We start from the raw sequence: 72,089 nt of genomic DNA, 5'->3' as shown, positions 1-72,089 counted from the left end.
TTTTTTGTCTTTTCTCAGTCTAGAAGGCACCAAATTCAAAAATAATTTCACATTTCTACTACATTGAGGACCCAGTTTAAATACAGATTCATCTTCCCAGCGCTGAAGTACTCCTTTAAGCCTTTATATAATGCTGAAGATTTGCCATATGCTAAATGTTGAATGCTGAAAGGGTTAGTTCACCCCAAAATTAAACCAAGCCTATGGTTATCATAGGTGTATGACATTCTTCTTTCAGACAAATACAATTGGAGTTATATTTAAAAAGTCCAGGCTAACCTTAATCCAAGCAGTAACGTTAGTTGTAGTTGTGTTTGAAGTCCATAAAAAATGCAGCTGTCCGTCAAATAACGTGCCCCACACGACTCCGATGGGTTAATAGAGCCTTCTGATTCCAGTTTGTGTAAGAAAAATATCCATATTAAAAACGTTATAAAGGAAACCTGCCTTGAAGTCTTCCATTGTAACCCACGGCTGTTTAAGCCACAAGATGGCGCCAGCGTTAAGCACAGAAGTAGTACCGGTCAAGATAACTCGTAGTACCCGTATGAGCGGTTTTTATCTGGAAATAACATACCGCTGGAATGCGCGATTGACCAATCAGAATCAAGTATTTCACAGAGCCATGTAATAATCTTATATAATGTTATTTCAGCATTTACTAATACATTATGGAAATCAAAAGTTGTATTTGTTGAGATTAATTAATGCCCGGTGAACTGACATGAACAAACAATGAACAACTGTGTTTTATAAACTAACATTAACCAAGATGTTAGATCTTATTGTAAAGTGTTTCCATGACAATAATGTTACAATGCAAAAAATAATACAAATTTTGCTTTTTTCATTACCTTCATATGAATGCTTAAATGCACGCTGGGTCAGACTAAGAGCATTTATTGAAGAGACGAACATGTTTTAATTCAATTGGACTTTTTTTTATAGTGCTTTGATACTGAAATAAAAAAATGTTTGAAGTGCATATATAAATAATGTATATATCATTATTTGATGTTTTGTGTTGAACCCAGTCATCTCTTGCAATCAAGGTTGATGTTTTACTAATTATTCAACAGTAACACTCTTTTATTCTCTGTGAAACGAAGGCGCTTTGAATTGTAAAAGTTGTAAGTAGGCCTTGAAATAAGAGTACGTGTCGTGCGCGCATTGCCATTAGTTTGAATTGCATCACATTAGCTTTTTAACAAATTGATTAACGGTGAATCATAATTGGACACAATCATAACTGATTGTGACATGATGCCAGAATTGCATGTTTAGAACGTCCTTTTCTTTGCTTTAAATATCCTATGTTTTGTTGTCTTTTTTTAATAGTCAAGCAGCAAAGTTGTTGAAGTAGTGCACTTGAACATAAAAGGAACCTAAATATGTTTTCAGCTCACGCGGACAGTTACGGATGAGTCTTTACTTTCTGTCCTGCCACACCAAACAGATGAGTTTGTTAAGACTGCCAGGCTAAATATCACCACTACAGCATGTTCCCAAAGACTTAATCCCCATCAGCCATTAATGTTATTTTTCGAGGCCCCGGGGTCATCGTGAATTGAACGATATAAAGGATGTCTAGTGGAGATGTGGGGCGGCGGCACTAAAATTGAATCTGCTTTAGTGCTTAGCTCACCTGAGGACTCGCAGAATTAAACTGAAACATTACATGAGAGAGAAAAAAACAAGCTCTCCGTCCGGCTGTGTTTACACTGCACAGCAAATGACCTCACTTTCAGCCGGCACAGATGGAGACATGAAAACACAACCAGATTTGCATTTCATAAGGGAAATGGCAGAGCTTGCACAGACAGGAACACAATAGCATCAAGTTTTAGCTGAGTTTAGGATATAGACTGACAGACGGATAAGCGGACAGACAGACTCACAGACAGACAGACAGACTGTAAGATGGACGGACAGGACAGGACAGGACAGGACAGGACAGGACAGGACAGGACAGGACAGGACAGGACCAAGACCGAGACCGAGACCAGACGGTGTTGTCCTTAGTCTCTTAATGAGTCATGGGTGTGTTTTGGGCTTATCGTGCAATAAACCAATCAGAGTCTCATCTCCCATTCCCTTTGAAAGCAGTTGCACCTTGGTGGATTCACTATTTACATGGAGGGATTTGTGAGCGGAAAGACTGAACGCTTCTCCAGAGAGGAATCCTTTATGTGTGCAAAAAAATAAATAATAATAATTTAAATACTTTATTCGACAAATTCTTCTCAGTTCACATGAGTGCCACGACACATGCGATACAAGAGCCGGCCAATACCGAGCCGCCATTCTGATGTAGAACCCAGAATTTTACAATTTTATTTTTGAATTTTATTTTTGTTTGATTTTTTTGCATGCAAAAATTATTATTGTTGGTTCATAACATTAAGTTTGAACCATTGGAGAGACATGGACTATTTTAACAATGTATTTACTGCCTTTATGGGCCTTGAAAGTAGCAATTATGTTGCAGTCTATATGTGTGGTTCAGAAAGCTCTCGGATTTCATCAAAATAAAAAAATCTTTATTTGCGCTCTGAAGATGAAATTCTGGGTTTTGAACAACATGAGGGTGAGTAATCAATGACAGAAGTTTTATTTTTGGGTGAACTAACCCTTTAAGAGCTCAGGTAACAGAGGTCCGCTGGTAGTCTCTATGTGAGTAAACCTCACTCCTCTGATCTCAAGAGACGCTCTAGTGACTGATACTAGAGGTTGCAGCCTTTAGACCCCTTGTTAGAGCGTCCGACTCTCATGCCGTCGGCAGTGCTGTCATTTTGTTTTTAGACCACAAAATCAAGAAGTGTGTTTCTATTTGAGGGGAAGATGTTCAGCTTTCAAAATAACCCAGAGTTAAGATAATAGTAAACAGTTTGTTTTTCCAGCAGCAACTGAGTTCTGCAAGTGTGTTTGTTTGTTCCCGGCATTCCGGAAAATTTGCAGATCGTTTGAAACTGAAAGATGGCGCGATCCCAAAGATCCAGGTCGAAACCACAGGCAGTGAGTAAAACTGCATCAAATGTCTGTTTTGTTGGCAATTGGTACGTACAAGAATGGTATTTAAACAACGCAAACGTAGTGAATCAAAAGTCATCCAAGGATAATTCAATTCAGTGTATGTGTGTGAGTGTGTGTGTGTGTGTGTGTGTGTGTGTGTGTGTGTGTGTGTGTGTGTGTGTGTGTGTGTGTGTGTGTGTGTGTGTGTGTGTGTGTGTGTGTGTGTGTGTGTGTGACACATCATCAACAACACATCACTCTGCAATGGTATCTTCCCTACCACATTCAAGCAGGCTCGGGTAACCCCACTGCTTAAAAAAACCCACATTAGACACATCACTTGTAGAGAACTACAGACCTGTTTCTCTCCAACCATTCATTGTGAAAACACTTGAAAGAGTTGTTTTCAACCAGGTCTCATCTTTCCTCTCACAGACTAATCAACTGGACGTAAACCAGTCAGGCTTCAAAAAGGGCCACTCAACTGAGACGGCATTATTGTCAGTTACTGAAGCCCTGCGGCTGGCTAAAGCTGCTTCCAAATCATCAGTCCTCATCCTCCTTGATCTATCTATCTATCTTTGACACTGTGAATCATCAGATTCTTCTGTCCACCCTCTCATCTCTGGGCATCACAGGGACTCCACTCCATTGGTTTGAGTCCTATCTCACAGGTAGGTCTTTTAAGGTTGCCTGGAGAGGAGAGGTATCCAAAACACATCAACTGACCACGGGGGTTCCTCAGGGCTCAGTGCTTGGACCTCTCCTCTTGTCCATTTACACTACATCACTAGGACCCATCATTCAGGCACATGGTCTCTCTTATCATTGCTATGCGGATGACACACAGCTCTACCTCTCATTTCAACCAGATGATCCCACAGTGGCTGCACGAATCTCAAGCTGTCTGGCGGACATCTCGGCATGGATGTAAAAACATCACCTGCAGCTCAATTTAGCAAAGAATGAGCTGCTCGTCTTCCCTGCTAATCCGACCATACAAGACGATTTTACCATCCAGCTAGGTTCATCTTTGATTACTCCTTCAGGGTCGGTCAGAAATCTTGGAGTAATCTTTGATGACCAGCTGTCCTTCAAAGACCACATCTCAAAGACAGCTCGGTCATGCAGGTTTGCGTTGCACGAGATCAGGAAAATCAGACTGTTCCTTACGGAGCATGCAACACAGCTTCTTGTCCAAGCCCTGGTCATTTCTAGACTTGACTATTGCAATGCGCTTCTGGCTGGACTTCCATCTTGTGCAATCAAACCGCTGCAAATGATCCAGAACGCTGCGGCACGTCTTGTGTTCAATGAGCTCAAAATGGCTTGTCACACATCTATTCATCTCTCTGCACTGATCTCATAAAAAATGGCCTATATATGACACGCCAATTTGTATGCCATTTTTGGTGTGCATTTTTACATTTTCAAAATAACATAATTCAATATGTTCCCAAGTGTTCTGAGGCCAAACGATTGATTTGTGAGAAGAAAATCCCCAAAAGCGATCCGTAACATCGAGTCCATCCGCCAAAGATTAATACCGGTAATACATTTCAAATATTGCCGCCGGAAGAAACGTCAGGTCAGCTTTGACAGCATTGGCTGTCTCGCGTCATTACGTCAGCCTTGATTGTAAAATGCCATTGGCTCTCGTGTTCTCGTAACCGATCGCGTCATTCTAAACTTGTCGTGTGTATCATTTAAATCAGAAATATTAACAAGTGTGTGTGTTCTGTTTACAAACTAGGGGTGCGATCATCATTGCAATGACTTAAACATTAAGATCAGCTCTGTTCTTCACATGAAGATATCGTCTGACTTCAGAAGACTTGGAATGCAACATGAGCTAATACTTTTATACAGTTTTTTTGGTCTGTTTTTACAATAAATCCATGTGACTGTACATTTATTTGCCTGTTACGTGTTTTATATTGTTGAGAGTGGGTAGGTTTAGGGTAGGAGTGGAGTTAGTTGCTCCAAAATATTAAATTAGGCTATAAATATTAATTCTGTCAGATCAGGTTGGCAGAATCACACGGCGTAGATATACACGCGGAGATTATGCTTCGTTTAGACGTAGACATACGCGCGGAATCACACGGCGTAGACATACACACGGATTCACGCGCCATAGATATACACGCGGAGATGATGGTTCGTTTAGGCGTAGACATACGCAAGGATAGCTCAAAATGCATACAGATAACACACCACTTGGCTTTAGAAAGTGGCGTGTATGTTGACGTAAAGTCACGATGTCATGCTACCACTCGCTGGCCGGATCAAATTCAAAGCTCTGACTCTTGCTTATGGATCTTCCAACAGCTCAGCACCCGCATACTTCGACTCACTCCTACGAGTCTACACCCCCACCAGAAGCCTTTGCTCAGCTAACGAGCGAAGGCTTGTGGTACCATCACAGAGAGGCATGAAATCCCTCTCCAGGACTTTTTCTTTCATTGTTCCTGGTTGGTGGAACGATCTTCCGTCCTCCATACGCACGACAGAATCACTCGCTTCATTCAAAAGACAGGTAAAAACTCATCTCTTCCATGAGCACTTAATCTTATCATAAAAAATTTAATTTAAAAAACCTGCTAAACTCTTCCTCCACTACTTTTCTTTTCTTCTTCCCTTTTTCTGGTTTTTGCTACTCTGCGTAGTATACAAATCTTGGTATTTAGGGCACGTTTTGCGTTTCTTTGCCTCTTCTTGACGGATCGCTTCCTATACTCCTGAGTTGTAAGTCGCTTTGGATAAAAGCGTCTGCTAAATGCATAAATGGAAATGTCTGGGAAACCCTATGTCAGGGGTCCCCAGCCTCGGTCCTGGAGGGCCGCTGTCCTGCAGAGTTTAGCTCCAACCCCAATCAAACACACCTGAACCAGCTAATCAATGTCTTACTAGGGCCTATAAAGGCATTGATTAGCTGGTTCAGGTGTGCTTGATTGGGGTTGGAGCTAAACTCTGCAGGACAGCGTCCCTCCAGGACCGAATTTGGCCTACGTTATGGGGACAAAATGTCCCTACAAAGATGGCAATATCCAAAATCCTTGTCCTTGTGGGGACATTTTTGGTCCCCATGAGGAAAACATCTTAATAAATCATACTAAGTGATGTTTTTTGAAAATGTAAAATTGCAGAATGTTTCCTATGATGGGTAGGTTTAGGCATAGGGGCAGTGTAGGGGGATAAAATGGACAGTTTATACAGTAGATACAGTATAAAAACCATTACGCCAATGGTGTGCGTGTGCGTGTGCGTGTGTGTGTGTGTTTTCTGAAAGAATCTGTACAGTTTATCTGTCTTTTATAAATCTGATAAAAACTAAAGACTCTTTGGGAATATGAAGGAGGCAACTCTGTAGATACTCAAGATTAAAATGAGAAACTGTGTGTTATGACCCTTTAAAGTTATTTTGCTTTCTCAAGTAAATGCATCTTGATTTAAGAATGTAAAATATTTGTACTGGAAACGAGCCAAAGTACAGAATTAGAAAATATAATTTTAAAGTGTAAAGATTTAAAATAAACCCTAACCAGAATGTTTGAGGAACATGGCCTGAAAGCCTTGTAAAGAATGAATGAAATTCATTTAGTCCACTGAGGGATTTTTACACACACACACATAGTCTCTCAAATGGCAGGAAGAGGAAACAAGGACAGAGAAAAAACATCTATTGAAAGAGAGAAACACACGTGCATACACACGTGCAATGTGCTGCTCTGTCTGAGGTCATACCTGATTTTAAGCAGTGTGTAGTGAGCTGAGAGTGCGGAGCAATTTTCATCAGAGCATTTTCATCTGAGATAAGCAGCTCCACACAACTGTGACTGTTTATTACGCGGTGTCGCCGTGAACATCACGAGGAAGAGAGGAAAGCTCCTCTTCATCCACCCTCATATGAATCTGTGCTGATTAGCTCTGATTGGAGAACCACAATCACCTACCAAATGCTTCACTTATACCTAATGAATCACACAATTCATCTTACACTGTAAGTCGAAACTACAACACAATTGAAACCTGCACACCTCACTGCATCGAGGAGCTTAATATTACAGAATGCTGAATAAATGTGGTCAGCTAAAATAATAGATCGTGCAAAAAATGAAAATTCTGTCATCCTTTACTCATGCCTCGTGTCATTTCAAATGTTTTGAATAGGGAGACATGTTGAGGAAACACTGGTTTGAACACACACTGTTGATTTGCATTATCTGATCTTTTATGGATGCTTGAGGCTATGCACTAAAGTGGTGTGATATTTACTTCTCTCACAACCACTTGACCTCGCCTTGTCTTTTTTTCTGGCTTCTAGAGACCCAGAGATAAAAACTAAAAACAGCAAGGCTGTGTGAGTGTGAGACTCTGCTGTTAACGTCTCTTCTGAGGACTTGGATGATGAAATGTCTGGCCTAGATTTACAAAACACCCAGATGTGCCGCCCCTGGCTGGGACAAAAAGTTTATGAATGAAACATGAAAGACGAAACAGAACAACTGACTCTTTTAAAGAACTAAACCTGGAACCTGCCAGGTGAAGGTGCAATTCTTGAGGTTTTCAAAAATATTTGAATTGCTGGAGTTGAAACGTTTCCATTCTCCTGTTAGCTTAATTTATGTGTACATCAGTATTTAGGGGTTCACGGATGTAGCGCTGAAACCCTATTGTAATTGTAATCATTTTTCAAGTATCAGCATTCTCCCTTAAAAGTGAATGGGCATATCAAACCGTAACTCGTAGAGACTTGAAACTTTGGGGGATGGAAGTACCCCCCCCCCCCCCCCCATCTACAACATCACCAAGGTTGCCCAGTCTGATGGTGGCATACAGCGATCAAGATTACATAATGACTTTTGTAAATCAGTCATTTTAAAAATGTTTAAGAAAATAAAAAGTTTACTAGTCCTAGGATTTTCCCCTGATTAGCTCCAAAAAAGAGAGATTCTCTAATTACCGGGGAAAATAATATCGAAATTTTGATTCAGATTTGGCTATACCTCTTGAACTGAATGATATAATTTCACCAAACTTGGTTCACCTACAGGTCCTTCTCAAAAAATTAGCATATTGTGATAAAGTTCATTATTTTCCATAATGTAATGATAAAAAAATAAACTTTCATATATTTTAGATTCATTGCACTCCAACTGAAATATTTCAGGTCTTTTATTGTTTCAATACTGATGCTTTTGGCATACAGCTCATGAAAACCCAAAATTCCTATCTCAAAAAAATTGCATATTTCCTCCGACCAATAAAAAAAATGTGTTTTTAATACAAAAAAGTCAACCTTCAAATAATTATGTTCAGTTATGCACTCAATACTTGGTCGGGAATCCTTTTGCAGAAATGACTGCTTCAATGCGGCGTGGCATGGAGGCGATCAGCCTGTGGCACTGCTGAGGTGTTATGGAGGCCCAGGATGCTTCGATAGCGGCCTTAAGCTCATCCAGAGTGTTGGGTCTTGCGTCTCTCAACTTTCTCTTCACAATATCCCACAGATTCTCTATGGGGTTCAGGTCAGGAGAGTTGGCAGGCCAATTGAGCACAGTAATACCATGGTCAGTAAACCATTTAGGAGTGGTTTTGGCACTGTGAGCAGGTGCCAGGTCATGCTGAAAAACCAAATCTTCATCTCCATAAAGCTTTTCAGCAGATGGAGTGCTCCAAAATCTCCTGATAGCTGCATTGACCCTGCCCTTGATGAAACACAGTGGACCAACACCAGCAGCTGACATGGCACCCCAGACCATCACTGACTGTGGGTACTTGACACTGGACTTCAGGCATTTCGGCATTTCCTTCTCCCCAGTCTTCCTCCAGACTCTGGCACCTTGATTTCCGAATGACATGCGAAATTTGCTTTCATCCGAAAAAAGTACTTTGGACCACTGAGCATAAGTCCAGTGCTGCTTCTCTGTAGCCCAAAAGTGTCTTGACCTGGGGAATGCGGCACCTGTAGCCCATTTCCTGCACACGCCTGTGCACGGTTGCTCTGGATGTTTCTACTCCAGACTCAGTCCACTGCTTCCGCAGGTCCCCCAAGGTCTGGAATCGGTCCTTCTCCACAATCTTCCTCAGGGTCCGGTCACCTCTTCTCGTTGTGCAGCGTTTTTTGCCACTTTTTCCTTCCCACAGACTTCCCACTGAGGTGCCTTGATACAGCACTCTGGGAACAGCCTATTCATTCAGAAATTTCTTTCTGTGTCTTACCCTCTCGCTTGAGGGTGTCAATGATGGGCTTTTGGACAGCAGTCAGGTTGGCAGTCTTACCCATGATTGCGGTTTTGAGTAATGAACCAGGCTGGGAGTTTTTAAAAGCCTCAGGAATCTTTTGCAGGTGTTTAGAGTTAATTAGTTGATTCAGATGATTAGGTTAATAGCTCGTTTAGAGAACCTTTTCATGATATGCTAATTTTTTGAGATACGAATTGGGTTTTCATGAGCTGTATGCAAAAATCATCAGTATTAAAACAATAAAAGACCTGAAATATTTCAGTTGGTGTGCAATGAATCTAAAATATATGAAAGTTCAATTTTTATCATTACATCATGGAAAATAATGAACTTTTATCACATATGCTAATTTTTTTAGAAGGACCTGTATGTATGGGCTCAGACTGTGGTTGCGTGAGAGAGGACGTGGCAACTGGCCACTTGGTGGCGCTATGAAATGGGGGGGGGGATCTAAAACGACTATAGCTATTCAACAGTCAGTCCAATTGACTTGAAAATTGGCAGGCGGTGTCTTTGTCCAAGGGAATTGTCTACAACAGGGATTCTCAACGCTGGAACCTCGAGGGCCACTGTCCTGCAGAGTTTACCTCCAACCGTGATCAAACTCACCTGCCTGTTTCTATCTAGTAATTCTGAAAAGATTAATTATCTGGTTCATGAGTGCTTGATTAGTGTTGGAGCTAAATTCTGCAGGACAGAGGCCCTTGAGGACCAGGGTTGAGAATTGTCTATTTGTGTTTCTCGCAAAACACTCCCTCAGTCGCCCAATTGAGTTCGAGCAGCTTTCAGAAAAGGTTAACGGAGGCCAATCAGAACAAAATGTGTTGGGCCTGAATTTGAGAAATTTGAAAGAAATAAGACACCGTGTTTTTCACGTGAATAAAGGATTGTACAACACAAATGTTTTATCGCACATTCCCATGACATTCATGCCATATGGTAGAACTCCTCATTTTGAGCAACTTTGCCTCTAGGACTACCGCAGTTGATCAAACCGTTTGTTAAATATTGAAGATTATTTAAAAAAAATAAAACTTTTTCAAGCTAGACCTAGGTTTTTGGCTCTACCTCGACAACTGTTAAAAAGCTTTAAAACATATATTTCCTTAGTAAATTGTCCTGTTTTGGCTGTAAATGTTTTTTTTTTTTTTTCATCTGTTATCTAGGTGGTTACCAACTAAATATAACAATTCTTTTTTTATGCACATGCTTAAAGGCTGTAAAGCGTTTGAACCCTGATAATTGGTGCTCGCAACTATGTTTATTTGATGTTATTGGTATGAAATGTAATGGAGAACAATAAGCTGTTGGTACGATAATAAGAAAATGCTACGCACTGAATATCTTCTGCCACAACTCTCAAATCTAATTTGAGCCTGAACACATTCAATAACAACGGCGCGCAGAAATTAGAGTATTCTGTCTGGGTCTGGCGACTTCTCGTTCCTGGATATCGGTCATCAATTTAAAGTTCAGTGCTGTTCCTCTGCCAAAATGCCCAGTCATCTCAAAGCTGGGTGTACCAACTCAATCTAGTACGAGCACATCTGGAAGCTTGCGCGAATGACATGACAGCGCTTGAAATTAGCACACTTTTTGAGAGGATTAATGTTTATTAAAATAAGTCATTCGGCTCAGATTATCTCTCCAGAAAATCTCCATTTTCCCTGTGCATGCCTTTAAAATGATTGCCCTGAGGAAATGTGAAACCTTTAATCTACCCTGAGGTAGCTCACTCCATGATAGCAAGGGCGAGAGAGTGTTTTACTCTTGCAGTGCAGATGATCCCATCTGACAGATTACTGCAAGGATGTTGCCATTGCAGAGATTTCACTGTTACAGACCACTGTGTTAAAACAGTACAATTTTAAAAGCTTTTAACTCTCTTAAATCATTGAAAGAACTCATGCATATTAAAATATTGGGTTATCTTAGCAACAAGATAAAGATACTAACACTATTTGAATGACTTACTGCTATAGAGTTTCAAATTTTGTATCTAATGAGATTACAATGCAAATTCCTATAGGCATCAGACAGTGTCCCTTTGTTATAAGTAATCAAAGAAAGGCAAGATGGGGGGGGGGCTCTTTTTCACAGTATTCCCTGGGGTAGTTGAAAAAGTGTTTGTTATAAACTTGTTGTGGCATGCAATCATCGTTGCTTAGTGAAATAATATAAAAGTAATTCATTTATAAGACATATCTTGATGTTGATAGGTAAACCAATTGGTGTGGTTTAAAAAAACTTAAGGAAGATGTAAGGAAACATGTTTTTTCTTCCCTGAGGGAGGTTAATCTCACCTCCAGACAAGAAGACAGATCTTAGATTGAGCATTGCTGCTTTCAGCCAAGCTATAATGGTCTTTTGATATTTACCATCAAGCCTGCACCCAGGAAATCCATCACGTCTTGCTCAAACTTTAGTCTCACACACCTCCCTCCCTCCACCATGACAAAACCCTCCACCTGATTCAGTCCTTTGCTGTGTGAGGTCACTGCCTCCGGTCGCTTCCTCTTCTTCTTCTTGTTGAAAGCCCTGATACACTCTTAATTGACTCCAGTCCATCAGAGAGAGGGAGACGGCGAGGCCAGTGGACACAAAGGTGTGCAAAATATCACAGGAGGTAATTGACAAGCGCAGACGAGATGACCTCCTGCAGAGAAAAGTGAAAGAGGTTAGTGCCGTATTTGAAAAGAGGGACTCATGGGGGTCAGTGCCAGTGAACTCTTCAGCTAATGGTGGATGGCTTCTAGCAGCAGCAGTCACAAAGTTCTAAAATAGATAGTTCCATTCCTGAATGGTCAGTATAGCAATTCTACTGTGCTAAAATGTATGATAGTTACGCTTCAAAAGTCTTTTCTTTTCTTATTGTGATGGATGTGTGTGTGAAATGGCTTCTCGAACAAGAAAAAATATAGACAGGGACTTGGATTTTTCCATGTGGAATGGATTGGATGGTTCTGGTTTGCTATTGGTGAATCTCATGTGAGTGACAGGTTTCCCCGCCCTCATCATCAGTGAAGAGATGTTGCTGCAAGAGGGAGAGGAAGTTATTCTGATTAAAGATTACAAGGGCACATTAATAAAAAAATAAGAAAAGATGTGCACGGATAAATAATTCATGATAAATACTGCAATATTCCATAAAAATTGATTTATGGTGACTTTAACCTTAATTTACATGTCAGGGATGTCTGAATTAAGAAAATAACATTTTAAAGTACATTTCTGTCCTTCGATTTAAAAAAAAAAAAAGTATTATTAAAGCAATAGATGTTATTCTACTAGGAAGAACTATTTTTCTACAGTATTTGTGGCTGAATTTGGAAGATCACCCTAACAAATGTATATGTATTCTTCAACACATGCAGCTGAACATATGGCCTAATAACTAATAATAAAAGTAAAAACTCACGAAATAAATGTCTCGTCCTAAATTTAAAACTCTGTTGGTCATAAATATGCACAGCCCCTCCTCTTCATTCATGCATTACTTGAATAAGGCTCTTTTATTAACTTGGGGCTATATATGGCACATTTTAGAAACAACCGTTTCCACCAAAATTACCCGGAACAATTTGTACCAGGAACTTTTCTTACAGGAACTTTTCTCCCCCCAGACCTGCAACTGTCTGCGTTTCCACCGCGATCTAAAGTTCCGAGAAGATTAGGCAAATTAGTCCGGTGATGTAGGACTGCGCGCGACTGCTCCTCCAAGTGAAGTTAATAAACGTAATTTCGGGAGCAGTACGCCCATCTAATCTTTCAATTAATAACAAGGTATAAAACCAGCAGCTTACCTCTTCCCCTTTTTAGTTCCTGAAGCATCCCTCCTGCTCTCTGTTTGATGGCTCGCGTTCGTCTCAGCCATCTCACGTTCAATGTCTGTAATAGCTGATAATAATATACATCGTCATTTTAAATCTAGCTTTACAAGCTTTCTGAATATGCTGCTCTTTTCTGTCGTTGTTAATTACCTCTTTAGTAAACCTATACATAACCAGCCAAAGCAGCACAGCTTGAATCTCTTCCATACTCGTTATTCATTTTTTTTCACCATGTAAACGACCTGACCGATTACTTTTAAGTGTGCATCCTTACATGTCGTGACAGCGCGCGCCGCGCTCATGTTGACAAGAGAGGAAAGTTTATTTTTCGGAGGGGTAAACTTTTTATTTCGTAAGCTATGAAGATAATGTTGGAATAATGACACAGCGTATATTGCCCCAGGCAGTTTTTACTTTAACTGCGCCTGACAGAAGATTTTTTTTTTTCTGAGATGATTATTACACTTTACAACAGATAAATAACTTATATAATACTGTATTAGTCCTGGTGGCCGTTAAGAGTTGCTATGGCTACAGTTAACACATTCCAGCTGCTGGAGAAAACAGCGCTGACATTTTTGATGCGGCAGACAAACTGCATGTCACAAAATGATTGCGATTGAAAGCTTCACATGTAAACACCAGATCGGTTTAGATAACGTCTCATGTAAACAGTTCACTAAATCTTTCAATCGGTACAAAAATTTTTGGTTAATTTTTGCGATCGCGCAAAAATGATTACTGTCCGTCACTGACTTGGAGGAGCAGTCGCGCGCAGTCCTACATCACCGGACTAATCTGCCTAATCTTCACGGAACTTTAGATCGCGGTGGAAACGCAGACAGCTGCAGGTCTCGGGGGAGAAAAGTTCCTGTAAAAAAGTTCCTGGTACAAATTGTTCCGGGTAATTTTGGTGGAAACGGGGCTTAAGTAGACTGTTTGCATGAGACGTTATCTAAACCGATCTGGTGTTTACATGTGATGACTTTCAATCGCAATCATTTTGTCACATGCAGTTTGTCTGCCGGATCAAAATTGTCAACACTGTTTTCTCCACCAGATATTTACCCAGAACTTCATTTAGACCCTGGTTCCTGCGGTCAAAACACAGAGTACCACCCAGAGTTCTTGGTTCCTGGGTAAAGTTCCTGCGGTGGAAACGGGGCTATTCTCTATCCATGACCAATTTCTCTTGGGAAGTATGAGCATTCAGTGTTCATATGTGTCTTGTGTTGGGTAAAATCACACTACAGATGGCACTGAAAGGGAACTAAACCAATGTATGCTGTTGAATTGAATTTCTGGTGACAACATTTAATGAAGCTTAATAATTTTGTTGATCTTGCTTGCTTGTTCAGCTGGTTTTCTTTCCAGGACAGTGTTCGGCTAGCTTAGCCTGTGGTCTTTCAGCCTGAGCAACTGACAGATGCCCAAAACTCCTCTAAAACTATCAAACTAGATCAACAAACCAGGTTTAAGTTGTTTATATCTATGTTGTATGTAAGGTAATGAGGAGAGATTCACATTATTGTTTTAGTTGGTCAGTCAGTGACGTTGGTCACATTAAGATATGTATCTCTGTCTCTCCAACTCTTGGAGTCAGGAGGCAAAGGGTCAGCACAGGAAAGGATGTTTTCTCTTCATCTCTTATCAAGAGCTAGAGGATATCTCGCGACATGATCAGAGAAAACGGAACACGTGACTTCTTAGGCGCGCATGGCTAGGGTGTAGTTAGGTGACATATTTGCCACAGTAGGGGTTTTGAGTCTCAGGACCACCATTATTACCCTGCTAGTTCTGGTGGTTGTATAAAAGTGATTGTCTATACAAGATCATTTCAGACTAAACTATCTCCATGCACTTTGCCCAGTCTCCTTGAACCTTGTCCTTCAAAGAAAATGACAAAAAAAGAACATATAAGTCTGCAGTGACATTGTCTTTTCCACGTGAAAGTTCCAATACATTACACTCAAAAGTGAAGTGTTTTTGTCAGAGTTATACCTTCGAGCAGCCTTAACAGGGTCTCTCTCTCTCTCTCTCTCTCTCTCTCTCTCTCTCTCTCTCTCTCTCTCTCTCTCTCTCTCTCTCTCTCTCTCTCTCTCTCTCTCTCTCTCTCCGCGCGCGCTCTTCTGCGCTGGTCTGCGCGCGCTCTCGGTGGAGGTGGCGGCGTCCTTATAGGCTACTACCTTGAGAAAAAGATGGGGAAATCGTACAAAACCCAATTTCCAGGTCAGCACTGGGTTAGACTCGCTGAAGGCGACCCTCGTTACGCTCTTGAACGCGCTCGCTTTGAATCCCCCACCGCCTGCATACAAAATTGACGCGCGTTCTTGGAGCTCGTGGGGAAAATGCTGTCGCGCGCGTTTGATCGTTTCGTCAGCGTGTTTGACGTGTAGACTGCTGAAGGATATTTATCACTCTTAAGGACTTTTTATAGACGCAAATATTTCGTTTACGTGGAAACACTTTTTTGGCGTGAATTTGCTATTTAACGAGACACGACGTGTAGGTTACGACAGTAGATCATGCTGAGGGATATTTATTACTCTTAGGACTTTTTATGGACGTGAATATCATCGCAAAGATGTTATGTGGAAATACTTTTTGGAAGTGAACAGCATGTTCGAATAGACGTTAGCCTAATATAAACGCAGGTATACGTTTTTATTATTCATCCTGAAATTTCAAAAACTGCATCATTTTTCATTCACTAAAGAATATTTTCTTGTATTATGTCCCATTAAACGAGGAAACAAGAATTATTTCAACAGCAAGCAAATGTGTCAAACTCTTTCTCTGAGAACGTTGCGTTTGGAAACATTTTGAATATAATGAGGTTTATTCGTTTAAAAACGTGTTTAACCTAAGCCTATGTTGCTTCTTGCGACTCCAGTCGTCTTATATATGGGAACACTTTAAATTTGGGGATGTTCTGAATTGACGGGCGCATTGATTCGATATTTTACTGCAGCGTTTTCATTCACAAAACCGAATTTGGGCATGGTCTTTATTATTATTTTACAGCTGCTGTTTTTACTCATAAACCATTTAGCGTTTGGTCCAGATTTAGTGTGGCACTGATGTATGAGGAAACTGATACCCTTATTTGGATAAACTGAAGAGACTTCAGCAAGAGTTTGGCGCAACTACATCCACCGGTGATGCCGGAGGTCACTTCCACCAGAAGTGATAGGCTAACATCCAAAGGCATTATGTTTTTATGCAACAGCACAGTCATCAAGGACTGGAGTTTTTTTCTCTCTCAGATCTTGCCTCTTGTGAATAAATCAGCGGGATTTGTTCATCGGAGTATGGATCGTGTGGAGGCGGTGACGAGCACCATGGTGACGGCTCTGGAGCCCGATCTGAGCGGGATGAGCGCTAGTCACCCGCCGCTCAACTCCAACCACACGTCCGGCATGGAGCATGTCTTTCAGTACTCGTACTCCGAGAGTGACCTGCAGTACACGGACTACAGGACGCCGCCGAGGGACTCGATTCCTCTGCCCAAGGCGGTGCTGTACCTGGTCATGGCCGCGCTGGTGGTGGTGGCCGTGGCGTACGCGATCGTGGGGCACCTGGTGAAGGATCTCGTGCATGAGTGTTTTGGTAAGTGCATTCTAGAAATGTGTACTGTGTATGTGCTCAATTAAACAACACTCTGACGAAACACTGTGCAAGTATTTGTGTGTTTTGGGTATGACTCAACACTGATTCATTGCACTAATGAAGAAATTAAACTAGCCGTCTCACGCCGGTTTCCCAGCATACACCAGCAAAAGTGCCTGTACCTAACATAAATTGTGCCCATTAAGTTGAAAATTAAATGAAAACATTTTAACAAATTACATTTTGTCGTTCTTTCAAAAATTGGAATGTTACTTTTGATTTTTCTCTGAACATTCTAAAACAATTAGTCATGAGAACTAAAAGTTTAATGAATGGCGAATCGTTCTGGTTTATTTTCCAGCAGGTCATATTTACAGCTTGTTTATTCATTCATTGCAACCAGTAGGGGAGAGCAGACCTAACGCTCTCTGACTTTGTCAGTTTCTGTAAATCCACTTGGGGTTCAGAGTATTTGTTTTTTTTCTCCACATTAATTTCACACGTCTAGTACAATTATGTGGTTTTGTTTGATTAATACAGTGAATACTTTTCTTTCTTGATTTTACATTGTAACAGGACACTGTGGCAATGGCAGCTTAAAATGTTATTTGATATAATCAAATAACAAACTAAAATATTTTATTAATAAAATATGACCATTGAACATAGACTCTCAGTTATTATTCACCCTTTTCTCATGGTTGTTTAATAGAATTTAAAAATCTTGGCCAGGACACTCTTGAAAAAGAGATTTTTAATCTCAACGCGTACTTTTCTGGTTAAATAAAGGAGAATATATATATATATATATATATATATATACATTTTTTTTTACATATATATATATATATATATATATATATATATATATATATATATATATATATATATATATATATATATATATATATATATATATATATATATAATCAGGTCACCTGATTGATCAGAATTTTTCAGTTGGCCAAATTGAATTTCTGTGAATTGATGTAATTTATTTTACATAAATTAAATTTGGCCAACTAAACAAATTAGATGTGATCAATCACTAGAACATTTTCAATTGGAGACCTGTTTTTTTTTTTTTTTTTTTTTCTTCAGTGTAAGGCAGTTTGATAACATAATGCTTTCTGCTGTTAGATCAGCATTAAAGAACCGTCTCTTTAATCTTAAATAACAGCTATATGATTAAAATAACATCAGATTTGTCTTATTTTAAATAAACACACACACAAAAAAAACGGATGACATTTACTTGTGCTATGGTTTAATAAATGTTCAGTGACCTCTTCCAAAGATTTTTTAATTTTAGTTTAACCATTTCTCTAAATAATGTTGATATGCAAAAATACACTCATTTTCATCATCCTGGCATGTGTGTAAAGTTATAAATGTGCATTACAACTAACCCTGCTTTAGGTTGTGCCCCGTGCTCCCCGGGGTCATTTTAATATGAAATAGTTTTCTGAAAGTGTGTTTTGGGGGTTTTGTGAACTTTTGCTGTGTTTAGGGATTATTCATGAGGGGTTATGATGAGTTTGGCTGAAGTATGTTTTTGAATGATGCACACTACTGTCTGCATCAGTTCTCAACTCTGCAATACACCTCTGTTGAACATTCACACATTTCCATTCACCTCCACCAACATCTCGGCTGATTTCTGAAAGCTCAGAGTGGAGTATCCGGAAGGGGATGAAAAGGAATTACAGTCTCTCACTTCTGTTTTTCAAAGACCTTGACGTTTACCTGAAGCGATGAAGCAGGCGAAAGCACACACACACACACACACACACACACACACACACACACACACACACACACAGGGGACATAAGCACTCAACAATACCTAGGAGATTTCCACAAAAGCCCAGGTTACAGCGGGCTTTCATCCTACATGTGCTGGATGGTGTAAATGTGGTGATAGTGCAGGTCCTGGAGGTGTAAATGTGAAGAGTGTCTGTTAGGTTCTCGCTGTAGTATTTCTCTCTCCAGGGTCAGACAGGAAGTAGGGAGCTCTCTATTTCTATCACGCATAGTCATGCACACTATTTTATTTTGTCTGCTTGTTTATTATGATATGGCAAGACTCACTATAATTGCTGATGCATGGGGTTGGAGTTATCTTGTGCTAATTATTATTATTATTATTATTATTATTATTAGGCTATTATTATTAAAACAACTGACAAACCAATCACTCAGAACTCCATTATGGCATTGACTTGCACTGTCAAGCACCACAAATATTTTCTTCAGTAAATGAAAACTATTTTACTATGTATTAAAAATAAAAAATAAGTAAAAAAATAATCAACAAACTAAAAGACATAATCATCAGGGATTATTTACACAACCTGTCAATGGCACTTAAATGTAGCTGCAGGCAGCATTTATCTGTTAATTAAGTACTTTAAGGCCTTTACACACATTTGGGTAACACTTTATTTTAAGGTAACATTTACACTTTACTACATGTACTTACTATAATAATAACAACAGTACAAAATGCATAATTACAAGTAACTAAACATAAACCAAACCCTAACGGTGAGTACGGTTAAATAATATTACTCAGTCCTTGTTAGCACAATGCAACTATGTCACCTTAAAATAAAGAGTAAGCCACATTTGTAAAAAGGTATTGTTTTATTTAGCAAGCCTGGAACCATAGACTTTAGTTGGAAAATACCATCCACAGCCAAAACAGGCGATATACTAATGAAATACAGTTTTTAAGCTTTTTAACAGTCATCAAGGTTGAGCCAAAACCCCAGGTCAAGCTTGTGAAAGTAGGCTTTTGAAATAATCTTCAATTTTTAACAAACAGTATGTTTGACAGTGGTGGTCAAGGAGGCAAAATTGCTCGGAATAAGCAGTTCTACCATATGGTATGAATGTTGTGGGAATGAAAATCAGGTGATATACAATCCTTTACGCACAACGTGAAGGCGCCCCCCCCCATAGAAACACCGGAAATTGTAAAGCATTATTCCAGTACGAGTCAGGACAGGACTTCGATTTTCAGAAAAAGGTGGATAGCCGCTTTTGTGGTTTTTCAATTTTATAGCGCCACCTAGTGGCAAATCATTGAGCCCATAAACTTGAGTAACAAGTTTGGTGAAAATATCTTATTCCGTTCAAGAGTTACACCCATATTAGTTAAAGTGTCTCTGCCCAACTTGAACATTTTGCTGGCCTTTAGCGACCGTTAATTTAATTGAAATCTTTCATCTTTTTTTCCTTTTTTTTTTTTTTTTTTTTTTTTGATAATTAGACTCCAGAGAATCTATATGAACTGGTTTGGTTCCAATTGGGTGAAAGACATAGTCTAGTTGACATTGTCTAGTTCACAAAAGTATGTTTTTCACACAAAAAAAAATCTAAATACCCGAAAATTTTGCGATGAAAGATCGAATCCGAGACATTTTGATCATCTTGAGCCTGCGACAAATGGTTTAGGACAGTGGCCGGCAAAATGTGGCCCACCAGCGATAATGTCTGTGATAATCTGGCCCATGCCCGCAGTCAGATTATTTTGATAGCGGCTGGTTCTGAAATAGATCTGTCATGACAGTGTAACGGAGGCCAGAGAGCTGTGTGAGTAAACCTCACTCCTCTGACCTCAAGAGTCGCTCTAGTGACTGACGCTAGACATTGCAGCCTTCAGCCTCCTTGTTAGAGCGTCCGAGTCCCATGTGGAAAGACTCGGTTCGAGCACTGCTTGGAGCGGTTAGTTACTCACAATCAATATGTTCTTAGTGATTTTGCTTCCAAAAAAGTGTGAGAACATTTTTTGCATTTTTCATCATGTTTTATTTTAGGATGAATTGAGAGCTTTTAATTTGAAAACAGATCTGAAAGACATTGTGGAATTTCACTAGTTCACACTTACATCAAATTAAATAAAGTAAAGATTATGCGTATTTGGCGTGTTGTCTGGGGGAGGGCTCCGGGCTCGGAATATGGCCCAAACCCAGAGTACCCCCCCACCCCATGCTAGAGATACTCTAGAACTGGACTGGAGTGTATTATAGATTGTGTTGACATCTAATAAGAGTTTGTAAGAATCAAGAGAGGAGATTGGGTGGTGGAGGGATGCTAAAATGAAAATGGTCAACGAAAGAAGGTAAATCTGCTGTATATATACACACCTCCTATCGTTGATTAGCTTGGTGTCCTCCACTTGTGTTTAGTTAGGTTTAATTATCTGCACGTGCTCCTCCCGAAATTTTGTTAATAAAAACTTCACTAATCGCTAAACACGCCTATAGAATAGACGTCATGAAATGTGTGGTATGAAAAAACGAACAGTGAACCACTGAAACGTTTGCATATAACTCCATTGCAGATTAGACACACCGGCGGCTTTTCAATTTACAAAACCAGGTAGGATGAATGCATAATGTTAGTTGACTTCCCATTCTTCTTTGTATGCCCTATTTTCGCTGTCCACTTTCCTCTTTAGACTCTTTGATAGTGCCATTTTCCCTTAGCCTGGCTCTGCCCTCCTACTTCCACTCAATTTTCATTTTCTTTCAGTACTACGTCTCGGACTGCGTTGTATTCTTAGGTTTTCTCTGAACAAATTTTTACCGGTCCAATCAGCGAACAGAGGGAGTGTCTGAGAACGATGACGTTGATGTCGAGCGCTAGTTTGAGATGTAGTTCAGTAATGGCGGCGGAGAAAGCTGCAAACGAAACCATTCATTAAGTTGTGGCACCGCTGCCGAATATAGTGTTTTATTGTTTTATTAGGATCCCCATTAGCGGCCCACAGCTAATCTTCCTGGGGTCCTCTTTTTAAATTATTCACAACATAAAATCGCACAAAACAATAAGTGGTGAAGGAGTTTACTGAAGCGCTATTCGGACGGTAATCATTCCTTGCAGGGTCGGAAGGTATTGCCATCATTTACAGGGGCTAGTCAGTGATTTTATTGCCGTCCGTTTCCCACCACCCGCGTAAAAATTCCCGGCCGAATTACCTACTGCTTTTGACAAACAGCAAGGTCGTGTGGTGATGCAATAGCGGTCCGAATCCACATCTCTGTTTTTTCAAGAATAAATCACTTCAAAAATTCACTCTTTGTATCCTTTTTGACCACTGCAGTGCACCGTACGGTTGCGCTTTGCTGTTATTTGGATGCATTTATAGACTTGTAGTTCTTTAAAATGCTGGCATGTATTTACCAGAGCAATATAGTTCATCACCGCTCAAACAAATTAAAATAAAAGTATGTAAACATTTTAATGAGGCTGCTATTTACGGCACCATTTATTCTTATCGTACTAAGCATGACATTTTATTTACAGCATACAATCATGTTACGGACCACGTGAGCAGCGCGTTCCTGATCACAAAACTCTCCCGTTCACCATGGTGTGAATAAATCACAATCCGAATGCTCAAGGTTTTATCCTATGGTTTTAACACTGAGGTGGCGTGCACATTTATTTTGACGGATTTGTGTGAAACAGGCGAAGGGTGTGATTGGTTATGGCAGATCCAGAGCGGCTCAGGACAGATCCAATAGTTTTAAACTTCAACAGAGTTCCCGCCTTAGTGGAAGTAAACGCTTGTCAATGGAGAGTGGCCAGACTCTATGTACAAATGAAATGTACAAAAGTCTTGTAAAACCAGGCTAATTTTCTCTCACCGGCTAGCTTAAATGTTTAAATCACTCTGCACATGACGTAATCGCGTACCTCCAGCACGCAAACAATTAAATGCCGTTTAGTATGTGTAACAGTACTGTATGCTACGTCAAATAATTATTACAATAAGTTAGGCTCCATTGTGTAACAAGCAAATTAAAAAACACATTTATTAATCACAATATGGAAAGAGGAAATACAATTTAGTTCATTAAGATCATGACTCAAACATGTTATCTTTATCCATTCTGCATTTCTGTTTTAGCAAGGCTATCTGTGTATGTCACTACTGCTTTATACATTTATCCAGATTTTTTTTTTTTAACAGAGTAACATCTCACTACCAGTTACAAAAGACACTGTAACAGTATGTCACAGGCAATTCTAGTTGCATTTTTCATCAATGAATTTCTTAAAATATCCCATGACTATGTTTTGGCTAGGGATGCACCGATACCGATACCGGTATCTGGTATCGGCCTCGATACCACATTTTCGAACTCGTACTCGTTAAAAGTCCCCCGATACCGGGGACGATACCATGGTCTGAGAAATGTCTATGCTTGAGCGGTGTGTAAGGGGTTAATCACAGGTGCCGAGTGCCCGCCCCCAGTCCCGGCTACAGCTCAGAGCGGGGAGAAGGCGAGACGAGACGAGATACGTCAGCAGTGTGGAACTATTTCAAAGTTCATGAATACGACAAAACAAAGGCGGACTGCAAATTGTGCTCAGCGAAATTGTCCAGAGGAGGCTCAAAAGATAGCGCATTTAGTACAAAGTAATGAGTACAAAGAGTTTACCCACGCTTCTAAACCAACACAACCCACACATCAGCAAACTCTTGCAAGACGAGAGAAAATGTCCAGAGACAATCCACGTGCTGTGAGAATAACACAGGCAATCATCGAGTACATTGCATTGAGTGACCAGCCACTTTCAGAGGTAGAAAATGTGGGATTCATGCGTCTCCTCCATGTTCTGGAGCCCATGCTGTCCCAAGCCGCTGCTACATGACTGACACGGAGCTGCCTAAACTACACGACTACGTGAAAAAACATATCCACAGCCTACTGCAAGCCTCCTCTTCGTTTAATTTCACCTCGGATATTTGGACAAGCAGTGTTAGCCCGTTTCACTAATTAGCCCAACCTCCCAGTGGATAGACGAGAGTTTCACGCTGCAACAAGCCATATTACATGCAAAACAATTCCGCAGAATTTATATACTTTTATGAAAAAAATACTTGAGTTACACTGTCACTGTTTAATTTTTTTTTAAATAATTATTTATTCTGTAATATGTTGCATACAACATGCTTTTCATTTTAAATAAATGTTCTTAATTCCAAACTAGTCCCTTGTTTTTAAAGTAAAGCTTTTACCTGTAAATTTAAATCATGTTTTTTTTTAAGTACTCTGTATCGGTATCGGCGAGTACTGAAATGCAAGTACTCGTACTTGTACTCGTTTTCCAAAAAAGTGGTATCGGTGCATCCCTAGTTTTGGCCTACCATCTAGTGGTGATTTAAAAATTTTGGCCCGAAGCCAAACTTACTTACTGGTTTAGAATTTATGAACCATTATGTACTTTTACTCTGTAGTGCCACCATCAGGCCGATTGGGGCCAGATTTTGGTGACGTTGTAGATCGGCCCTAGCCTGACGTGGTCATACTCAATTCTAGTCAGAATATGAGTCTGAAACTGCTCCATTGGGCTGTGATTATGGGGCGTGTTTCAACCGAAACAGGAAAGACCTCGATTGGATAGACCAACAACCAATCAGAGCAACGAAGCGACGCATTGTCAAATATCAACAGAGTTCAACTGCACTTTGTTGCCAAGTCCGCGTTTTTTCCGCTGGATGTTTTTCATGTCCAAGGGTTGAAGAGACTATTATGTGATATATATAGACCCATGAGTGCGAATTTTACCAGGCAACCTTGCCAAAATAACACAAACCCCCCAAACACCATTTTTTTCCAGAGAAAAAAGCTATTGTTTAGGGCTAGTAGTTGGCGGGTTTTGTTGTAAAAACTTGGCAACCCTGTCTGCACGCGTGCTGAAATCAGGCTGGAATAAACGATCTTAGCCAGTGTTTTAAAAATTTTTTTTAAATAAGAGTACTTATCCAACATGATCATAATTTCAGAGAGAAATTGTGAAGGTGAATGCAGATACAAACAAGCTCTCCATTTAGGATTCGAGTAAATATAACCCAAGCCCCTTTGATGACGTGATGATTACGTTACTGTTGATCATCTGTCCGTCATCGTCTAAAGCCTGCCCATGATGATTTCATTGGTCCGAACAGTTTCTGTTCGGAGATAATTACTCCTCTATGGAGCGAGGCCAGACCGAACCGCCCGACCTAAAAATGTTGTGGGCGGGGCTAAGTTCGGCTGGCATCCAGGCTAGATCGGCCCGACTTTTAGGGGAGAATGCTGATCCTTGGAAATTCTAACAATTCTAACAATTACAGTAGTACAGTATAACAATTATAACAAGTACAAAAACAAATGAATCAGACAAGAACCAGTTATCTTATGCCATGTGTTCTTTCTCTGGAATTGTAAAAATCCTATTCAATATCCACGATTATTTTCCCTCTCCCGTTTCAATGAATCAGTTCAGTCCAATTAGCATAAATGTGTATGTGGGATGTTTTCATGCCATCACATGGCTCCGCTTGTGTTTACTCACAGCCTTCAGCCTGACTCTGCTGTATTATCTGCTCATCTTAATTCCAGGATGCTTTCTGTGTCAAAGGCGAATGCGTGTGGTGGTTTCTGTCACGGATCAGACCTAAGCGTTCAGTTTGATGGAGCATTCGGACTGGATGGTGGTACTTTAGAGTTATTTGAATCATTAATCAAGTAGTACTTTAATTCTGCAGGGTATTTAATTAATGCAGTCAGACAGCAGCCTGAGGCTCTTATATAATATGTAGGGTGCATTGCATTACAGAAAGAAGCTGTTGTTGCTTCATAATTGGAATATTAATTTTGTTTTCATAACTTGTGAAATATGACCCGGACATGTTCTTGATGGGGATTTGTGAGATTCTCGGCTTCATAAAGAAGGGCTGCTTTTTCGTTTTCCCTCATTAAATTATTGTAATCACACCTGTTAATCAAGTCAAAGGCTATTTTAAAGTTAGTTTATGTCCTTGAATAATAGTAATGTGTAATGTTTGTATAAAGTGTCTGAGAAACTGTTTCTTTTGTGTAAGACTTAATGTCTTTGGTACATTAATGGCATTGCTATTCAGATATATTTCATATTTATGTTCATCTCAGACTGATGAACTTTTGTTAAATTACTAAATTCTACTTCTATTCTATTTTTTTCCACCATGTATGAAAGAAGGAATGAATGAAGGAGGCATTTATATAGCGCATTCATATGTACTACTATACACCCAAAGCACTTTACACTTATGACAGGGGTCTCTCCTCAGACATCCCCAGTGTGAAGCATCTGCAACGGCTCCAGTGCGCTCACCACACACCAGCGATAGGTGGAGAGGAGAGAGGGTGATAGAGCCAATTCAGTGGATGGGGATTATTAGGAGGCCATGATTGGTAAGGGCCAGGACATCGGGGTTACACCACTTCTCTTTACGACAAGTGCCATGGGATTTTTAACGCCCACAGAGAGTCAGGACCTCAGTATAACGTCTCATCTGAAGGACGGTGCTACAGTATAGTGTCCCCATCACTATACTGGGGTGTTAGGGACCACTCAGACCACAGGGTGAGCGCCCCCTGCTGGCCTCACTAACACCTCTACCAGCAGAAGCCTGGTTTTCCCAGGTCGTCTCCCATCCAGATTGCCTGACAAGCTAGACCCACATCAAGATGTTTGGTCTGGAAACTCACCATTGACAGCTCAATCTGAGGGGCGGATAAACGGTTGTCTTTTAAACTCCCTCTGCACGCAATTGGATAGAGATACAACCAACCAGAGCAACGAAGAAGGTGAAGTGGAGCTAGTTGACAGATTCGCTGTATCCGGTCGGCAAAACTCAGAAAACATCTTAATTTTTTAAGAATGACTTTAGTGCTGTTCTTTATTTTCTCAAAGAAAAGCTCAACTCCAAGTCTTCCAGAGTCACGGCCAAAGCTGATTCGAAAGACCGCCGTTCGCCAGCTTCTTTCTTTTCAAGTAGCACGCATCTCTGCCATTATTATATTAAGCCCTGCCCACTGACTCTATACACGATGTGATTGGCCTGACCAGAGTTTGGCGTTTACAGCTCAGAAGTGTATTGAGAGTTGCTAGACGACACTCGCGGCAGATTAGATTTGCTGCCGCTAGAGTGCGTCTAGATTTCTAGGCTACCATCCAGATGACCAGGCTCAACCCTGCTTAGCTTCAGTGGGAAACCAGTCTTGAGTTACAGGGTGATATGACTGCTGTAATGTATTAACCTTGCATGTATAAATACGGGCGGGGCGGCAGTGGCTCAGTGGTTCATGTAGATTGTCTACAAACCAGAAGGTTGGTGGTTCGATCCCCGGTTCCACTTGACCAAGTGTCGAAGTGTCCATGAGCAAGACACCTAACCCCAGCTGCTCCCGACGAGCTGGATGGCGCCTTACATGGCTGACATCTCCGTCGGTGTATGAATGGGTGAATGTGAGGCAAAAATGTAAAGCGCTTTGGATAAAAGCGCTATATAAATGCAGTCCATTTACCATTTACCAAATACAAAAAAAAACACATCATAGAAATAGCAAATTAAAGGGTTAGTTCACCCAAAAAGGAAAATTCTATCATTAATTACTTACCATAATGTTATTCGACACCCTTTAGACCTCCGTTCATCTTCAGAACACAGATGAAGATATTTTTGTTGAAATCCAATGGCTCAGAAAGGCCTTCATTGACAACAATGTCATTTCCTCTCTCACGATCCTAAATAACGACTTATATAGTGATGGGTGATTTCAAAACAAAGTTTCGAACCGTTATGAATCAGCGTATTGATTCATGATCCGGATCACCAATGTCACATGATTTCAGCAGTTTGACACACGTTACGAATCATGAATCAATACACTGACTGTTCGAAACTTTGTTTTGAAATCAGCCCATCACTATATAAGTCGTTATTTAGTTGTTGTTTTTTTGCACTCAAAAACTATTCTTGTCGTTTCATAAAATGATTGTAGAGCCACTGTAGTAAGATGGGCTTTGTATCGACGTCTTTAGTGCCTTTATGGGTCTTGAGAGAGGAAATGACATCGGTGTCAATGACGGCTTTCTGAGCCATCGGATTTCAACAAAAATATCTTCATTTGTGTTCCGAAGATGAACGAAGGTCTTACAGGTGTCGAACGACATGAGGGGGAGTAATTAATAACTGGATTTTCATTTTTGTGTGAACTAACCCTTTAAATTCATTATGTGGTTCGGGCATACCCAAGGCAAGAGGACAAATTGTCACCACAAAAGGCCAATATCCAAAATCTTTGTCCTTATGGGGACATGTTGTGGTCCCCGTGAGGAATATAGCTTATAAATCATACTAAAATACTTTTGTGATAATATAAAAATGCAGAAAGTTTTGTGTGATGGGTAGGTTAAAGGGAGATGAGATTTGTAAAATCATTATGTCTATGGAGAGTCCCATAAAACATGGAAACCAAAGGTGTGTGTGTGTGTGTGTGTGTGTGTGTGTGTGTGTGTGTGTGTGTGTGTGTGTGTGTGTGTGTTTGTTTTTGTGAAATATCATGACACAAACGTGTAAAATGACATAGGTATTACAAGGAGAGGGTGAAATATGAGGAAATTACCCATGTCCCCACTTTTCAAAATGCTTATAAATCAGACAGGATGAATTTTTTGAGAAAATAAAAATGCAGAATATTTCCTGTGATGGGTAGGTTATGGGGCAGGGGCAGTGTAGGGGGATAGAAAATACAATAGTATAGTAAATGACGTCACAGGCCACTAAAGACCAGGTTTAAGGGTTAAAGGTTCTTTGTGGAACCAGGAACCATTGATGCCAATAGAGAACCTGTATTTGAATGTCCTTTCTCCTGGCACCTGCAGTGGATGCTTTGTGACTCTCCATGTGACTGATAATCATCTGTAATCTGTGTCTCTCATCAGAGTGGGTGTTTGGACCCCGTTCAGACGACCGCAGGAGCAAGAGTGAGGTAAACTGCATCAGCAGCAGCGTGAATGAAATGAGCGAACTCTCACGTCCGGTCGACATCGTGTACAATCACTCCGACTCCCCGTACGCCATCAAGCCGGAAGAACTGGTGGTCACCATCGCAGAGACCTCGCAGCTACCTCGGGAAGCCTACAGCGGAACCTAATGGAGAAAAACGGCCACGGTTTAATTCAGCCCTTTATTATGAGGAGAAAAGCAGCTTGCTTAAATTTGATCGGCATCTGTGAGCCGGTGCAAAGTCAAATGACCACATGGTCATGTGGATGAGGAAATCTGGGAGACTTTAGGAATGAAATCACAATAAAGTACATTACATGTTCTTAATCGGAGTAATGCGAGACACTTAAGATTCTCAAACTGAATTTGAGAAGGAGGAAAGACACTTCTTTATCAATCATATCGGTCATATTTTTCTTGTTTTGTGGAGACATGCACTGTGAATCTAGAATAGTGTTCTGCTGTTGTCCATGGACTCTACCCACAACCCACTTTGGTTTGATTTTCCCACTTTTCGCAGATATTTATGGCTGAGTACTTTGGGCTGCGCTGTAGTATTTGTTTTTTTTACTCACTTTCAGGTTTTCTAGAATTGATTATGCTGCTTTAAAAAGAGACATACTTAAAGATTTGCTCCCTACAGGTTACTTCAAAAGTGAAGTAATTAATATGGTTAAGATATACAGTCTTGTTCAAAATAATAGCAGTACAATGTGACTAACCAGAATAATCAAGGTTTTTAGTATATTTTTTATTGCTACGTGGCAAACAAGTTACCAGTAGGTTCAGTAGATTCTCAGAAAACAAATGAGACCCAGCATTCACGATATGCACGCTCTTAAGGCTGTGCAATTGCGCAATTAGTTGAAAGGGGTGTGTTCAAAAAAATAGCAGTGTCTACCTTTGACTGTACAAACTCAAAACTATTTTGTACAAACATTTTTTTTTTTTCTGGGATTTAGCAATCCTGTGAATCACTAAACTAATATTTAGTTGTATGACCACAGTTTTTTTAAACTGCTTGACATCTGTGTGGCATGGAGTCAACCAACTTGTGGCACCTCTCAGCTGTTATTCCACTCCATGATTCTTTAACAACATTCCACAATTCATTCACATTTCTTGGTTTTGCTTCAGAAACAGCATTTTTGAAGTTCTCAATTGGATTAAGGTCTGGAGATTGGGCTGGCCACTCCATAACATTAATTTTGTTGGTTTGGAACCAAGACTTTGCCCGTTTACTAGTGTGTTTTGGGTCATTGTCTTGTTGAAACAACCGTTTCAAGGGCATGTCCTCTTCAGCATTGGGCAACATGACCTCTTCAAGTATTTTAACATATGCAAACTGATCCATGATCCCTGGTATGCGATAAATAGGCCCAACACCATAGTAGGAGAAACATGCCCATATCATGATGCTTGCACCTCCATGCTTCACTGTCTTCACTGTGTACTGTGGCTTGAATTCAGAGTTTGGGGGTCGTCTCACAAACTGCCTGTGGCCCTTGGACCCAAAAAGAACAATTTTACTCTCATCAGTCCACAAAATGTTCCTCCATTTCTCTTTAGGCCAGTTGATGTGTTCTTTGGCAAATTGTAACCTCTTCTGCACATGCCTTTTTTTTAACAGAGGGACTTTGCGGGGGATTCTTGAAAATAGATTAGCTTCACACAGACGTCTTCTAACTGTCACAGTACTTACAGGTAACTCCAGACTGTCTTTGATCATCCTGGAGGTGATCATTGGCTGAGCCTTTGCCATTCTGGTTATTCTTCTATCCATTTTGATGGTTGTCTTCCGTTTTCTTCCACGTCTCTCTGGTTTTGCTCTCCATTTTAAGGCATTGGAGATCATTTTAGCTGAACAGCCTATCATTTTTTGCACCTCTTTATAGGTTTTCCCCTCTCTAATCAACTTTTTAATCAAAGTACGCTGTTCTTCTGAACAATGTCTTGAACGACCCATTTTCCTCAGCTTTCAAATGCATGTTCAACAAGTGTTGGCTTCATCCTTAAATAGGGGCCACCTGATTCACACCTGTTTCTTCACAAAATTGATGACCTCAGTGATTGAATGCCACACTGCTATTTTTTTGAACACACCCCTTTCAACTAATTCAACTAATTGCCCAATTGCACAGCCTTAAGAGCGTGCATATCATGAATGCTGGGTCTCATTTGTTTTCTGAGAATCTACTGAACCTACTGGTAACTTGTTTGCCACGTAGCAATAAAAAAATATACTAAAAACCTTGATTATTCTGGTTAGTCACATTGTACTGCTATTATTTTGAACAAGACATGTATATACAGCCCTTGATGGGGGAAAAAGATCAATAGTTAATCCGCAATGGTGAAACAAAACTGCAGATGTGTTTTATTTTCATCTAAGGCAGTGTTACCAAAAATGTATGTTACACAAACACTTCTCACTGAAAATATATATTTAAATGAAAGAAAACAGCAGTTAAATACACTTGTAAATGGCTTTTGATAATATATTTGAGTTATATGTTGACAGATATCTGTTTACTTCACAACTAAGGGCTATAATTTCATAACAAAGCTTCAGATCTGAGCATCACATTTTTGAACAGATTTTCAATGTCAGAAAGGGGAAAATTGGCAGAATTATGCCTCACAATTGTTTCAAACTGGCAAAAGAGGAAAAAATATGATTGAGACGCCAGACTGAAGGCTTCGTCCACTTCTGCTGTTCTCTCTTTCATACATTTTCACCAGTAAAGGTGAAAAAACAACTCGATAGGCAATTTAACCGGTTACTCCTGCCATATCAACAACTTGTTTTGACCTTTGCTGTAATTGTTTTGTCACGTAGTCAAAAAAAGTGCAAAAATTGTTCTGTGATCCATGTGTCTCTTATACTTGCCATGTAACAATAATCGAAATATGTTACAAAAGTTGTAGAAAAAGATCTTCTCATGTCATGTCCGGCATTTTAACATCACAAAGTCACCTTAATAAATGTGTGACATTATGTCAAATTTATCTAAAACATCTTGACAATCTTTTTTTTTTCTTTTCTTTTTTTTAACATATTTTTATTATTTTTTTGCTCCAAAACATAGCCAGACACATTTTTAAGAAATATACAGCTCTGGAAAAAATTAAGAGACCACTTAACATAGAAAAATCCTTGTTAAGTGGTTTCCTAATTTTTTTCAGAGCTGTATCTGTATATAATATATTGAATGAGTGCATATTTTTTATATAGTTAATACTTCTACACAGAATAACACATATTATGTAAACGCAAACTTTTATTTTGGATGTGATCAATCAATTGCCCAGCACAATTAACAATCATAATGACAAAAACAGGAAACAAATAGCCTATTTCAGTACATCAAAATATAATATAATCACATTTGCAGGGCTAAAACATGAGGAAATAAGGTTTGTGCTTCTAATACAAAACAACAAGTATCATATGAGCAAGTATCATAAATATCAGAATATTTAGAAATGGATGAATTAAGGACACGTTTTAGGATTTATGTTTTATATTTAATTTGTGATGTGACGTTGAAAAGTAGGCGGACGGTGGGCGGATACGCCGTGACGTCATCACAACAACATTCCGCACTTCTTCCTCCTCGCAGACCGACGCATTCAGTTTTATGTTTCCACGACCGTCCGTTGTTCGATAAATAAACATCTTCCTCGTAAGTACAGATACCCTGACCGACATCTATGCAGATTAACGACCATTTGTCATTAATTATTTTGCTGTTGTTGTTGCTGAAGTTGTGTTTGTGCACCAAAGTCTAACTTTTACTTCGTTGTTTTCTTGATAATGGTCTTATCCGTGAAGGGATTTTATGCTTAAGTGTTTGTCAAAAATCACCCACTTGATATAATATTGAAACAAATTTATAATAATAATTATATTTGCATATCATAAATAAAATAACTCTGAATAATTAATATAATAATTCTGACGTAGGGTTTCCCCATCCTGGGTTTCATATGGGTCTGCATGAGGTTGTGACATAAATGCTAAATTAAATTTAAATTAGTGCTGAATTCTTTCTTTCTTTCTTTCTTTCTTTCTTTCTTTCTTTCTTTCTTTCTTAAATCTATGAATCACGTCAGGTTTAGTTATTTTATCAATTCATTTAAATGACTTAAATGTTTTCTGTTTCTGATTTCTCTATTTTAAGTAGGCCTATTAGTAAAACCTATCTGGTATGATAAGATTGAAAAGATAGATTTTAAAATAGCAACAAAAAAATAATTGGTACTTGCAAACAATGGTTTTGCCTTGAAAAATTACACGTTTGAAAACTTTTCGAAAGTAATGATCAAGTTATAGTTTGCTTTGTCATCATTACACACTCCTCAGTTTGATCTGCCATTGAGAACAGGCAGTTATCTCCCCTACACACTTATTAAAATTAATGAAGTGTGTTTTAACACAGTTATGAAATGTTACCGCAGTTCCATAAGCCTTAAATGGGACCAAGCACGAAGGCAAGTGGAAAAGTGCTTGTGATTAGCCCATATTAACATTTGAGATGTTTGTGTTTCTGACCCGACAGGCCTCACTTGTTCATTGAGCAAACAGTTGTCAGATGTCTTTCTTACATCGGCTGAAGGAGTTGTTGGAAGGGACTTGTTCTGTAAAACATTTGGCCTGCTAACAATAAAACACTAACATCAGTGGGAAACTAGGCCACTGCATATCAGGTGCAACAGACGCTGTCATAAACATTCATAACTGACAACAGTTGTGCATTTACAAGGTCAACACGGTAATATAGCGTCCTGTGTGAATTGATTTATCAGGTCTGAGTTCCTCGATGGGACCTGTATGATAATTAGTAGTATTTTCTCTCTGACATGTTTCATACTCCATGTCCTAGTTCTGTAAGCAGCGTGTAAAAGTTCAGGACTATTAGTCAGACATTCACTGATTCTTCAGATGTGAGAGAAAACATGCTCCACAAAATACCCGTAGCTTACCGTTTACATTTGACTTTCACCTAGTTTTATAAATGTTTTGGTGTTATATTATCACTCACTATCCTCAACACTTCAGTCCATCACTCAGTACTTCTTATAGATTAATTAGGTAAATAAATGCATACTTTATACAAGTATATACACTACTTTCTGCAGGATTGACTCTATTTTGGAGCCTGTCTCTAGAGGCCGGTCAATGAATTGCAGTTTATGTCACTTCCGTATTGATTTCAAGAGAGAGTCTGGAAGGTTGCCACTTGGTTGAAACCATAGAGTGTAAAAAAAGATGGACTACTACGCTCCTTCACTATCTTCCATTGTAGAAAAACCGCCAATGTCTGAATATAGCACTGACATATTGCGCTGATTTGGGACCTGTGCAGTAGAGAGCAGGAAGATAACTAGTGAGAGTGATATCTAACTAAAACTAAACTTATGTTTAAAAAACTAACACATCAGAGTGATAAAAAAACGACCTATAATGACAGAGTGTATTTGAAGTGTAATTTTTGATTGTTTAGTTAGTCTCGTGTCCCATTAGAATACATGGAGTGGGCGGGGTTTATGAGCTAAACTAGGACCAACCACCTGGGGGCGATTAAGGCGCTTTGGCTTCATGCTTCTGACAAGCGGTAACTTGCCCCTGTTTCTGTTAAAGCCAATACGGAAGTGACTTAAACTGCAATTCCTCAACTGGCCACTAGAGACCGGCTCCAGAAGGAATGAATCTCATTGAGCTCCATGTTAAAATTCTCAACTTTACAGCAGAACAAAACATGTTTACAGTCTGGTACAAATTGCGGTTTTGGTCTATATGGCTAATTTTGCCCTTCATGACAACTGTGAGGGGGGGTGAATTTTTTTATATTTCATTCTTTTATATTATATAGAGCCTTAAAGATCTGCATAATTAAGGGCGTGGCCACTTTAATTGACAGGTGGATAGCCATTTTATCCGCTGTCTGTTAGTCATCGCATCACATAAGCTCGCCCACGTCCCGCCTCTTTGACCATTTTCTGTTATCTGGGCGTGACGCGCTTCTAAGATGGCGACGGCCAGCTCGTCTCTACTTTACGCTTCAATACTGCTCTTCAAAATCCTATAGATGACGTCGCAGACACTACGTCAGGGCCGGCGTTTGCTATAGGCGAGCTAGGCGGTTGCCTATAGGGCGACAATTGTGTTAGGGGCGCGACCGCGCTCTAGTGCCGCCCATTACTTCCCATTAAGCATAGAATCGCAACAAGCGAAATACAACATAATGTTTATTAAACATGACCATCATAGGGCACCCCCTCAGCCACACGTTTAATTACTTATCAACCTGATTATTAGATTGAATTGATGGTGATTAGATTATTAGTTCAGGCGTTAGGTCAGGCAAGTGCTCATCTTGCGCGTTCATCAAAAATGAGGCATCTAAACCCGCGGATGCACAGGGACGGAAAAAGAGAAAAAAAGAAAGCCCAGTATAGAGGTTAGTCTTCTTATCTCAGCCAATAAGTTGTCAAACAAAATAAAATTACTTAGTATCAATCTTATGAACTAATTTTTATTTTATAAATATTATTAATATTGTCACTAAGCTATCACTTGCTAGTTTTCTACATAATTACTATACGTATTGCAAACATAACTTCACTGACAATAATCAATAACCTACATGGATGTCATTTAAATATCAAAAGTCCAGTTCGTTATAAATATGGATTACGTATGCATGTTATTTATGAAAAGTACAAACGCTCTCTACGTGGGCGTCGGAAGGAAATAAATCCGGCCTCTGGTTTTTTTTTTTTTTTTACTGGAGCAGCCTACCGATAGATGCCATATTATTTACATTAAACACAAATATGCTGTGTTCAACAAATTCTTTACAGTGGCTTTAGTGTAGTGGTAAGACGCATGGCATCAAGATTTGATGCAGGTTCATCAGAGGTTCGATCCCGCCTTTTGCCACACTCGCTCTATTCCCTTTTCCCATCACATATCAGATCGGAAAGGCATTTATTTTCAATAAAAAGTGAGAAAATGTGTTTAATAATAAGTGCTTCTCGGTTAGGGGTAGGCCTAGGAAAACAGACATGTGCTGAATTAGAATAGAGACGATAAAAGTGAGTGGGGTGGAGGGGTGGGGGGGCGCAACACTCCATCTCGCCTAGGGCAACCAAAGAGCTAGAGCCGGCCCTACACTACGTCCATATTTTTCTACAGCCATGGTTATGGCTGGGCGATATGACGAAATATATCGTCTGGACGATAGAAAATGTCTATCGTTTTATATAAGGCTCTATCGCTTACGCCACGATAAGGCGTATATGGCAGAATTTTACGTCAAGATGCACCTCACGCCACGGCATGCCCATGCACCCTGCAATACATAAACAAACATGGAGGAAGACGGTAGTAGACGCGGTTCAGACCAGGGTAATTCTCAGTAATTATGCCAGAATAGTGGCATAAGCGCTCAAAACAAACTTCAGACACAGACGCTGCAACGGGCTTTTACGCGTGGCACACCATATACCCATATATTGAAATATTTTAATGGCAGGTGTAGTGATGGCGAAAACTAAACATTTTCTTGACCGACCACCGAGCCTCATTAGCCGGTTGAAACCGGTTAACCGATTAGTTTAAAATATGCTGCGCTATTTGAAATAACAGCCGCGAGCCGCGCTCCCTCTGTCTCTCTCTCGCTCTCTCACTCACACACACACACGCGCTGCCACCTCCCTTCCACTCACCACGTCACTTTTTTAAAATCCCCACAGCGCGAAACACGAGTCCCGCAAACGCGCCGCAGAGGAGCTTGTTTGTAATCAGAGGACAAATGGCTCATTAGTTTCGAAATGGTTTGGGTACAAGGTGATCGCGTTGAAAATAAAGGCATTTGTCTAGCGTAAGAAGCTCATCTGAAACATTGCCGCGGCTCATTTAAGAAAATGACAGCTCCGAAGAGACGCCGCTTTAGTTCGAGGTAGTGTAACAATAATAAAGAAAGACGATCAACACCTTATGTGTTACCACTGAAATAAAGATGTAATATATTTCCAAATGTAAGCCCATCTTAAGCGAAATGCACGCTTCATACTGTCATCTGCTCTGGCTCTAACCTCGAGTGTTTACTTTTTGCAAACCTTGTGAGCGCGCAAACCCAAACGCTGTGACCTCACGCCAAATGTTTTTATTGGTTTATTAAGTACAAACAGGCGAGTTATGAAAAATTGAGTGCGAGGGATATGTTCAATCACACAAAAAGATTTTGGAATGAGACGGCCACCTGTAGTAGCGTTTAGTCCACTGTATAATAGCCTAATTCAGAGATCACTTTTTTATTTATTTTAACCGACAACTTTGATCGGTTAACGTTGATACGGTCAGCCATCGGTCAAACGGTCATCGTTTAACATCCCTAGGCAGGTGTTAACTTTACCAACAGTCTTGCTTTAAAAAAAGGTTCTAAATAAAATAAAAATGTAGTCCATACTACCTTTATTTGTGTTGTATATCATTTCAAACTGCATTTCCACATTGCAATTTTGTATAGACTATTCATAAACTGAATTAACAGAAAAATTGCTATATCTTTATGTATATCGTTATCGGGATATCAAATGAGCTATATCGGGATATGAAATTTTGGCCATATCGCCCAGCCCTAGTAAAAGGCGGAACATTTTCCCAAACACGCTCAAAGCGCTTGACCAATCATTACACACCGGTCCCGCCGACCAATCAGAGCACATCGTGCTTTTCAGAAGGAGGGGCTTCATAGAGAAAGGAACTAAACAGAGCGTTACTGACAGACTGAAGAGGGGAGCTGCAACAATGGAGAATATGAGAAGAGTAATGTGTTTTCAAGCATTAAAATGCTCTAGTAGAGATCAAAATCAAGAAGGTCTAACATTTTTTAAAGGATTTTTTTTGTCAGTGCTTATTTGAAATAGAAATCTTTTGTTACATTAATGTAAAATGTCTGTGTAATGGTGTCTCTGGTCTTAGTAAGCATGGCGTCAGTGTTGTCACAGCTGATGGGTCAGTGGATGGATGTTCAGGGATTCCTGATATTTCTGTGTGTGCTGCTGTTGGTGAAACACCTGCGAGATCTTCAGTCAAAGAACATGCCACCAGGACCCTTCCCTCTGCCGGTCATTGGAAACATTATTAATATAGGCTTTAGTGATCCACTGGGCTCCTTTCAGAGGGTAAGTCACGTATGATGCATGCAAAATGAGTTAAATGATTTTATGTGAATGTATAACTTGAGGATCATGTTGATCAGATTGCTGAGAGGTATGGAGATGTGAGCACACTTTATCTGGGAAGCAAGCCCTGCATTCTGCTCACTGGATACGACACTTTCAAAGAGGCGTTCGTGGAGCAGGCGGACATCTTCACAGACCGGCCGTACTTCCCTATAGTTGACAAGCTCAGTAAAGGGAAAGGTACAGATGGAAAAAAAGTCATATTGCACCGGTCTGATTCAAATACTGGCAAAATCATTACATAAAATCAATCTTTCTTTATAGGGCTAGTAATGTCAAGTGGGCACATGTGGCGGCATCAGAGGCGTTTCGCTCTGGCAACGCTGAAATACTTTGGTGTGGGAAAGAAAACTCTAGAAACCTCCATCCTTCAGGAGTGTCACTTTCTCTGTGACTCGGTAGTGACTGAACAAGGTCAGTGAGCATCTTTTTACTGCCAAACACCCTTTTTTTTCTTTACAAGCAAGATTGACTGTCAACTCCAGAAAATACAAAAACACAATGAATCTAAAAAAAATCTAAAAAAAAAAAAAGTATTATAACCAGGGAATGAAATTTGACTTCAATGTCAAGATTGTGTCTTGAAGGGCTGTGTGTGTATACTATCCTCTAGAGGCCACTATATGCAAGTGCAAGGGTCTTTTTTGAAGGTCAAACATCTGGGAAACCACATATTTGCTTAATTTTTGCTTTTTATTTAAATATATACAGTAAGATCCAAAATGTATCAGTAATAAATGTAGTGTAAATGTAGTAACAATAAATAAAAAATACATACTTTAAATATATACAGTGAGATCCAAAATTGTATTAGTAATAAATGTAGTAATACATGTAGTAACCATTAAAAAAAAAAAAAAAACTCTTTTTATTTAAATATATACAGTGAGATCCAAAAGTCTGACACTAGCCTACATTGCAATCTGGGATTTAATGAAATCTTTAGGATTTAAATGTTTTATTGATTATACATACAATAAATATAATGTAGTAATAATGAAATCATCATAAATACTCACAAATCATCTTAATTATAATTTTTAATTAAATGTATACAGTGAGATCCCAAAGTCTGAGACTACTTTGAAAATCCTGGCTTTTTTTTTTTTTTTTTTTTTTGTAAATGCAAATATACAGAAAGTTTTGGGGATTTAAATGTTTATAGTCATAATAATAGTAATAATTTAATAGTAATAATTAATACATGTAGTGTAAATATAGTAATAAATGTATTAACCATACATTAAAAAATACATAATTTAATAATAAAACTTCTTTTTTAAGTTTATCTTTTTATTAAAAGGGGGGGGTGAAACACTCAGTTTCAGTCAATCTCATGTCAATCTTGAGTACCTATAGAGTAGTATTGCATCCTTCATATCTCCGAAAAGTCTTTCGTTTTATTATATTTGTAAAAGAAATATGGGCTGTACCGAGTCTTTCCGGAAAAAAACGAGAGCCTGGAGGCGTATCGTGTGGGCGGAGCTAAAGAATGACATATGCGCAAAGCGGTGACGTCCTCAAGCGTGGAGAAACCATAGACTGTAAAAAAAATAGAAACCCATCGCTATCTCAGCTAATAGATATGATCCAGAATCTAATTCGGAGGCTGAAATAGAAACAGCAACAGCAGGACGTCCGTCTCTGTGGTATGGACTGTATTTAGTGGCCTGTCAACATGACATGATTCGGTTTATGGACTATTGTATGCGACCAAACCTTAGTAGCAAGCAAAACGGTTTTGCACGTCAGAGTAGTGTAACAAGTTACATAGAACAGCAATAGAGTCCGTTAGCGCATTTGAATGACGAAGCACGCGATCGTGTCGTTTACTAATGTTTACTCACGTGACGATAGCCAACAGCACAGACATTTGAAGCAGTTTTACTCACCGGCTGCTTCCAAAGCAGGACCGAACCTTTATCGCTGGGACGGCTCCGTCAAAAACACACTTCTTGGAGTGTGGAGATCCACTTTGCGATGCGACTGAAGCATTTCTGCGTTCAAATCGGTTCAAATGCAGCGCTGCCTTCCCGGAATGCTGTGCTGAAGCGTTGAAGTCGCTTAATGTCAAAGTGGAGGAATGAAGTGGAGAGCGGCGCGGACTATAACCGACATTAGTGTTCACGGACGACTGGATCTGCACCTGAGAGCAGTTTACTGTTTACAGCGTGCATTTCCTCTCTCGCGCTAGTGACGCGCGCGCACCCTACCGGGAGAAGAGCCCGTACGGCCCATACAAGGACCTTCCGATCTTTTAACGTCAAGTAGACCCATACTCGAAAAAACTCTCTGAAACTTGAGAAACCGGAAGGAGTATTTTTGACACAGAAATACTCCATCAAACGTCCAACATTAGTTTTTGAAACTTTGACTATGTTTAGGATGGGAATCCAAGTCTTTAACAGTGTAAAAAAGCTCAGTATGCATGAAACAGCATTTCACCCCCCCCTTTAAACAAATACAGTAAAATCCAAAGGTCTGTGACTACACTGAAAATCCTGTTTTTTTGTGTGCAAATAAACAGAAAATTGTAAGATTTAAATGTTTTTTAGAAGAAAAAAATAATTAATTAATAAATAAATACAATTGTAGTTATCATAAATATGTAATAATCATAAATATTTTTTGTATTAATAATATGTTTATATTAATAATATATATTTTAATATAATATGAAGATGAAATATTTAAAGTTAACTATTGCACAGCTCTAGAGTAAGTGTGTGAGCATGTGTCCACATTCAGCATGTGGATGGAAACACTGTTCTCAGACGTTTGGACGCCACTATATATTTTAGAAAGACTTTGTTTTTCAGATTTTCTTTTCTTAAATCTTATGAAATTGTTTTTTTGTTATTTGGTTGTGTTTCTAGGTTTGCCCTTTGACCCTCAGCGTCTTGTGACCAATGCCGTGGCTAATATAATCAGTGGGTTGGTATTTGGTCACAGGTTTGAGTATGATGACCATCAGTTTCATCTGATGCAGAAGTACTTGGATGACATCTTACAGCTGCCCATCTCCAACTGCGGTCGGGTACGAGTTCACCCTGCTATCACAATATCATAACATCATAACACAGATCAGTGAAACTGAAATGAAATTCAGTGGCTTCATTGACAAGTGCTATCATCATTAGTTTCATTTAAGGGTGCTTGTTGCATTGAAAATGTTTTGTTCTTTATTTGTCTCTTAACAGTTATATAATGAGTTTCCAACCCTCATGTCGTTGCTGCCAGGAACACACCAGACGGCATTCGCCAGCATGTCTAAACTGAAGCCCTTCATGCAGGAGGAATTCAGAAAACACAAGGAGGAGAGAGACCCGTCCAACCCCAGAGACTACATTGACTGCTATCTGGATCAAATTGAGAAGGTAGTGTTGTCCTAAGATGCCCTGGTTTATTTATATTCCTTTAAAGGGATAGTTCACCCGAAAATCTATCCAATAATGATATATCCATCAAAATCTATCCATCATAAAAGTGCATCTATCCATCATATAACTGCTCCACATGGCTCCAGGGGTTAATAAAGACCTTCTGAAGCAAATCGATGCATTTGTGTAAAAAAAAAAAATCTATACAGGATACAGCAAAACAAAACACCGGTCATGAATTAGAGTCTAAAATGAGAATTTTTAAAGAGAAATGGTGAAAGATTTCAATATAAGAGAAGAGAGGCTCGAGTATGTTGCCCAGCCCGATCCGTGAGAGGCGTCAAGGCTTGAGATGCATCAGGGAGGCATCATGTCTCTCACCATAAATTGACTTGCACACAGAGGCACACAAATAAACTTTATTAGGAGTTGGAACATGCAGTAGCACCTCCTTTATGAATAATCATTTTCTGACTTACAGAGATTGTGTAGTCACAGCATCTTAAAGTTTATTGGATAATGCAAACTTGTCAAACTTTAACCACTTGTCGCCACTTTCAATTTCTCCTTAGTGAAATAAGTGCTGGAGCTGAAATGCCACCGATTTATTTAGAATATGAACCTTTCAAATTGAATATAGGTTTAGTTTAAACCTTTAAATGTTAAAATATATTACAAAGTATACTTTAAGGGGTTAATAAATGATGGAAGCTTGTTGTGCCACTGTTGTGTGACTTTTTATATCACAATTCTGACTTTTTTCTTAGAATCGTGTGATATAAAGTCACAACTGCGAGTTATAATGTCAGAATTACGAGTTTATATCTCACAATTCCATAGACTATACTATTGGTTGCAATTAATAACAGAGGTATTATATTAAATAACATTATTTTTAGATATAATAATTACAGCCATCTAAAAACTGAAATGTTTGTATACAAACATTTTTATGGCTAATTTATTCAAACATATACATACACCAATCAGGCATAACATTATGATCACTGACAGGTGACGTGAATAACACTGATGATCTCTTTATCACGGCACCTGTTAGTGGGTGGGATATATTAGGCAGCAAGTAAACATTTTGTCCTCAAAGTTGATGCGTTGGAAGCAGGAAAAATGGGCAAGCGTAAGGATTTGAGAGGTTTGATAAGGGCCAAATTGTGATGACTAGACGACTGGGTCAGAGCATCTCCAAAACTGCAGCTCTTGTGGGGTGTTCCCGGCAGGGACGGATTGGCAATCTGTGCATTCTGGAAAAGTCCAGAACGGCCGTCCAACGGCCGTCGGCAACAAAAAAAAAAGTCTGTGAAGCCATCAGCCGGGGCACTAATACGATCACTTATATAATGCTACTTGCAAAAAAACAAAACAAAAAAACCTGAGGAAGACGAGTCGGCATACAAGCCAGTTTGTGATTGGTCCCCGGATTTCCAGAATCGAAACATGGCAGACTGGCTAACAGAAACCGTAAGGAGAGAGGTGGATGGTAAAAGTTAAAGAAAAGAGGGCCAAGTACAATGTAGTACATAGTACACCATAGTACAGTGTCTGTTGCACATGGCTAGGGGCGAATGGCTGGATGATGGGCCTATTTGGGAGAAAGTCCAGGTTTGTTTTTTAGCCCCAGTCCGTCCTTGGTTCTCGGTCTGCAGTGGTCAGTATTTATCAAAAGTGCTCCAATGAAGGAACAGTGGAGAACCAGCCACAGGGTCATGGGCGGACAAGGCTCATTGATGCACGTAGAGGGAGTGAAGGCTGGCCTGTATGGAGCTCAAATTGCTCAAGAAGTTAATGCTGGTTTTGATAGAAAGGTGTCAGAATACACAGAGCATCTCAGTTTGTTGTGTATGGAGCTGCATAGACACAGACCAGTCAGGGTGCCCATGCTGACCGCTGTCCACCACCGAAAGCTCCAGCAGTGGCACGTGAGCATCAGAACTGGACCACGGAGCAATGGAAGAAGATGGCCTGGTTTGATTAATCATGTTTTCTTTTACATCACGTGGATGGTCAGGTGTGTGTGTGCATCGCTTACCTGGGGAACACAAGGCACCAGGATGCACTATGGAAAAATGTGTTCTGCTGGGAAACATTGGGTCCTCCATCCATGTTGAAGTTACTTTGACACGCTCCACCTACCTAAGCATTGTTGCAGACCATGTTCACCCTTTCATGGAAACGGTATTCTGGTGACTGTGGCTCTTCCAGCAGGATAATGCTCCTGACACAAAGCACAAATGGTTCAGGAATAGTTTGAAGAGCACAACTATGAGTTTGAGGCATTGACTTGGCCTCCAAATTCCCCAGATCTCAATCCAACCGAGCATCTGTGAGATGTGCTGAACAAACAAGTCAGATCCATGGAGGCCCCACCTCACAACTTACAGGACTTAAAGGATCTGCTGCTAACATCTTGATGCCAGATACCACAGCACACCTTCAGGGGTCTAGTGGAGTCTATGCCTTGATGGGTCAGGGCTGTTTTGGCAGCAAAAGGCGGACCAACACAATATTAGGTCATAATGTTATGATTGATCGGTTTATATAATGACAGTAAATAAGCTCCTCTCTTTTTTTTATTCTTTTTTATTCTTTTTTTTATAGCTAACTAACAAACTGTGAACATCGGATACCTTTCCTGAGGTAAATGCAACATAAAGTGACATTGTTCACAAGCTGTTTTATTGACATCTTTCTGCGGTTGAAACACTGATTGAGTGATTACATGAGACATGATACAGATTTTGGTAAGTTGTACTGTATCTTCAAACATACCTCCTGATGTTCGTGCTTGTTTTTTTGAGCTGTAGCTTTTATTAAAGTGGAAGAGATGACTTGCGTCACATTTAAGAATGTCAAAACAGCATTAATTGTTTGAATTTCGTGATGAAATTGACTGAATTTGAGTCACATTTTTATAGCACAGTGCTTTGTGATTATGGGATGGGAAGCGTTCTACATATAATATTTAATGTAGGGAAAACTGCAGACCTGGCAACCCTAGCATGGCTACATGGTCAAATAGAGCCTTCCATCAAGATGTGCATCAATGTGACTTTCAATTATTTAAAAAATATATGCTATAGATTTTGAATATATAGGAATTGTTTATGTGTTCCATCTTTCCCAGTGTAAGGACAGCGAGGCAGAGTTCACAGAGGAGAACCTGATGCACTGTGTGGTGGATCTGTTTGGAGCGGGAACAGAAACCACCTCTAATACCCTCAGATGGGCTTTACTCTACATGGTCAAGTATCCAGACGTGCAAGGTGGGATGTCAGTCAATTAACAAATGTGACTTCCTGTTGCCTGTCCTCAAAAAGTCCCATTAACATGTTGTTCCTTGACAATTTTCTTTCAGAGAAAGTCCAATTTGAGATCGATCAGGTGATTGGACAGACACGTCAACCATTAATGGATGACCGAACAAATCTTCCTTACACCTACGCTGTGATCCATGAAATTCAGAGGTTCGCAAACATTGTCACCTTTACGCCTCCCAGAGTGGCCAACAAGGACACGACAGTGGGAGGACAACACATCCCGAAGGTCATTGCATATGTTATGTACCATACAGTGTGACTAAACAAGGTCAGTTATGTGCTACTTAAAGGGTTTATTCACCCAAAAATTAAAATCCAGTCATTAATTACTTACCCTCACGTTGGTCAACACTCGTAAGACCTCCGTTCATTTTCAGAACACAGATGAAGATATTAGTGTTGAAATCCGATGGCTCAGAAAGGACTTCTTTGACACCAATGTCATTTCCTCTCTCAAGACCCATAAAGGCACTAAAGACGTCGTTACAAAGCCCATCTCACTACAGTGGCTCTACAATCATTTTATGAAGCGACAAGAATAGTTTTAGTGTGCAAAAACATTTATAAAAAATAACCACTTTATTCAACTTTATTCTTCCGTGTGGGCCTGTGACGTGAACGCACCAGTGCGACGTATGCTTGAGAATATGATGTTTCTCATGGTTCGGGCATCCAGGAAATGCACACTTGAGCACCATTTAGAACACTACGGAAAGACCTAAAGCAGTGACTCGCTGCTCTTGACTAAATAACTTTTGTAGCTTTAATAAGGATTAACTATTTAATTTATAGTTTATGCAGTGCAGACTGCTTATAACTTTGATAACTGTATTAAATTTCTGTATATTTCCTAACTGTTAAGACAGGAAGGGCAGGAGTAAACGTGACATTTATTATGGGTTTATGTTAGCATTGTTTTAAGTTTACTCAAATGAAAAACTGTTATATTTTTGAAGCCTAATAATAAATGTAAAAATAAAAAAAATCAGTAGCTGTATTAATATCAGTAATACTGGCCTTCATTCATAAAAAGATGCCATTTAAACAAGTATTTAAAATATACTGTCTTTATGTTGCTTCTACATTAATTTGATTAACTGTGAAATTATTATATTAAAAAAAATATTAAAAACGTACAAAAACATTTCTTTTTTATTGCGATTAATTGCGATTAATCAGAAAAAATGTGTGATTAATCTAGTTAAAGTTTTTAATCGATTGACAGCACTAGTTTTTAGTATTTTGTTAAATTCAACAACTTATCACAGTTATATAAATGTAATATTTGGCTCAGGTTTTGTTGTTGGAAAAAAACACTAAATAATTTAACTGCTGAATTACAAATTATTAATTGAAATCAAATGTGTATGCAGTAATGCTTCTCCTTAACCAACCTTTGTGAATGTTGAGATCTATTTTACTGTGTACTGAATTTTACTAAATGATAACTTATAGCAGATTTCCTCCTGGTGTCGATTCTATATCTATTCTTTTTTGTATGTTATACATGTCAAAATCTGTGTAAATAATAGAAAGGTCACTGATTAACACTTGCAATTCAGTGTCGTGATGGTTTTAAAAAATATTCTGAAGGTAGTAAAAAAGGTATTAAAAAGTAGTACATTTAACTTAAGGATTGCTGTATATACCCTGGATATGACTCTTCAGACTGAGGTCGCGTTGTAAAAACATCTTACCTTGTATTGAATTTAGTGGCACAAATCGCAAATCGGAATTGAAAAGATCAGATTTCATGTGATTTGTGCTGTTCACATTGTCATGACAAAAACCGATCTGAGTTAGCCTGGATGCCAGCCTGGATTTAGCCCCGCCCACAACATTTGAGTTTGGTAAATTCAATCTGGTCTTTATTCATTGTGGAGCATCTATGCCTGAACAGGAGCTGTTCAGCCCAATGAAATTGTCAGGGCGGGCTTTATATGATGATGGACAGATGATCAACAGTAACGTAATCATCCACGTCAGCAATGAGCACTTAGGTTGAATTTGTTCTGATCCTAAATGGAGAACTTGTTCGTATATGCATTCACCTTTACTATATCTCTTAAAAATGATGATCGTGTTAGTTAGTACTCTGTGTATCCTTAAATTCTTTTTACAACACCAGCAAAGATTGTTTACACTCATCATCTTCTTCTACTTCCAGCATGCGTGCAGTTAAGAACTGTTGACAACGGTGTCGCTCAATATATATCACATATGAACGCTGCCACAAAGTCATAAATACTAGTTGGAAGTTTGGGATTTTCTTTAAGCCCAATCCGTGAGAAACATGGTGGAATAACGGGTATTTAGCAGTGACACTGTTATGCTGCGTTCACACCGCACGCGAATGACGCGATTCGCGCGAGTGATTTACATGTTAAGTCAATGCAGAGACGCGAATAGGCATTCTGCGGCGCGATTCGCGCGAATGAGGCGGCGCGAATGGCGCGATTCGCGCGAATGAAGCGGCAATTATCACGCGAATTGAGCGTTTTGAACGCGTGATTCGCGCGAACCGCGCGAAACACGCGAATCGCTCAAGTTGAAAAATCTGAACTTTGGCGGATATTCGCGCCGCGTTAACCAATGAGGAGCCTGCTTACTGCTGTCACGTGGTGAAGTGACGGATGGGAAACCCATAGGGGAACCCCGAGGCCAGAGTAATTTAAAAATACTACTCTATTGTGTCACAAAATGTACTTTTAATAGTTTTTCAGGCGAGAATGTAGTTGTTTAAAGCTCAAATATGTGATTTATTTATTAAGAGAGCTCCTATTTGAAAATTTGATCTGGTGTTTTCGGAGGTGTGAGCCCCAGGCGATCACCGGAGCTCAGCGCTCATCAACCCCGGTGAGAGCAGCCTTAACTCGGATAGTCTTTCTGCCGACTGCCGCTGCCTGGCAGAAGCCCCTCCGATGACGCGAATTCGCGTCTGTTGTGTAGTGAATGTCACACGCGAATGTATAAAAAAACACAGATTTGAGCATTAAACAACAATATTATCGCCTGAAAAAGTCTTCAAACTACGTTTTGTCACACATTAACAGTAGTATTTTTTACAGAAAAGAAGTCAAGTGACCCAGTCAAAATGACTAGCAGAAACCCCTCCCATGACGCGAATTCGCGTCTGTTGTGTAGGGAATGTCACACGCGAATGAAGCGAATTTGGCGCGCGAATGAAGCGAATGGATTCAAAATGTTCACGCGTTCAACTTCGCGCGAATAGCGCGATTTATTCGCGTCATTCGCGTGCGGTGTGAACGCAGCATTAGGGTTACACTGCCGTCTTGCTCAGACCAAAGAGACTTGAATGGACATGATGTCTTAAACACGACTTCTCACCTCGTACATACGAAGAACGCACCGTTACTCCGTTGGTCGTAGGTCTACCCAATCAAGGTCTTTCCTGGTTCGGTTGAAACACGCCCCATAATCACAGCCCAATGGAGCAGTATCAGGCTCATATTCTGACTGGAACTGAGTATGATGATGTCAGGCTAGATCTGAGTCACATATGAGCAAAAAACCCAGTCTGAATGTAGCCTTAGTAGAGTGAGAAATCTCACAGTTATGGTAAGGGGCGGGACATTTTCTAGACACATTGGCCCTCATTTATCAAAAGTGCGTACACCAAATTTCCAGCGTACACCTTGCGTACACCCAAACCCACGGTGACTTTGAGATTTATCAATATGGACGTTGGCGTACGGCACGCTCAAATCCTACGCCAGCTCAGGAGGTGGTGTACGCATGTTTGAGTTAGCGGGAAAATGCGCAGAAAAACAATTCCTAACACCACAAAACGCACTGACAAGATATGCTATATGACCCACTGTTAAAAACCACAACAACAACATTTAGTGTTTATTTTTGTGCAACATGAACGTCAATGTTTAATTTGTGTGACTTTACCAAAGCGTTTGATCTGTAGGCATATGTATTCCTCCAGTCGCGAGCCTGTGCGCTTTATCTGACGTTTCAGGCCCGCGCCTGGCCCGGCAGCTGCGCACGGACTGGGACTAAAATAATTCAGACTGACAAAATAATAAAAATGGCCTTCTTCTTTTAAATAATAATAAAATCAATAAAAACGGCATTCTTCTTCTAAATAACAAGCGTCATTAAGAATAATAATCATAATAATAAGAAGAAGAATCTTACAAATTGTCATGTAATTATTAATGTGAATGAATCTTACTCCACATCACATCATCATCACTATTGTACACCCCAATACATGTGCCGCGATACGAAATTAAATGCTAATTGTTTCAAAACGTGCTGTAAAATAATGCAGTGATGGTAATTTATCATCCAAACAGCTTTAAACTGCTGGAGTGCGCTTCTCAACCCCCACACTAACAGTAGCTACTCGTAATTTGGGTCCATATTTTGTTTTTGTGAGCGCCTTTAATCCCACTCTTTAAACTCCCAAATAAAACAATTTCGTTTTTTTTTCCACTTCCCTGGTGATGGTCTCGATGGGCGCATCTCAATCATCTCACTAGTTCAGTAGTCAGAGCACTGATCAGGGAGTCAGCCCGTTGACTTATGTCCTAATCAGTGCCCTGACTAGTGGACTAGTGAGATGATTGAGATGCGCCCATCGAGACCATCACCAGGGAAGCGCCCCCGATCTCCACGTCGGAGAAGTTTCGTTTCTTTGCCGTCTTCTGTTTGTCCATGGCGTAAAATGAGGGCGTGCGGGAGGCGGAGACTTGAATATATAGGGGCGTGTTATTCTAATGACGATCGTTTTCAGCCGTGGGATTTATCAAGGGCAAGTATTGCGTACACCTGAATTGCAGAGGTGCGCACAGTTTCATAAATCAGGCGGTGAGAGGAGTGTAAGCATAATCTTACGCCAACATATACACCCGTTTCTACGCAAGATTGATAAATGAGGGCCATTGTAAGTAATTGACCAATCACAACACACCGGTCCAGCTGACCAATCAGAACACTGTGCTTTTCAGAAGGAGGGTCTTCATAAGCCCCTTTCACACTGCACGTCGGACCCGCAATATTCCCGGAACATTGCCGGGTCGCCTTCTGTGTGAAAGTAACCACGTCCCGGGATTGATTACCGAATTCGACCCGGGTCGGGGACCTAGTAATATTGCGGGATTCGACCCGGTACGAGCGCTGTGTGAACAAAAGCCGAAACTAATGCCGCAACGTGTACGTAGTTATCGTGCGACTCCTAGAGCTTGTTTTTTCAATAATACAACCCTGCAGTGCCAGAAGAGCTCGTCTGTGTTTTAAACGCAGAGAGTGTTCGTATACAAAAGAAACTAAAATTAAACAAGCAGAAATGTGTGCAAACTGGACACAAGTCGAGACCACGGAGCTCCTTACTATCCGCGCTGAAGCTGAGATCGCTCACCGTTATACGTCACATCAGGATGTCAAGTGTCAACTCGATCCGGGACCGTTACGGGTTGTGTGTGAAAGTGCACATATTACGGTATTTCGCTGGCAGTGTGAATGGACCAAATCTAGCGGCCCGGGAACAAATGCCGGGTCGCATTATCCGTGTATTTGCTGGAATCGCAGTGTGAAAGGGGCTATAGAGACAGGAACTAAACCGAGCGTTACTGACAGACTGAAGCGAGGAGCTGCAACAATGGAGAATATGAGAAAAACAATGTGCATAATAGGTCTTCTACAATTAATCGATAACTCTTTATGTTTGTTTATTACAGGGTGTGATAGTGCTGCCGATGCTAAAGACAATCCTACAGGATAAGAATGAGTACAGCACTCCGAATGAATTCAACCCTGCACACTTTCTGGATGAAAACGGCATGTTTTTGAAGAGGGACACTTTCATCCCTTTTTCAATTGGTAGGTCATGTGCATACAGCTCTAGCATCATGAGTTTAATCAGATTATGAACATATTTACTGATCCAGACGGTGATTTCCAGGTAAGAGGATGTGTCCGGGTGAGCAGCTCGCCCGTATGGAGCTCTTCCTCTTCTTCATGTCTCTGATGCAGCGCTTTACCTTCCTGCCTCTTGAGGGACAAACGCTGAGTCTCAAAGGATCTATGAGCGTCTCGTCTGGTCCTGAACCTTTCCAGATACATGCTGTGCCTCGATAGTGTAGATTTTAATCCTTCCAAAATCAACTTCCTTAAAGCAGTCCTGTCGCTTAATCACGTTCAAGCGCCAGTGTTCATTTCACGGGTTCAACTCCCAAAGGAACCCACAGCTACAGCTCACAAACTTAATTACTGAAGGGCTGTAATGCATTTCTGCTCAATCTGACCTTACTTAAACTTTCTTTTTTAATTATAATCAATGTTGCAAATAGTTGTGCTGCTAAATAGTTTTTCAGAGACGGAAAAGAAAAGATGTCTGACCCCAAAATTTTAAATAGAAGTACAGTCCCTGACAAAAGTCTTGTCGCTTGTGTACAAATTGACCTAAAGTGCCGCTGAAATATATTTCTAATCAAGATTTTTTTACAAGAAGGCTCATTTTAATCCCACCAGCTTTTGTGATAATGTTTCAGTGAAAAACTAAACTTTCAAAAAGTATTCTAATATTCACAGCTTGGTAAAGCCCATTGAGTCAATTTTTGCAAAGACATAAGTGTTGTCACCTTATCATATGAGCTTCACCTGTGACTAATAATGGATCAATTAGGTCTCAAGTGTGTATAAAAAGAACCCCAGTACACTAGACCTTCACATCAACTGCAACTAGACCTCTGCAAACATGCCTAAGATTCACCCAGAGACTAAAGTTTTGATTATCAAGAGGCTGAAGACCAGATCCACTGCTGATGTGGCAGACACCTTCAATGTGTCTCAGCGTCAAGTACAGAGGATAAAAAAAAGATTTGAAGAGACTGGAGACGTTTTTTGACAAGCCCAGGTCAGGCAGACACCGCAAGACAACTGCTCGAGAGGACCGTTTGTTGGCTCGAAAATCCAAGGCCAGCCCATTTTCCACTGCAGCAGAGCTCCACGAGACCTGGTCACCTGAAGTCCCTGTGTCAACCAGAACAGTTTGTTGGATTCTGTCTCGAAATGGCCTCCATGGTCGAATCAGTGCCCAGAAGCCAGCACTAAACAAAAGACAATTGAAAAACCGTGTGGCATTTGCCAAGGCCCACAGCCTGCTAAAAGGATGGACGCTGGAAAAGTGGCAGAAGGTGGATTTTTCAGATGAATCTTCTGTTGAATTACACCACAGTCGCCGCAAATATTGCAGGAGACCTACTGGAGCCAGAATGGATCCGAGATTCACCCAGAAAACAGTGAAGTTTGGTGGCGGAAAAATCATGGTCTGGGGTTACATCCAGTATGGGGGTGTGCGAGAGATCTGCAGGGTGGAAGGCAACATCAATAGTCTAAAAATACCAAGAAATCTTAGCTACCTCTTATATTCCCAACCATAAAAGAGGCCAAATTCTGCAGCAGGACGGTGCTCCATCGCATACTTCCATCTCCACATCAAAGTTCCTCAAGGCGAAGAAGATCAAGATGCTCCAGGATTGGCCAGCCCAGTCACCAGACATAAACATCATTGAGCATATGTGGGGTAGGATGAAAGAGGACGCATGGAAGACGAAACCAAAGAATATTGATGGACTCTGGGAGGCATGCAAGACTGCTTTCTTAGCTATTCCTGATGACTTCATCAATAAATTGTATGAATCCTTGCCAAACCGCATGGATGCAGTCCTTCAAGCTCATGGAAGTCATACAAGATATTAAATTTGGATCTCACAGCACCACAACTTAATTTGCTGACATATTTTTGTATTTGCAGTAAATTTGTTCCATTTCTGTATAGGCGACAAAACTTTTGTCTTGCCAAAATTTGACCTTTCTGTCTTGATTAAATGATAAATATTTTTTCTGTGAACATTATTTATTTCAGTGCATTAAACATCATTTTGGAGGGTTTAAGCTTTTCATATGAGCTATTTCTAACACCAATTAAATAATTAAAAGGTATTTCTAGAAAATAGATAAGCGACAAGACTTTTTTGTCAGGGACTGTATGTGTACATGATCATACTTCCATTTATAAACTGAGGAAAATTAGGGCATCTGAAAATTATTTAATTTTCAAAGTAGCTTATTCACTTTTCACTATATTGAAAAGGATATAGTGCAATACATGTGTTTGAAAGAAAGGCCATGTGAAATATTTGAGCAAATATGAAAGCTGGTCTGGTATTGTATCTCAATGCCAAGTTGGCGTGGCACATCTACAAAGCCACACAACTCATGCATACCTTCACAGGATGATACATTTACTTTTTACATTTCCATTTATGCATTTAGCAGACGCTTTTATCCAAAACGATTTACAACTCAGGAGTACAGGAAGCGATCCGTAAAGAAGAGGCAAAGAAACGCAAAACGTGCCCTAAATACCAAGATTTGTATACTACGCAGAGTTGCAAACACCAGAAAAGGGAAGAAGAAAAGAGAAATAGAGGAGGAAGAGGTTTTTTTATGATAAGATTAAGTGCTCATGGAAGAGATGAGTTTTTAACCTGTCTTTTGAATGAAGCGAGTGATTCTGTCGTGCGTATGGAGGACGGAAGATTGTTCCACCAACCAGGAACAATGAAAGAAAAAGTCCTGGATTTATTATATTTATGGTAAATATGGCTCGTGAATATTAATAAGGTCACATCCAGGATCATGGTCATTCATTTACAGTTGTTCAATTGACAATTAAAAGTCTTGAATTTCACTCCGTAACTTCCCTTGAAAGTCAAGTAAACTGGCAGTGATCTAGACTAGCTCTGCGTATGTCTCAGGTGATGAACAAACACAAACACCATAAAAAATGCTTTAGGCATGATCAGGACGAGGTCAAGGGTGTAATGTAATTTCTGTGAGGTAATGGCTTCCTCAGATACAGACCCCACAGTGACACCTGAATTATAATTAGGTGCATTTCCGGACATGGCATGTAAAATTGTGAACTTGACTATGGGTTTAAGAAGTGATGGTGCATATTTCTAGTGTAAATATCTGTTTTGTATGATGATCATTACAGTGTTTCTTATACAAATAAGGCGGAAATATAAAATAATATTAATAAGACATTACGGATGTAATTCTCAATCAAATCTCATATCAATTGTAAACATCAAAGTCCCCATGGACTCAAAATGAGCAGCATTTTTTTGTTTGTTTGTCTTTTTACATGCAGAATTCATGTTGCTGTTTTGTGTAATGCATTAAACACATATAAATCCAGGTCAGATTATTATAGATGTAACATTTTAGGTTTAATTTCATAATCAAGTCTTGCGTAAACAGTTGCATGAAAATATGCACTGCCCTCCACAGGCAACAATGTACAAGTGCAAGTTTCTCTCTGAAGGTCAACCATGAGTTCATCTGTCCTCCTATTTAAATGAATACATTTTCCCTAATCTCTTATCATTGCATCTGCCTTTTTTTCTTTTATTATTGTTTTTCTAGGTTTGCCTGTTGACTTTAAGTATCTTTGGATCATTTTGGTCACAGGTTTGACTGAGTATGATCTATGATGATCATAATTGCCATCTGATGCAGAAGTATTTCGATGACATAGCTTCCTATCTTCAAACGGAGAAGGGTGAGACCAGTCTGCTATCACAATCACAAGCTTGAGATATTAAGCATTTTCAGTGGTTATTGCTTTTAACTTATAGAAAATCATCAGTCAAGTAAGATCCTATTCATGTCTGAATCCCAAATTTCACTAACATCTGTTGAGTGAGTGGCACCACCTAGTGGAGGAAAGAGAAAAAAACTTTGAAAGTCATGCATTTTATTTTACTGTAGTTATAACATGGCATGTTATACCTTTAAACAAAAGTATTGCCAACTTATGCAAAAATAAATGAACAGTTAACCATTTCATTATACAGAGATGAAAGGAAACAGGCAGCTTTAGTCAAATCACATCAGTGGCCAAAAATGCATCATCTTACACGGAGTGATGTCAAGATCACATGACCAGCTGGATACTACTCACTTTTTTTCCTCATTCCCACAATTCCTTTAGTAAACCAGTGACTTAAACGTGTGACTTATAGTGTTTTAAACCGAAGAAATCAAAGAATCGAACTCTGCTCAAAAATGTTCCTTCCTCTCATTCAGGGTATTAAAAGAGATAAGTTGTTGAACTTGTTTTTTTTTTTAATCAGGTCTGTTGTCACAGATAATCTCAACCTCGCTCTTTGTAGAGTATAGGTACGGTAGCCGACATGAAGAAGGCAGTTCAGCTCTTAGATCAAACACTTTACACTTCAGAGAGCTGGATCTGAGCAACAATCACCTCACTCTCTGCTGTCTGATCTACAGAAGCTTCCAGATCCTGTCCACCAGAGAAGCTCAAGTATGTTGGACATTAAAATCACCATGAAATTGACCATTCTTATTAGCCTGACAAGCCAGACCCACATCAAGGTGTTTGGTCTGGAAACTCACCATTGACAATTCAATCCGAGGGGCGGGATAAACGGTTGTCTTTCAAACTCCCTCTGCACGCGATAGGATAGCGCTACAACCAACCAGAGCAACGACGGTGAAACAGAGCTCGTTGACAGATTAAACATTCGCCGTATCCGGTCGGCTAAACTCCGAACACATCTTCCCTTTTTAAGAATGACTTCAGTGCCGTTCTTTGTTCTTTTCTCAGAGAAAAGCTTAACTCCAAGTCTTCCAGAGTCGCGGTCAAAGCTGATTCGAAAGACCGCCGTTCGCCAGTTTCTGTGTTTAATAGAAGCACGCAAACGCAACTCGGCCCACCGACTCTATACATGATGTGATTGACTCGTCCAGAGTGAGGGGAATACAGCTCAGAAGAGTATTGAGAGTTGCTAGACGACACTTGCGGGCACATTAGATTTGCTGCCGCTAGGGTGTGTTTAAATTTCTAGGCTACATTCTTATTTTTATGGAAGATTGCAAAAAACAAAAACAATGCTATGCAGCTCATGTATGATCAGTGGTGAAAAGAAGAAAAAGTAACCTGAACTCAGGTAAAATCTTGCCCATAGGGCAGCAAATTGTTGAACAGATTGATTTTAGGCTTTTACGCATGTAGTGATTTTTACTCAGTTCACCGATGACGTAGTGATTTTCAGATCACGTGTCACTTAAGGTGTGGTTATGAGTGTATCAGATGACCCTTCCCCCTTTTGATATGGGGCACCAGCTAAGAATAATATCTTAACAATATAAGAACACTTGCAAAAGAGCTGTTCAGTAATTCAGAATTAATGTAAACTAAGCCCCTTTCACACTGCGATTCCGGCAAATACACGGATAATGCGACCCGGCATTTGTTCCCGGGCCGCTAGATTTGGTCCATTCACACTGCCAGCGAAATACCGTAATATGTGCACTTTCACACACAACGCTTAACGGTCCCGGGTCGAGTTGACACGTGACATCCGGATGTGACGTATAATAGCAAGCGATCTCAGCTTCAGCGCGGATAGTTTGGAGCTCCGTGGTCTCGACTTGTGTCCAGTTTGCACACATTTCTGCTTGTTCAATTTTAGTTTCTTTTGTATACGAACACTCTCTGCGTTTAAAACACAGACTAGCTCTTCTGGCACTGCAGGGTTGTATTATTGAAAAAACAAGCTCTAGGAGTCGCACGATAACTACGTACACGTTGCGGCATTAGTTTCGGCTTTTGTTCACACAGCGCTCATCCTGGGTCGAATACCGCAATATTACTAGGTCCCCGACCCGGGTCGAATTCGGTAATCAATCCCGGGACGTGGTTGCTTTCACACAGAAGGTGACCCGGCAATGTTCCGGGAATATTGCGGGTCCGACGTGCAGTGTGAAAGGGGCTTTAGAGGGAGTTGGTCAGCTGATTTATCTGAAGGATTTGTGAGTCTGGACAACCAGTAGAGTCTTTGATCATCAACACAATGAAGACACAGTGTAATAAAATGAATTAAATTTATTAACAATAGATATGCAAGAGTAAATACTTAAACGATTAATAATGCTAGTAATGGATATGTACTTCTAAAGGATAGTAAACTAATAACCAAAAAGTAATGAATGAAACAAAAATGATGTGAACACAGAATGGATAAATGCAATGCTGTTGAACAGAATGTAGCAATAGAAGAGAATTGTATGGGAATGCTTCTTATGGGAACCACCTAATGGTTCTGGCACATGGTGATAAATATATTCTTATTTATCATTGAACAAATAATAAACCTATTATTTGTAACAACCTGACCTCAAGTAAATCCTAAACAGGTTAGAAAACATATGCTGCATGTATAAACTAATGCCAAGGTCTCTAGAAAGAGGTTTGGTAAGTTTATATTTACGTTCCACACAGTCGGGTGATCAGTCCTGGCAGTAGATACGTCTTCCACTGGTTATGCGGGTAGCGTGCAGTGAATAGTCGTTGCCAAGCTGGGCTGAAGGATGCAGAACTCTGGTTGCGCCAAGAGGGTCCTTAAATGTGGACCAGGCAGCTGGGTCAGTCGAATCTTCACAGGGTCCTTTGCAGGCTGGCTGCGTCACTGAGGAGCCGTGTGGGACCGGCAGTGTCTGCCGATGCAGAGGTCCTTGGTGGACTGGATGTGCTGCTGGAGGAGTCGTAAAGGTCAAATAAGATCTCTCAAGGAGAGAGCCCTTTTCCAGCTAGAGTTTGCCGAAAGCAATATAAAGGTTTTGCTCGCAAAAGCTTAACTTCCACTGTCTTGTAGTCTCTTTCCTCGTCAGGTCAGAAGCTCAGGACGTGGTGTGTCTGTTAGTGTCTCCTTCCCCGTCGGGTTAGAAACGCAGAACGAGGGTGTGTCTACCCGGGGGACATATTTATCCTTTTCCGATGAGGAGGAGATTGAAATCCGGCGCCTTTCCAGTCCTGGAGTGTGATTGGCCACTGGGTTCTGAAGAAGGCACGGTGTTGCCCACCCTAGTGTGGAACTCATTTACATAGCATAAAGTGGCATGTTAAAAAAGTGTCTTAAATGTTTTACCCATGCATTATTTCTTTACCAAACCTCTTTTAAAATATAAAAGGCATCGTATGGAACAGATAGAGACCAAACATGATAAGAAACGGCTAAGTCATCGTCCACGCATTCGTTTATCTGTTAATGGACCTGTCCCATGGACTGTTGTTTTTACAGTTAATAACCTAAGCCCCGCCCACAAAATGTTTAGGTCGGACAGTTCGTTCTGGCCTTGCTCCATAGAGGTAGCCTGACAAGCCAGACCCACAGCAAGATGTTTGGTCTGGAAACTCACCATTGACAGTTCAATTTGAGGGGCGGATAAACGGTTGTCTTTCAAACTCCCTCTGCACGCGATAGGATAGCGTTACAACCAACCAGAGCAACGAAGAAGGTGAAGGGGAGCTCGCTGACAGATTAAACATTCGCCGTATCCGGTCGGCAAAACTCAGAACACATCTTCCCCTTTTTCTTTGTCCTTTTCTCAGAGAAAAGCTCAACTTCAAGTCTTCCAGAGTCGCGGTCAGAGCTGATTCGAAAGACCGCCGTTCGCCAGTTTCTGTGTTTGATAGAAGCACACAAATGCAACTCGCCGTCGTCATTATGGCCCCGCCCACCGACTCTATACACGATGTGATTGGCCCGGCAAGAGTTAGGCGAATACAGCTCAGAAGAGTATTGAGAGTTGCTAGACGACACTCGCGGGCAGATTAGATTTGCTGCCGCTAGGGTGCGTCTAGATTTCTAGGCTACCATAGAGGAATAATTATCCCCGAACAGAAACTGTTCGGACCAATGAAATCATCAGGGCGGGCTTTAAACGATGATGGACAGATGATCAACAGTAACGTAATCATCACGTCATCAAAGGGGCTTGGATTATATTTACTCGGATCCTAAACGGAGAGCTTGTTTGTATCTGCATTCACCTTCACAATTTCTCTCAGAAATGATGAACGTGTTGGGTAAGTACTCTGTGTATCATTAAATAATTTAATTTTTTTACAACACCGGCAAAGATCGTGTATTCCAGCCTGATTTCAGCGTGCGTGACAGGGTTGCCAAGTTTTTACAACAAAACCCGCCAACTACTAGCCCTAAACAATTGCTTCTCGGAGGGTTCTCCGGGGGAAAAATAGACGTCATCATGACTCAAATCTACCGTTCCATATCTAACCAAAGTTGATCTTAACTCAGATCTTATGACTGGAATACAAAGAACTCATTGTGGAACTAGTTTGAGATGACGTATGTTTTGTGACATTTAGCATAGCCATGGTTAGTTAAACGTCTGTGACATTTGCATAATGCTCAATTGGACTTATGTATCCATGTACTTTATGCCACTATTTCTACCCTGCTATCTGTCAGTTAAGATTCATCAGATTAGGTGATGTTTTCCCTTTTGCACTGCCATTCAAAGGTTTAGGCTCGGTATGAATTGATTTAAACTTTTATTCTTTAAGAGTGCATTAAATTGATCAAAAGTGACATTAAAGACCTGTATAATGTCAGAAAAGATTTCTGTTTTAAATAAATGCTGTTCTTTTTAAGTTTCTATTCATCATAAAAAGACAAAAAACAAATGATCTTGAGCATCAATTATTATGCTCATCAATTATTATGCAATTATTAACTATTATCATATTAGAAACATTTCTGAAGGATCATATGACACTGAAGACTGGAGTAATTATGGAATAAATTAAATATATTCAAATATAAATTAGATATTTAAAATTGTAATGGTATTTTACAATATTTTTTTTTATTTGATTAAATGCAGCTTTGGTGAGCATAAGAGATTATTGAACAGTAGTGTAGATTTCACCATCCCCTGCATGGTTTCACAGACAAGGCATAAGCCTGGTCCAGACTAAAATGCATGTTTGAGCTGGTTTAACTGAAAATGTCACTGCCATTTGCTTTGTTTTAAGATGCACACCAGTAATGTTTTAGTCAAAGGTACATTTATAAAAGCTATACTTGAAAGGCTTAATTGAACTATGGCCTTGTTCTGTCTTAATCTAAGGCTGTCTGTGAAACTGTTCCCTGGGAACCGCGCAAACGCATGGCCCTATTCATGAAACACAAGCAGAAAGAATTGATCTGTACAGTAACAACCACAGTCGCTTCTTGAGGCAATTTACGCAATATCTGATTTATGAATGATTTACACAGAAATGTGTTCGACTTTTGCTACCATTGAGGTCCACTGCAACAAAATGTATTGTCACGTCATATTAAAATAATATGTCAAATCAATTAATTTGATTTTCAGAGGCTATTTTTGCCGTCTGTTTCACTGGCTCCTTTTAGCTGAACATTTGACCACAGAAATCTGACATATTATCAACTATGTTTATCAAAGAAAGATAAAGTAGTGCTGTCAATACAATGTGACCATTATTTCATTGACATCACTGATGCTCTAGATGACCTTTACCTGATTTCACCCTATAAATGATATCATTTCTTTATTCACTACTGGTAAAATTCTGGAATTATTTAATCAAAAATATATTGTAAAATGTAATTTATTCCTGTGATGGTGAAGCTGAATTTTCATCATCATTACTCCAGTCTTAAGTGTCACATGATCCTTCAGAAATCATTCTAAAATGAGGATTTAATTAACTAAACAGTAAACCAGCCTGTTATTTGTTAAATGTCCTGTAGATTTTATAGTTGGTCTTTCTCTATCATATGTACTGAAAAAAAAAGACAAGGACACCTACGGGGTATTACAGAAAACAAGGTTAACTCACCATCACATGTACCCTGAATACTCGGTTGATTATATTAATACAATCATGCAATGGTATTGTGTGTGTGTGTGTACTTATATTAAATTGTGATACGGGCCCCAGGAATACCCTCCTGTCTGGTACTCATGGTCATGGATAGAACAATCACATGTGTCATGTGATATTTGCAGATTTGAGCTATTCATGTGTTAATGAAAATTCTAGAATGACCCTTGAGTTTTAAAAAAACAATCTTTCCACCATCATTGTGGTTGGCAATGCACGTCATAAGACATGGCGCTCTTCCACAGTTGTGTTCTTCCACAGTCAATAAATTTCTGGACTGGTGCAACCGTCAAGAGACACACTGACCTCTTTCTCATTGGCAAGATCTTCAGCCTGCATCTACTGCTCAAAGCACTCAAGGTAAACATTTCCCTTCTTAGCTTAAGAGTGTGATTTCACCAAGTATATCCTTGTTGATCCTGGAACAACATTATTCCGACCAGATTCGAAGGATAGGTTTACAGTTGATGTCAAGTTTAGGCTTAATACCAGGGTAAGGGTCTTATTCCATCATATCCCTCTGGAGTAGGGACTGGGTTAGGACTAGGTCTTTGGACAAGAATGTTCCAGGATCAGATGATGTTGATACAGGAACATGAATCATCAAGAGTTGGATTTGAAAGAAATGGTTAATGAATATAGTTATTTCTGCTTTTTAAGTTTATTTATTTATTTATTTTTTTACTTTTCGTTTCTTCATGGTGGGATTTATGTAAATTAATTTAGTACTAGAGATGATGCTAAAAATAAAGGGTTTGTAAAGGAAAACAGTTGCTCCAATGGTTCAGTCCAGGTAAAGGTAAAAGGTCCTACAACCTTCGTACTATGGGTACAATTTTGTTTCAATGAGTTCAAAGAACTTATGGTCTAATAAACTTACTGCACATTGTATATCAATTAAGGCAAAAAGATTATGGAAGATAATGCAAAGTAGATCAGAGCTCACACAGGCTACGCAGGCATCAAAACTATAGCAGCTTAAAACAATGGACAACTATTAAGACCAGTCAATTAGCAAAAACATTGTTGATTAAATATAGATTTATTAAAGTGACAAATAATGATAGGCTTCTTATGTTCTGTTGATGAATCGCCTCGCGTTCTGCTTTTGGTTATCTCAAATGAACGTGACTAACCTTGAGTAACATAATTAACAGCTGCTGTGAATTCGCACTCTAATTGCTTTATCTCGGCGTTATCTGAAAATACTGTTGATATGCTGATTAGGCCTATGTAATTATGGATATCAAGTTTTGCGATCAACTTACGATATGGTCAGATGCGCGGGGCCCAGGCGATTCGACTTTGTTCGGAGTATTTCCTTCATGCTCTCTCTGATGGAAGAGATTGTTTTTGTCCCATGTTCGAGCAATACACACGTTATATAACGTTAGGTTGACAAGATAACGGAAGAATACAAAAGACAAAGATAAGGGTTAAATGGTCCGGACCAAGTAGCAGCATTGACTCTTTAGAAGTTATAGTTTTTTTGTTGTTGTTGTTGTTGTTGACGTGCTGTAGGCTATGACTATTTAACCGTATATGAAAACCGCGGGAAACTGTTGTTATAGGTATACGAACGTTCGGTGTTGGCGTCCGGTAAAACATTTTACTATACACAATATTTTTACTATGGTTTGCTCATTTAGTTATTTATATATTCATTTTGAACGGGACAAGGCGGACTAATGCAAAGTCAAACCCACTTATTTATCTCGTAAAACTGAAGCGAATCAGGGTTTTAATGTGAAATGTGTTGAGAAGTATCGGTGTAAACGTTTTGAAATCAAATAAGGACACTGCGCTCTCTTGGTAAGTACAACCTTGTTCCCCTAATCTGCAACTTTGTGATTGAGTGTGCCTGTGGGTTGTACCAAAAAGTGTCCGGGCTCTTGAGATGCGCTTAAAATTTTGCATTATAGCAGTGTTGGAAACTAATGCGAAATTGCATTCAAATTTGTGTGATACAACACCTGTGTGAACCTGAGAGGACCTGTTTTCTACCTTCACTTAAAGGGATAGTTCACCCAAAAATAAAAATAATGTCATTAACTCTCTCATGTTGTTCCAAAATTAGTTAATCTTCGGAACATAAGTTCAGATATTTTCGATGAAATCTTAGAGAACGTCTTGGACTAAAACACTCAATAGGGATTAGTTTTATGATAGTTTAATTAACTTTTGTGAAGTGTCAAAGTATTTGCCAGCTGTCAATGGAGGGACAAAAATCTCAACATGCATTAAAAACATTTCATTATTTTTTTTCTGAAGATGAACGAAAGTGGTTTGGAATGGCATGGTGGTGAGAAATTTACTGAATTTAAATGTTTGGGTGAACTAACCTTTTTGGTACCTGTTTGACCAGTCATTGATAGTTTTGAGAAAAGCATCTACAGCATTTGAGCTCAGCCACAGACACAGAAATTTGCTTTGATGCAGCGATATTCATACATTAAATGTGACCTATGGTCACAGTTGCACACAGAGTACTTGTACATTTTAAGAGATCATTCATGTTTGTGCAAAATCTCTCTGGTCTTAGTAAGCATGGCGTCAGTGTTGTCACAGCTGATGGGTCAGTGGATGGATGTTCAGGGATTCCTGATATTTCTGTGTGTGCTGCTGTTGGTGAAACACCTGCGAGATCTTCAGTCAAAGAACATGCCACCAGGACCCTTCCCTCTGCCGGTCGTTGGAAACGTATTGAACATAGGCTTTAGTGATCCAATGGAGGTTTTTCCAAAGGTATGTATTTTTTTATTTTTTCAGATGCATGCGTTTATTAAATGAGCTGCGCATCACAAGTTGACATGTTGATCAGATTGGTGAGAGGTATGGAGATGTGAGCACATTTTATCTGGGAAGCAAGCCCTGCATTCTGCTCACTGGATACGACACTTTCAAAGAGGCCTTCGTGGAGCAGGCGGACATCTTCACAGACCGGCCGTACTTCCCTGTGAATGACAAGATCTGTAAAGGGAAAGGTAAAAACAGCTGTACACATGAGTGACCCCATTTACACAAACATTAAGTCTGTTATCAATCATAAACTGCTCACTAATTCATCTGTATGTAGAACGTCAGGAAACATCTTGTATTTTGCTTTCATTCAAGGCATGCATTGTCAGACTCAACTAATTTGTTTATTTTTGCTGAAAATGAACTGTAATGTTCCAGAACGAAATGCTGACATTCTGCTATAATTTTCAATTAAATTGCGGAGCTGTTGTAAAATTACTTTTTGCAACGGCTACAATAGCAAGCTTTGTCATTGAAAACACGCAGAACGGTTCATACATTCTGTAGATTGTTACAGTGATCCTGAATTTAATGTAACATGAGAAATATAATTTTCCAGTCTCTCTTGAAATAAAGAAGTTCATTCAAGTACTGTGACAACAGACTGTTTACAGAATTCAACGTGACCATATTTTTTATCAATATGACGTAAAATGTTTACTCAAATGCATGGACGAAAACCACATTGGTTAAAACATGACTGCCCACATTTGTTTTTCAGAAACTTGTCATTGTGAGGTTGTAGGAAAGTTTGTCAGGGTCGTACTGTTCTTGCCGCTCCAGCACTGTCAGAGTGTAACAATTTAGGAAAGTACAGATGTCGAAGGATTGGGCAGTGCAAATATTAGAACTCGCAGCAAATTTGCAGGCCATGGTATAAAGGGTGTTTACATAGCCTTAAGGGAACACACATAGATCTTGCTGTCTTTATCTCTTTGTATGTAGGTCTGATCTTCTCCAGTGGGCATATGTGGCGTCATCAGAGACGTTTTGCTCTGGCAACACTTAAGTATTTTGGTGTGGGCAAGAAAACTCTAGAAAACTCCATCCTGCAGGAGTGTCACTTTGTCTGTAGCAATTTTCAAAACAAGCAAGGTCAGAGCACAACATTCCTGCATTAATATTCATCTGAACAGGCTACAAGTACATACTGCTCTCTACAGGCAAAGATTTGAAGGCACGGTTTGCAGTAACCATGATCTCTCTTGCTTTCCTAGGTTTGCCATTCAACCCTCATCACATCTTGAACTACGCGGTGGGCAATATAATATGCAGCCTGGTTTTTGGCCACAAGTTTGAGTATGACAACCATCATTTTCACGAGCTGTTGCAGTATTCAGACGACACCTTCAAGCTGCCCATCAATGTCTGGGGCCGGGTACGAGAACAAATTTACTATAATGGATCTATTTCACAAAAGTGCCGGTTATGCTATTTTAAAAGCTCCTAGTTTGGTTTTGGAGTCTCCTAGAATAGGCTTGCATGATTCAAAAAGTTCAAAAACACTTTAATTTGCTCATAATATCCATTGCAGCATCAGATCTTTTCTCACATTGTCTCAATCCGTCCGATAAAGGATTTGGTATTCCTGAACCCCTCCTTTCCGTCCTCTGCTCTGATTGGTCAGATGGCTCAGTCTGTTGTGACTGGTCGACCGCTCGCAGCTTGTCCGAAACCAAACGACACTTATCATATCTGAATTTCAGCTTCACTTGATGCACAGTGATACAAACAGTAACGGTGGCGTCGGTTTTACCGTATCAATTCCAGAACAAATTTTTTGCTTTCAAAGCGCAGAAAACAGACACAGACCAAACTCTTCCAGTCTCAGATACAACTACAGTGTTTGAGATGAAGTAGACGTTGTTCACCGGCAGTCAATGAAAAGCATAGCCTGGCATTAAGCAAATGTAGTATATTGTTATTCAGTAGGATGGACTTAATGAAGACTCATTTCAGAAGTTCAGAATCAATTCTTTCTTTTAGGAAATTTTTTTGTTGTGCACTTTGATCTTTGCATACAAAGATTTAAAGTGTTAAAGTGTTAAAGTGAACGGCCTGTTTGGGTTTAAATGCAGTTTTCGAAAAATTGTCTACTCTCTATTTTTTGTCTCTTGCTCCTGCTTCTTCTTTTGGCATTTTGAAGCAGCACTTACAACCCGGTTATGATCCACTAGTGCGAAATGTGTAAAACGTGCAATGCATCCCCTGGTCTTAAGATTTTGTTCAGGAGTGTCTATAGATTTTTTTTTTATTACATTTAAATCACTATAATTTGTATTATATTACATTAGCATTAAATTACAGAAAACTGGTAAATGCTTCTGCATGACTGTTTCTAATGCACCAGCTGAAGGGGTGATGCTAATTTGACCTCTTTCTCTTTTCTGACCAATGTAACAATTGATATTTCCCCCCTCTTGTTGTGCTTTTTTATTTTTTAATTATTATTATTTCTTTATTATTGGCAAGGCAATGCAAGATTATTTATATAGCACATTTATATATTATGGTAATTTGAAGTGCTAAAGAATTAAAATAATATATATATTAATAAAGTAATCAATTTTTTGTGCAAAATTCAATATTTAGATTTTGTTGACTCTAATAAGCAAGTTAAATGACACTTAAAATCTTTTGTCAGTTGAGTAAATGCACTAAAATGTGAGATTTAAAAAAATGTTGTACTGCAAAGATTTATGAAATGAATGTATTTGTCCCTCAACAGCTGTATAACGCGTTTCCCGCTGTGATGTCCTTGCTGCCAGGAAGGCACCAGACTACATTTGCCAACCTTTCCAAGCTGAAGCTCTTTTTTCAGGATGAAATCAGGAAGCACAAAGAGGACAGAAACCCATCCGACCCCAGAGACTACATTGATTGCTATCTGGATGAGATTGAGAAGGTAACTGGCTTTAGCAGAGCCTGGCATGATTTCAGGAAATCTTCTGATTTTGAGATTTTTTTTTTTATACACTGATAATTCATGCATTTAAAATGAAATCAAGTGAACTCAAAGGAAACATTTTGTGCACACAACATTTCCCATAGGTTTACTTTCCATGTACCCTTTTGATCGGGTGCTCTGCTCTGTAGCCATCTGTGTTTAACCCCTCTTCTGTTCATGGGTGAATCCTCTCCCGTGTCTTTCCCAGTGTAAAGACAGCGAGGCAGAGTTCACAGAGGAGAACCTGATACACTGCGTGTTGGATCTGTTTGGAGCGGGAACAGAAAGCACTGCTAAAACACTCAGCTGGGCTTTACTCTACATGGCCAAGTATCCAGATGTGCAAGGTGGGCCGCTCCACTCCGCTCCTATGACCTACTTGTTTAATTTGTATATGTGTCTCCACATACTCTGCACGTTCACTTTCCACAGAGAAAGTCCAGTCTGAGATCGATCAGGTGATCGGACAGACACGCCAGCCGCTGATGGAAGACAGGACACGTCTGCCGTACACTTACGCAGTGATCCATGAGGTTCAGAGGTTCGCAAATGTTCTTGCCTTCATTCCGCCAAGAGTTGCCAGCAAAGACACCACAGTAGCAGGATGCCTCATTCCAAAGGTAAGCCAGAATTATAATTTTTTGTACCCACATTTTGCAAAAAAAGCTTTCTTTCATTAGCTACTGCATTACAGTACTGTACAGGCTTTAAATGGGCAAAAAAATAACGAATTTGGTAGAAACGAGACTGAGTTTTGAGCAAGGTGTGTGTGTAAGGTTTATTTTAGGGGTGTCCTCAACTAAGGATATACACATGCGAATCAGAATTGTCGAATCTTTCTTTGGTCGACCGATAGTCGAATCATCTATGTGTGTGTGAATGGGTTGGGAGGGGCACGATACTAGTCTACTAATAAACTAAACCTAATAAACCTAAAAAAAATGACCTACCTAGAGAGGAAGAGAGAACTTTTGTGCCCCGCAAAAGTACACCGCACACGAAGATCAGCCCCATGTCTCAGGATCTCACACCAGACGCGCACATTATATAGCCTACCTTGTAGCACAGGGTAAAATCAGTATACATTGACGATTTGAGGGAAATATAAATTTTATATAATACCTTGAAATGGCGCTCTGTGGCGTGGCAGGATTTTAAACAACTTCCTGAGTCACCTCGGACAGGCACCGAATGCCGCCACCGGTGTGTGTGTGTACACTCATTGAATGTGTTCGAATTTAAAAGGCGCGGCACGCGCCTACTTAACACCTGCGAAGATTCGACCATGAGATCGGTGGTCGAATTCAGCACCACATATCGATGCATCGAATCTTCGACTATCCGGGGTCACCCCTAGTTTATTTATCTTTTTTTTAAATCATATTGCTTGTGTTAATGCCAGCTTCATACATTTTAGCAGAATGTTTATTTCCATTGAAAATTGCCACCCTCATTTCCTTTTAATAAATCTATTTTATATTTAATAGCACAAAATAGTTACACTCAAGACCTTAAATGCCACCATTGAACTTTATAGTTAAATGGACCTAGGATTAAAAATTGCAGTATTTGTTAGTATTTTATTTAATTTTTAATACCAGATAGCACACACACACAGTTATAGCTCCATATTTTCTGGACAGGGAAGCAAGTATTTTCTAGGCCAAACCTAAACAAACAGTTTTTTAATGTTTGCAATGGTTTGTGCTATGACAGGGTGTGATGGTGCTGCCAATGCTGAAGCCAATCCTACAGGATAAGAATGAGTACAGCACTCCGGATGAATTCAACCCCGCACACTTTCTGGATGAAAACGGCAAATTTCTGAAGAGAGAAAATTTCATCCCCTTTTCAATAGGTAGGTCATAAGGAATATTGAATATATAAACTATAACTAAAATACATGCATGTGCACTACTATTCAAAAGTGTGGGGACTTTTTCTGCTCCAAAGCTGCATTTATTTGATAAATGCAGTAAAAACAGTAATATTGTGAATTATTACAATTTAAAATGTTTTCTATTTTAATATATTGTAAACTGTCATTTATTTCTGTGATCAAAGCTGAATTTATCATTCCTCTAGTCTTCAGTGTCACATGATCTTTCAGAAATCATTCTGATATGAGGATTTGCTGCTCAAGATCATTTATGATTATTATCAGTGTTAAACAGTTGTGCAGTTTCATATTTTTGTGAAAACTTAAAATATGATTCTTTGATTAATAGAAAGTTCAAAAGTACAGCATTTATTTGAAACAAATGTTTTGTAACATTTTTTTTTAAAAACCATTACGGACCAAAACATTTTGAACGGTCATGTAAATAAACTAATCAACACTAAAATGAGATTTTCTAAAGTTGAGCTCAGCTTTACTGATCCAGACGGTGATTTCCAGGTAAGAGGATGTGTCCGGGTGAGCAGCTCGCCCGTATGGAGCTCTTCCTCTTCTTTATCTGTCTGATGCAGCGCTTCACCTTCCTGCCTCCTGAGGGACAAACTCTGAGTCTCAAAAGGACCGTCGCCATCGCGTCCGCTCCTGAACCTTTCCAGATCCGTGCTGTGCCTCGATTATGCGACACTATTGCATCCTAAAACAAAAGAATCAGCTCATTAAATCACACTGATGAAGTACAGATAAGAGCTTCTTTCTCTGGTAACATGAAACACATATACAATATAGTTATAAAAATGGCATTATTTTCATTTCATACAGAGGCTTGTCTCTTTGATCTCACATGTATTCATGCTACTTTTCTCCCATTTGAAATATCCTACATACGAGACTGTCCAGATGGCTACTCTGGCAGGGTTTTGTGTTGGGTAATGTATTTTTTAAATCGGAGGCAGTCGACTTCTGCACTGTCAATGAAATAAGACTGCCAGAGCTTTTTCAAAGCATCTTTTTATATGTACAGCCATTAAAAGTAGTTTTATATTGTAATCTATAGTATGAACCCTTAAAAAGGAGCATGGTGATTGGAAATAAATGTATGAATATAAATTGGGAATATATGTTAATATGAGAGGATATGCAAAGCTTCTCAGGGGAATGCAAAATGTTTGTGAGAACATAAATGCATTGACTTAAATCAGCACTAGGTAACTTTTCAACCTTCATAATTTATTTTTTTAGACTCTTGTGATGATAAATCGACTTACAATCGGTTGAATGACACGTCTGCCATAGCCTGATGGGGTCATTATCGGTTTTAATCGTACTTTTAAACTTCGGGTTTCGGGTAGTAACCCGAGAACAAAAAGAACTACAAAATACGACTGCTTTACGGCATATACGTCACTTCCACCAACACACACACTTCCTTACATTCGGACGTGCGAGCCCAACTTTGTTCGTCGGATGATATAGTCATGTCTGAAGCAGCACAGACACATAAGAAAGAAAAGGTTTTGTTGGAGGAAAGCAATAAGAGGAAACGAAAAAGTGATGTGATTAAAGGCAGGACGAGGATCAACATGTGACCAGCGTTTGCTCGTCGGCGTGAGCTGAAGGAGGCGCGCCCGACCGATGCTGTTCTGCTTGTTATGGTGATTACCTACCACTCAAACATTGAACTGAAGTATTATATAGATTCTGTAAAACGGTAACCAATAGACTACTATAATGACGCTGGCTTGTAAACGTGAGCATCGTGATTATTTGGCGTTTGAAAAAAATAAAACCCATGAAATTATATTCATATGACATGCTGAAACATGCCACTGACTGTAACGTTACCTGGGATGAAGACATTTCACACGCGACGCCAGAAGAACTCAAACTCCTCTTGCAGTGTTCAGGGGAACTGTTAGCGCTGCACCAACCCGCGGCGCCACTTTTATGAAGTTATTTGGCCCGCACCGTATATATTTTTACAACCCGCCGCACCCGCGACCATTAAATAGACACCCGGGGTCCGCGGGTTATGAGAAGAGCCCATAGGACGAGCCACGCATCACTAGTTCAGGGCTATCAGGGTTGTCATGTCAACAAATGCACGCGCGATGGCATCCCCTGTTGTAGGATTACAGAGCTTACGACAGTAGTTGAGGACATTATTTTTTCCAAACTGTAGGGGGACCCCGAGAGCAAAAGTAGCCAAGTGCGGCTTTAATTCTTCCTCCCATCTCACACATATTTTTTTCCATCACCATGTCCCTTTAGGGGCTCTTTAATTTTGCTGTGTGGGAAAAAAGGTTATTTTCTATATATGTATATATATGTATATGTATATATATATATACATAGTGTAAATTATTATATTGATTAAAATTATTAAATGGATGCTGCCTTATTGGGGCAATAAAGCCCTCCCTACACTTAGACCTACCCCTAACTGATAAACATTATTATTAAACATGTTAGATACTATTTTCACATTTCAAATATTTTTCTCATTGTATTAAAAATAAATGCTTTTCCGATCTGATTTGGGAAAAGAGAGTAGAGCGAGTCTAGCATAAGATGGATTCGAGGGTCGATTTGTGTCAACTTTGCTATTGCTACTGTTGGCAACTCCAGCGGAGTAAGAGTAAATAGCCTCTGCCAACAAGGCAGTGGCTCAGTGAATTTTCTGTGAATGTGTGAGACGTCTGATTCATTAGTGTTGTAGAGAGATAAAGAACAATAACAAAGTGCAGTAAACTGAAATTATTTGTTCAACGTTATTGTGTTCATTAACAATCAACATCACTGTGGGGTTGAACATGAACATCAGTCGGAAATTAAGTGTTAACAGTGACATGTTTTAGATTTTACCCCTTATCCCAGCACAGTATTTATTCAGAGGGTAATCCGCAATCATGGCAAAAAAACAGCAGTCCAAACAGGCAAGAAACCAGGGAGACAGCTCAGAAATGCAGTATTACACATAGCAAGGCTTCGCAGTGAATGACAAGATGAACATGTAAATAAAGAGTTATGAGTCTGGGCAAAGGATTATGGGTAATGTAGTCCTTAATGGAGTGTCTGTCCGGGGTGGAGTGCCCTCTGGTGGTAATCGGGTATTCAACACAGAGGAATAAGACATATTTGGAAGGGATTTGTTTTCTCTCTTTTTTTTTAATACATTCTCAGTTAGGGAAAGAAAGGGACCCCACATTTTCATTAACAAACATGACATCCCGAGGCTTTAAATATCACACATAACTAGCAATATTTGACATAAGTTCCATCCATTAATCATATGAGAAAGGTGTCTGACTTCCAATGTCTCAGAATGACTCCGCATCCAGAAGCCACAGCTATAGATATCATGTCACATTAATGTAACATATAAACCATAGTTCCTGTATCTTTGTTACACCGCCAGCACAGTGCGGTATCTCTTAGTTTAAGTCTTGCCAATCTGTTAAGAGTCCAGTAGCATCTGTTAAAATGTTTAATATTCATCAACTGATACACTTGATACAACCTTCTTCCACGCTTCTTCCTTAATCATCCCCCCTAAATCTCTTTCCCATGCCACTTTAAGACCCATTTAATTAGGTGCAATAACATCTTTATTGTTGGCATAAAGCATTTTCCTACACATCTGCTCTAGTTTCACATCTCTTCTGCGGTTGATTTTGGATAATAAAATAACCTCCTTCAGAAGGTTCAGCTTCAAAATAACTACAATCAGTATTTTACATCTGTGTATTTATTTTGATAAGTAAGCAGGACAATTGTCATAATTATCAGAAATTAAATTGTCAGAGTAATACAAGAGCCTATTTGAGGTTTAATATTGGGTCATTTTGCCAGGTTGGTTTATCCCTTTTTGTAATTTTATACAGCAAATGCTTATAGTTTTCAATTTAATTGGACAAAATAAAAAGCATCAGTGAAACTTAAGTGAACAGTTTTTTTCTCTTCCTTTCTCTTCCTCAAATGGAACTTGTATAGCCTTGTTTGTAACTTGGTCTACTTGTCTGGTTGTTTAAATCTCTGGTGTTCATTTGAACTGTTAAAGTTTTGGATGTACCAAAGGAGCTTTTGTGTGATATTACACAGAAGTATGCTTTCGGTGTAGGGTAAACTGCATTAAAGGGTTACTTCACCGCTTTTTCAT

At 39.6% G+C, this 72,089-nt stretch overlaps 3 protein-coding genes across 4 annotated transcripts; all 3 read left to right on the top strand.

Annotated features, from left to right (window-relative positions):
* Positions 1 to 15,200: 15,200 nt before the first annotated feature.
* LOC137079202 (uncharacterized) lies at positions 15,201 to 29,213 on the top strand. The gene is made up of 2 exons (XM_067447154.1): positions 15,201 to 16,700; positions 28,473 to 29,213. The coding sequence occupies exons 1-2, from the start codon at positions 16,253 to 16,255 to the stop codon at positions 28,682 to 28,684; spliced, it is 660 nt and encodes a 219-aa protein (XP_067303255.1). The 5' UTR covers positions 15,201 to 16,252; the 3' UTR covers positions 28,685 to 29,213.
* Positions 29,214 to 32,129: 2,916 nt separating this feature from the next.
* On the top strand, positions 32,130 to 53,932 carry cyp2ae1 (cytochrome P450, family 2, subfamily AE, polypeptide 1). The gene is made up of 10 exons (XM_067445526.1): positions 32,130 to 32,222; positions 37,529 to 37,731; positions 37,809 to 37,971; positions 38,056 to 38,205; positions 40,668 to 40,828; positions 40,992 to 41,168; positions 44,314 to 44,452; positions 44,545 to 44,732; positions 50,218 to 50,359; positions 50,442 to 53,932. The coding sequence occupies exons 2-10, from the start codon at positions 37,534 to 37,536 to the stop codon at positions 50,615 to 50,617; spliced, it is 1,494 nt and encodes a 497-aa protein (XP_067301627.1). The 5' UTR covers positions 32,130 to 32,222; positions 37,529 to 37,533; the 3' UTR covers positions 50,618 to 53,932.
* Positions 53,933 to 60,621: 6,689 nt separating this feature from the next.
* LOC137078331 (cytochrome P450 2J4) lies at positions 60,622 to 69,224 on the top strand. 2 transcript variants are annotated; one of them, XM_067445523.1, is made up of 10 exons: positions 60,622 to 60,650; positions 62,833 to 63,035; positions 63,112 to 63,274; positions 64,035 to 64,184; positions 64,307 to 64,467; positions 65,818 to 65,994; positions 66,245 to 66,383; positions 66,469 to 66,656; positions 67,753 to 67,894; positions 68,435 to 69,224. In XM_067445523.1, exons 2-10 carry the CDS (start codon positions 62,838 to 62,840, stop codon positions 68,629 to 68,631), a joined length of 1,515 nt encoding a protein of 504 aa, XP_067301624.1. In that variant the 5' UTR covers positions 60,622 to 60,650; positions 62,833 to 62,837; the 3' UTR covers positions 68,632 to 69,224. The 2 variants fall into 2 exon arrangements, with proteins under 2 accessions (XP_067301624.1, XP_067301625.1); XM_067445524.1 differs by lacking the exon at positions 60,622 to 60,650 and adding an exon at positions 61,856 to 62,102 and having other exon boundaries at positions 62,859 to 63,035.
* The last annotated feature ends 2,865 nt before the right edge of the window (positions 69,225 to 72,089 follow it).

The sequence above is a fragment of the Pseudorasbora parva genome, chromosome 6, assembly GCF_024679245.1.
Source record: "Pseudorasbora parva isolate DD20220531a chromosome 6, ASM2467924v1, whole genome shotgun sequence".
NCBI lineage: Eukaryota > Metazoa > Chordata > Actinopteri > Cypriniformes > Gobionidae > Pseudorasbora > Pseudorasbora parva.
This window is presented reverse-complemented; position numbering and strand designations above follow the sequence as displayed.

Bases quoted from the DNA above. Each gene is read 5' to 3' on its own strand.
- LOC137079202 (XM_067447154.1), top strand. From the start codon at position 16,253: ATGCCGGAGGTCACTTCCACCAGAAGTGATAGGCTAACATCCAAAGGC. The intron at 16,701-28,472 runs GTAAGTGCATTC...GTCTCTCATCAG, and splicing joins TCTCGTGCATGAGTGTTTTG to AGTGGGTGTTTGGACCCCGT.
- cyp2ae1 (XM_067445526.1), top strand. From the start codon at position 37,534: ATGGCGTCAGTGTTGTCACAGCTGATGGGTCAGTGGATGGATGTTCAG. The intron at 44,733-50,217 runs GTCATTGCATAT...TGTTTATTACAG, and splicing joins GAGGACAACACATCCCGAAG to GGTGTGATAGTGCTGCCGAT. The intron at 50,360-50,441 runs GTAGGTCATGTG...GGTGATTTCCAG, and splicing joins TTTCATCCCTTTTTCAATTG to GTAAGAGGATGTGTCCGGGT.
- LOC137078331 (XM_067445523.1), top strand. From the start codon at position 62,838: ATGGCGTCAGTGTTGTCACAGCTGATGGGTCAGTGGATGGATGTTCAG. The intron at 66,384-66,468 runs GTGGGCCGCTCC...CACTTTCCACAG, and splicing joins CAAGTATCCAGATGTGCAAG to AGAAAGTCCAGTCTGAGATC. The intron at 66,657-67,752 runs GTAAGCCAGAAT...GTGCTATGACAG, and splicing joins CAGGATGCCTCATTCCAAAG to GGTGTGATGGTGCTGCCAAT.